Here is a 60863-nt window from a genome sequence, read left to right on the forward strand (position 1 = left end):
GCAGAAATGGCCTAAATATATATTGCCCCGTAGGGGAGCGACCCTTGCCTAAGGGATCGCTCCCCACCTAAAAAAAAAGAATTCATCACAAAAAAAAAAAAAAGGGTCCCTGGTGCCTAGAGGTTTCTGCCCCCCCTGGGGGCAGATCGGCCTAATAATAGGCCAATCTGCCCCCAGGGGGGGCAGAAAAGGCCTTCCTAAAAAAATGCCCCCCTGGGAGCGACCCTTGCCCAAGGGGTCGCTCCCTTTTGCCAATTTCAAGAAGAAAAAAAAAAATCCCTGGTGTCTAGTGGGGTTTCAAAAGCCGGATTGCAAGCAATCCGGCTTTTGAAACCTGTGAGAGACTTCAAAGGGAAGGAAATACATTTCCTTCCCTTTGAAGCCTCTCGGGGCCTCCCCCATGGGATTGAAAAAGAAATGCAAAAGCATTTCTTTTTCAATCGCGCTGGAAGCTCTGCTTCCAGCGCGATGGGGGAGACCCTGTGACTAATCAGCGCGCACTCGCGCGCTGACGTCACAGTGGGGGTTGGGGGGGGTCGGGGTGGGAGGGGAAGGGCTTCCCCTTCCATCCCTGACTTGGGGGGGTGGGGGGGAACCCCACAGAGGGAGCGAGAGCGCTCCCTCTGGGCTCTGTGCACAGGACGTAATGGTTACGTCCTGGGCACAGCAGCACTGTGCCTCAGGACGTAACCATTACGTCCTGGGCACAGAAGGGGTTAATTGAAGTTTTCTTTATATGCTCTGACGGCTGTGTACTATAATTTAAGGAATGTGGAATTATGGGTAGGAATGTGCCCAAGTTCCTCTGGAAAGCACATTACTCTGCGTGTGGCGGCCATTTTAACTAGTTGGGAAGCTCTGTGCGCTTCATAACTATTTACATGGTGATAGGCACACCTTTATGCCTGTCGAGTGGTTCCAACATTTATAACTGTCCTTTGATGGTAACTGGAACACCGTTTTGATGATCAACTACACAGCGATAGGCACACCTTTATGCTTGTCATGGGGTTTTAACATTTATAACTGTCCTTTGATGGTAATTGGAACACCGTTCTGATGATCGACTACATTGGATTGCATATTTATGCATATTTATTAAGACACTTATAACCTTCTTCACAGTGACTAGCACACCATGTTGCAGATAACTACTGGAATTTAAGGAAAATGTAAACTTTTGCATCGTGTATTTTATCCTTGTTTTTTTTTATTGTTCTTGTAGTGTGTTTATTTTTTTTTCTCTTCCTTCCTATATATATAGATTTTTTTTCCTCCCAGTTATTTACCTTAAAATTAGTTTTATGCATAAGTGTGCTAAATTTCTAGTATTCAACCCCCACCCTTTTTCTTAAATGAACCAGGGGATCCTCCTGTTCAATGGGAATTATGGTTGGATTTATTTGAAGCGTATGTAGTTGTATTTGAAGAGGGTGAATGTTTGCCAGAAAGACATTTGTCATTGCTTAAACATCGTTTGGGGGCTATTGGATTGAGAGAATATAAAAAATGTGCCACCTATAGATAATGCTAATGGAAAAGATGTGCACAAATGTGCCTTAAAACAGTTACAGGAGAAGGATGGCAGGAAGATTAATGTGGTCATGGAAAAGTATAAGTTTTGTTCCAAGGAACAGAAAGATGATGAATCTATTGACCAGTATACGGCGGTGTTAAGAGGCCTCGCGGTTACTTGTGCTTTTGATCACATGACGTATGACCAGGTTTTAAGGGTTTAATTATTAATGAAGACCAAATCTAAAAAAATACAGGAGAAACTATGGTCATCAGGAGAAAAATCCTTAAAGACAGCTATAGAAGTGGCGAGAAGTATTGAGGTAACAGAGAGTTGCATACAAGTTATGAGGAATAAGGAGGGTTGTACTATATGTGCTGTGAGTGGTGACAGGGATTGTAAGGAGAAAAAAAAGTTGTAGTTTGTTCTGCTGGTGGGGGTAACAAAACTGGCATGTCTAACAATGCTAAACTGTGTTTTAAGTGTGGTGCTAATATGCATATTGCAAATTTTAGGGGGTGTCCAGCCATTGGCAAAATTTGGGGTACATGTAAGAAGAAGGGACATTTTTCACAAGTGTGTAAAGTTTTTGGGAGGAAGGTGAGTTGTGTTGTGGAGGATGTTGATGATGATGAATTTGGAAAAGGTATGCAGAATATGGTGTGAAGTATTCATAGTAGCAATGTTAAGGATAGGAGTCTTCAGTTACCCAAGTGTTGCATAAGTATTGATGGCGTTCAAGTGGAAGTTATGGTGGATTCATGTGCATGGTACACCATAATGGGGAAAACACTATTTAGTCAGTTGTGGCCTGGCATAGAATTGCAAAACACTAAAACTAGTCCTTGTAGTTATTCTGGTCATAAAATTGCGATTGTGGGTAAAATGCTATCAGAATTTGAGTTTGATGGGAAGAAATGTACTAGAGAGGTTCTTATAGCTGAAAGTGGGACAGCGATTTTGGGTTGGCTACATATATGTGAATTAGGGTTGAAAGAAGAAGACCCTAGTGCCAGTCCGCCGGTGTATGCTGTGAATATAGGGAAATTGCAGAATGATTTGTACTCTGATTAAAAAAACTTTACAATCAGAGAAAGAAAAGTAAACATTAGTCTTCAGGAGAAAATGAACAGCAAATTGTAAGAAGACTTAAGCTAACATTCGACCTCAGTCTTTGAATGGACAGCAAATGTGACAGGATAAAACCAAGATTTAAAGGCATCTTTATTGTTTATTCACTTTCTGAATGAACAGAACACTTGGTTTTTGCCAATTCGAGCTTTTGCAAGAATGGGCCAGTAAGCTCTAAGAATAGATCACTCTGATAACATCTGACTTCCCATAGTGAGTGGGTGGGTAGATTTTCCAAGGCCTGCATGGATGTGATAACAACAATAAAATATACAATTGAAAATTTGAGGCATTTAGTTCATTGGGCATTCATGATTTAAACATGCCTTACATGTCACAATCCTTTGTCCAGACAGGATATTTTCTGATTCTTTTTCTGTGAGCGCTCTCATTGCCCTCTTTCTCGCTAACGTCTCTTTATTAAGTCTGCATCACCTATTGGTTAGTTACAGTGTGGGCATTGGGTCAGCCGCCTTCAACAATTCACTTATTTGGAACAGTAACTTTTAGCCAGTGGTTTAGGGCCTTGTGCACATGTTAGATCAGACCAGAGTACAACCATCTCATCTTTTTCTTTTGGCCTTTTGATATATCTTTTAACTTACCACAGAGTTTGTGCAATGCACACTTAAGGACCACATTTAAAGAGCTCACTTACCCATCACACTTTTGTCTGATTCAATTTTGTACCTCATACATGCAGCGCATAAGAAGAAGCAATACTGTTGTATTTTATATTTCTGTAACAAATTATTATTGTCTTTTTTGAATGCTCTTGCCATGGCTCGAGTGGAAGCCAGACCCAAACATTGCTTCGTAATTGCCTTTTATTTAATGCGTTAGGTAGCCATTTTTGAGACAGGCCTTTCCAGGTGATACGTAACAAACAGGCTTGTAAATTAGGTATTTCCTCCTTTGATTTCTGGGGTTTCTGTAATTCTTTGCTTTATATGAATGGTTTTAGTAATAGGTTATAGAGCATATTTCAGTGAAATTGAATAACTCACGCAGAGCTTTATATTTATTGCTATCCTTCAGCCATTTTTCATACTGTCCCATAATTTTTCCTTTTACTTTCCTTTATCTCATTACTTGTACTCTACTCTTACACCTCCAATATCGTTTTGGTGCTACTTTCCTATGCTCTCTCCTCGTTCTAGCTTATGTATCAGGTGTACACATTCTTTCCTTTGATTACTTTTTTTCTGTCATTTCTTTCAAATAGTCTGTCAGTGCCATAAACCTCAGTCTAGTGATGAGCTATTTCCTACACCAGATATCATCTGCATCGCCTTGTACATGACAACCTCCAGCTGCATCCCTTGCACGTTCAAGCCTGCAACAGGGCATGTCCTAATAGCACTTAGAGGCTTTTTACAAATTATAGTACCCGTTACATTCTTTTGGAAAACTCTGTCCTGCATCCAGTCCTGTAGCTTGTAATATACACTGAACACTTCAGACACACGAAGACTACTCCTGCTAGTCTAAGTTACAAGAAATCCATACTAGATGCTTCAAATAAAGATCTCCCAATATATGCACACTACCCAGTCCCATGAAGGACCTTCCTCCTTGAAGTCCTTGCTGGATTTTCGGAGGAGGAGCCTAACTTTCATTGGAGAATGGAAAGTATGGGCCTCTGATTTCGAGGCTGAATCACTTAACAGAGAAGTTTAGCTTTTGTTTATTTATTTGAGCAAAATAGAATTTCTACCAGAAGAACATAACATGACAACAAAAATCACAGCACAGTGGCTAATATTAGATTAGATGGATATCCACATAGCAACAGTGCTGGGCTGTGGATGGTAAGCAGTGACAGTGACCAGACAGTAGAGGTGGGCGAGCCAACAAATTAACAAGGAGAGTCGAGTCGCAGCCGACCCAAGGGCCTGGCTCAGTCCTTAGAGTTTGTGCGCAAGATGAACCTTTAAGAATGTTTGGCATGGATAATATAATGAAATATAATAAAGTCTTTTCAGAATTTAAAAACGTGTATTTCTTTAACACGTGGAAGCCTTGACATTGTCACATTATAGCACTGTACTGAGAAGTACTTATTAAAAGTGATCATTTTTAAACACGAACCACAAGCAAGCCAATTGTCATGGAAACCCTGTATGTATCCCAGATTGTTACAGAGCGACATTGTAATCTATTAAGTGAAACACAATAGGATTTTGCACAACTGGTATTTTGAACCCACATATTTCAATAATGAAGAAAAAGGTTTTGGTGAACTAACACATTTGCCTTCGATCACACAGTTAAAGATAGGAATCTGCCATTTATCCAGGTTTTCTGTTTTCACTTTATACAAATTAACCAGTAAATGGACATCTATTTGTCTTTCCTTATGTTGAGGCTTAGTGTTTACCTCTGTGCATTTTTCTTCAGTTTTTACATAGCACAAACTTGACCTGAAGGTATTGAAGCACTTTATATGAACACCAGTTACATCACACAAGGTCACATTCATTGTTCGTGGGGAAGGGGAGATCAAATGATTTGCACAGAATCACAGGATGTTGAGCCACACTGAGACTCAAACCTGGTTCCCTAGTTCCAAAGTCAGCAGCTCTAACCATAATGTAATTTCCTGGATACAGGGAGGGAGGCAGGAAGAAGCCACATGAAAGCTTGGCTTGTTATGTATTCGAGGCTTCAACAGGATCTCGGCTGAGCCAGAACCAGGCTTTAAGCTCAAGCTTTCAGTAGCTCACTCTACCAGATTTTTTTACAAATTAAGTTGTTTCTAACATCTGGGTAATAAGTAAGATTGGTAGTTAGCTATTATGGTATCCACATGTAGGAGATGAGCCTAGTATGTATGTAGTACTTGTTTAAAGGCACATTTTGACAGTGTGGGGCTCGGCAAGGTCAAAACCAAGTATACAGTCAATGTATTAATGAAGGGAAAGCTTGCTTTTGAGAATGGAGGTGAACTCTTACTTTGTTGTGATGTAGTGAGTGTGGTGTCAAACCCCTGGCTCAAGCATATGGCTCACTGTTTAGTGGCAAATTAGTTTTCGAGGAGTGGGTCCTGTAACTTGACAACTTAACTTTGAGGTGGCAGGCATTGGTGTAAAGGAGCTAAACTATTTTTACTAATCTTGCATAGGTTATGAGTCAGGTTTTGGGAGAGCTAGTTTTGGGCAGTGCTATTGATGGCCATATGTACAAGTTTCAATAGATGTACGCGTTCCACTTTTTGGCTGAAAGCCATCCGACCTGGTGACAATATGGTAAGAGGCGGGTATGCTTTGAGAGGTTGGGTATTGTCTGGTATCTTGTTCATTATGGAGGCAAAGTAAAGATGGAGGTCCATGATTAGGCTGCTGTAGGAGTTAAGTTTGACTCAGACTCATATGATGATGTTTGGGCTAATTGTAATCGTCTTTAGAAGTTTGTACCTAGCTACGGAAGCAAGGAAAGATTGCCGTCACATGGTGGGGTTGAAGCACACGCAAATGTTTTTGCTTACTAAGTGGACAGAGTCTCCAAAGGAAAAAATGATAGGGTTGGTTAGATGATAAGGTGGCAGGGAAGTAGATAAACGTGTTTTAGATGAGCTAAGCATGAAAGAATAGAGACCCATCTGATGCTGGATTGTAACAAGTCAATCACATACCCTAGATTGTAGGTGTGTAATGATGATAGAGAATGAGAAAGATTCAGGTGTTGTTTGCTTGTTGAAGAGAGGAAAACACAAAAGTGAAGATGCCAGAATGAGGGAGCTGCGTACAAAAAGGGAGTGCCCTAAGCTGCTGAAACTGTGAACTAAGAGGCTCAGTCATAACTGCTGCCACTTCAGAGTTTCTAAAGAAACATTTGTGTTGTTGTTATCTTATACTTGTGCTTTACGGCTTTTGAGTCCAGTAAGATGAGAATTTACTATTTACATAATAGATCAACCAAAATCTAAAGTTGTGGAGGTGGCAGAGAAGGCAGGAGGCACTGATGTAGGGAACAAGGCAGAGGGCTCTGAGAAAGAACGAGGAGAGGAGTAAAAGCTCAGAGGGAAGCAAAAATAGTAAAGAACAGAATAAGTGGAGGTTCAGGGAGGAGTAAGGCAAAAATCTTAGATTGAATACTAGAAGGGTATGGCAGGAACAGAACAAGAGATAAAGAAATACTATAGAGTTGAAAGAGCAGTGGTAGAAGGAGGTCGAGGAAGTTGATGAAAAAAGGATTTAAGTGAGAGACAAACCAACTAATCCAGAGACAGATTGAAAGGTGGAAGCTGCACAGTGGAGATAATAAAGGCCTTGTAAGAGAAGGCTTATGGGATAACATAAGGGGAGAGGATTGGCTTAGAACAACCTGGATTCAGATAGAACAAGATCGCAAAGAATAGAAAGGGATGTTGGAGAAGGAGTAAGGGAGCAACGCAGGAGAGGAGGTTGAAATGAGGCACAGTGAAAACGATCTACAAAGGGAACCGGGAAGGCTTTGGGAGTACTGATAGCAGAAGCAGGGTCATAACAGAGTGTATAGGACAGGATTACAAGGACATTTTACAAAGCAGATAAGGAACGAGGGGAACTGTCTGTGACCCATCTTTACAATAAAAGACAGCATGGTTTCAAGCTTTTTTTTACCTTTTGCTTTCACTGTTAATTTCCTTTTCAGTTACATAAGCAATTTAATCACCAACATCACAGAGTTTGCCATTGGGGGAGCTGAGCCTTCCAGTGATGGCTGGAGGTAGCTTAGACGAAGAGGAGTGTGAGCGGCTGATGACCAGGGTGGAGGATCTGGAGCGCAAGAAACTGCAGCAGCAATTGGCTGTACATCCCACTGCAAAAGGCAGGAAATGGGTGCAGCGTCCCTTCGATTTCAATACCCATGGTAGGCGGCATGTGGCCCTAAGGATCGCCTACCTTGGCTGGGGATATCAGGCTTTTGCCAGCCAGGGGAACACAAGTAACACAGTGGAGGAGAAGCTATTTGAGGCGCTAAGCAAGACACGTCTGGTTGAGAGCCGCCAGACTGCAAGCCACCACCGGTGTGGGCGAACAGACAAGGGTGTCAGTGCCTTCGGACAGGTCAGTATGGCAAGCATACCTGTGTCCTTGTAGAGAATGCTCAATTTGATAATTCCATTTATCTTACAAATTACTGATAACCTGTGCAGAACCCTTAGTCGCTTATTCTCAATTTCAATAATAAACCAGAGCAACTGCCAGGGATGCCAAAGTGTTACAGAGCTTTTAGATACATTGTATTTGAGGTTTTGTCCTTCAGTAGAACAGTACAGAAATGCCAATTACAATTCTTTCTTTTATAGCTTCTACAGTATTAGCACAGAGAAATACATTAAATTATTTAACAGTACTCCTCCAGCCCCGCCCCCCTTAACTCTGTCTGAGATCACAAAAGTCCCACCCATACCATACAACAAACATTTATTGTGTAGAGTAATTCCAGTAGGTTGCTAATAAAAATAGAGGACATTTAAAAATTAAACATAATGAAATCTAAAGTATGAGAACATATCTGTAGAAATTTGCAAAATGAGATTTGAGGATGTGATTTTAAGATAATCTTGTGTGTTAGGCGAGAGGTAGGGCAGCATTTGAAGCCTGAAGGCATGATCGAAATCTTAGGGGCACACTAGAGAAATGCTTAGTTGGGATTTTCATTTTCCCAGTGTTTGGTATTTGTCATTTTTGATATGTCGTCAGTTAATTTCATGTGCTTTTGAATACTAATGCTTGAGGAAGGATAACGTGGGAGAGGAATGTTCCACAAGCAGGTTGAAGATGATCTTAAGTAAACGCAAGCCCATTTGTTTGTCAGAAGAGATGGGTTTTTAAGCCTTTTATGTTCTAAAATCTGCCTTGGGGCAAAAGGCTCTAGGAGAGAGTTCCAAAGGGATGAGCCTTCAGAGCCAAATACCATTCCACTAAAGATTTCTGGAACAATTTTTCATGAAAAACATGATTGTGAGTAACTTACCTTAGGTATCTGGTCATGTGCTATGAGCACATCCACTTCTAGTCTCGAGAGTGTGACTTTGGGCTTGAGCAATGTTATTAACTTGATCATTGCTTGCCTGAAAGCCTGGGCATAACCATGATTCCCAGGTGAAATTCTAAGGGAGTCTCAAATCAAGGAAACCGTGGACCACACAGTTATGCTATTTGGTCAGTGGCAGTAAGGCCTTCCTGATTACTAGTTCAGGAAGTAAAGTGGAAGAAGGCAACTTCAAGAAGCAGATCAATTTTCTGTGGTATTATCAACAAGGTTATATCTTCAGCTGGTAGTACAAGAGCCCCCACCGTAGAGAATTCCTGTGAGGGTAGGATATGTTTCTGTAGAGTGAGAGCCTTGTAAGTTTTATCAGCAATGCTGAAGACTGTTCGTGCCTTCAGTGACCAGTGTATGGAGATCTTATATTTCACTGAATCAGAATGGCAAAGTCTTTGAGCAAAGCAACAGTATATTTGGGTAGGAACTCCAGGCCAGATTCCATTTCTGCCACTGATGTGTCAAATATGTTGAGCTTGGGATACGTTGTTTATTTTGTGATCTGAGTTTATGTTGACAACACTTAATTTAAGAAATACATGTCTTGCACCAGCAAACCCCTACCTTCCGCGTCCCCATGTTTAATCTGTCTCAATGGGGATGAAGTTTAATCAGCATTATAGATTCAGCTGTCTCAAATTCACACCACCTTAGTAACCGTTGGAAAACTAATCTCCAAACATTTTGCAAAAAACTAAAAACCTGTAACTTTTCCCCATTAATGGTCTTAGTGATCGAATCGGGTATTTTATTCCAGCTATATTATGTCTAAGAGCCAAGGCACTCTGTAAATGAAATGTGCAATTTATAAAATAACATTGTTAATAAAAAAAACACTGATGTTTGAGATTAATATGTGTATCACAAGAGAAACCTAGAGGTTTAGCCATGTTGAGAGATTCTTCTAGAGGGAAGGCTAGCACTGGCCAAGTTTGAACTGTTAAAGGAAAGGCACCTGAGTACCTGAGAGCTTGTTTCAGTAAATATTTCCTATCCATTTGAGGTGCTTGTGTAATGTTGTTCTCTTTTTGATGTCAGCATTCATGAAACAAATTAAATTAGTGGTTGGATATCCTGATTGTGCTTTTGAGAGATATCTGTACACAGTTGCGGCTCGCTGTGCTCTGATGGGGCGGGCAGGTGTGGGGGGGCATCTAATAATTAAAAAAATGTGAATAAAAACATACCTGCTCTGTTGCTGCCGTGCCACTCCTCTTTCCCTCTTCGCTCCAGACACAGGCTCTCTAGCCTGTCCTGCGGCCAATCCTGACGCTGCTCAGAGCAGCGTTAGGATTGGCTGGGAGCACCCAGCCTGGATGCTCCCTGGCAGACTGGGAGTATATGCCTGCTCTCTCCGGCCCAGCAACACAGTGCCGGGCTGGAGAGAGCCCTGTGCGCATGGGTGTTTGGCCACCCAAGACGGCTGGCCAAACATACATGCGCACTGAGGGGAGTTCACAGTGCACTCCCCTCATCCCCAATGCCCTGCCCCTTTCACAACGAAACAAAATAAACATGGTTTATTATAGTTTTGTTGTAAAAGGTTTGCAGCAGCTGCTGCTGGCAGGGGTGTGACGCTCCTCCACCCAAGCGGAGGAACCGTCCCTGTTTGTACATTATCTTACTTGAAGCATAATTTCAGTCCTAGCCACACTCAGTGGAACCATAGGTTGTGACTTGGGTAAATCTGTAGACCATTTGATTGTGTCTTTGAATTGATTTGCTGATTATTTCCTGACTTATACAGGTGATCTCTCTAGACCACTGCTCGGCTGTGTCAGACGGGAAGGGCGTTACGCCATGCAAAGGAGCCCAAAAGACAGACCAGAACATCACTGAGATCCGTTACCCCCACATCTTGAACCGTGTGCTGCCTACGGATATTAGAGTATTGACCTGGGCACCAGTGGAGCCAGATTTCAGTGCTCGCTTCAGATGTTTGCAGCAGACATAACCATTACTACTTCCCCTGCGCTGACCTGGATGTGGCACTGATGAACGCTTCATCGCAGCACTATGTTGGTACCCATGACTTCCGAAACCTATGCAAGATGGATGTTGCCAATGGTGTGACAAATTTTCAGTGCACAATACTGTCTGCGAAGGTGGTACCCGTCGCAGGAGATGTTGGACCTTCTCAGCTGCACAAGTTTGAAGGAACTGTACAGGCATTTCTTTACCACCAGGTGCGGTACATGGTGGCCATCCTCTTCCTTATTGGGCAAAGGCTGCAGGAGCCCAACATTATCGACGAGCTTCTGAATGTGGAGATTCACCCCTGTAAACCCCATTGCCCATCTTAAGGCCACTATCACTCTGATCACACCTTTGCCGATGACCCCTACTCTCTGACCTCTGCTTGTTGGGCATGAGATACTGCTCCACATGAAACGGAAGAACAGGGAGGCACCCTCCTCTTATATCATTCACACCTCTCTGTAAAACCTGTTATATGGATGAAGACACCTTTACATGGCAGCTATCCTCCCCTCTTCTTGACGATTCAGGTTAATCTTCCACCATACATTAGTTACCTCACTCCACATACTCTAGTATAGGTGACCTCGGTTAATCTTGCACTGCTTTAGACAGCGAGTTATTTCTTTGAAGATCCACAGAGGTGAAGCATTCCTCAATACTCTTGTAGATTTCAGCACAGGTGAGATCCCTTATGCTGCCTAACTCTCTGCAAACCATAAGTCTCCTGCACAGAAAACCTCAGCTGCAGCCTCTATCTCTGAAAAACTGTGGTACAGTAGAGAAATATGAAAACTCTACCCATTGCGAATAATAGCCCAGGTAAGACCATTCCCCCTGTAGCACAGATAGCCCATTCCTTGGACACTGTTGTGGAGATAACATTACCATAATACTGCAGCTAATACCCCACATGTGAGATTCCCCACACAAAGTTCTGTAAGACCCTCTAAAAAACCTGGTGAGAATGGCTGTTTTGCACGTTCCATCCTTTCCAAACACCCCACTCCAGTCAGAGCAAACTTCCATTCCTCAGTCATTCCTTTCCACAAACTGCCTTGCTGCCCAATACCTCAGACAGCCTTTTACCACAAACCATGCACAGGAAAGGCTTCCCTTTCCCCAACCCAAACTGCACAGACCGCAGCCACAAAATGAACCCAATGTAAAATATGCTAGGTAGCTCCTCTAATAATAATTCATAAAATGCTTCTTAAATTATTCCTCCCCTCCCATCTAAACTATGGTGTCGGTGACAGTTCCCCCAGTTATGCTTCCCCCTCAACACACTACCATAATACAGGTGAGATATAGCTTTCTTCTAAGGACCTCCCCAAATCCTGCACACACCACCACAGCACTGCTGCGGGCTAGCCTGATAACCACTACCAACTCTTCTCTTGTTCTGTTGGATTTCCGAGCTGAAGTATATGTCACCCTTACCTTGCCAGTTTGCATGCTGGATCTAAGAGTACCTATCTCCCAACACTCCCCGCGGAAAGACCCTGAGGTTCAGTCTTTGGATTTGAACATCCTTTTTTTGCTCATCCAAAGCCATGGGTCTCATCTCTGTTGAAACCACTCCATAGGCTGCCAGGTGCGTGGAGCGCCAGCGATCTGTTTATTAAATCATAGTCACCCTTTGCTTTCATAATGTTGAACGCAGTCATCCACCTCCATGACAATGTTCCATAACACCATTCTCAATTCTTCTCATAGTATGGCTGTGGAGTTCCCCCTCGTTCTATATGATTGCAAGTTTGAGGATGTGCAGTGGATCTACGAGGCGGCCGTCCAAGAGTTTAATGTGACACATCTACAGCAGCTCTGGGCAAACCATGCAGTGTAAATGCATCTTATATACAGCATGTTACAGGGGCTGGACAGTGCCCCTATCTCCTCAAGTGCAGGTACTGACACACTGTCATGCAGCATGTTAGGGGGCAGGATGATGCTTCCGTCTCTGTTATGTTCTGTTATGTCTATTTGTAGGCACACTATCACCCGGGGGTATCATGGTGCTGAGCAGGTCTGTTTGCTTAACAGTTCTGTATCCAACAATGACTGGTGTTTATTTAGGATAGGACTGATCACTTTAGCTGACATCCCTGGACTTACTGAGGATTTTTTATTTTTAAATTTTTTTACAGCCGAACATCCCATGTTTCAATAAATCTGTAAATACTATGGCGGTCATTATGAACACGGCGGGAAACACCACTGACTGCCGTGGCGGCGGTGAACAGAATACCACTGTTGGGGGTGAATGGAAACCTGCCATATAATAAACAAAAATCCCAACCCTGCCAAAAATCACCAGACCACCACTCCCCACCATGACCCTTTCGGCGGGAATCCCAGACCTCCCCACCCCGCCATTACCAAGCACACCCACATACCGCCCTCCAAATAATGATGTACAAATCACCTTGGCGGACAGTGGAGGCCTAATGACCACTGGCGGCTCCGACCGCCACGGGCAGCAAATGGACTTAACAGCAAGAAGTGCACACATTGGATAAGCGTGTAACCCACACACCTGACACACATCCATAACCCCATAAAACACCCCCAGACATACCCCACAATCCTTTGCAACAAAACCAGGCCAATAAGATGGAGAGCCCCAGAGGCAGACATCACACGACAGCATACAGGACACGCACACGACCCACAGAAGAGCACCCTCACCGCGTTCCCAGCCCCGACACCATTCACCACACTCACCATATCACCCGCCCAGACATCCACGCTTCACCGAAAGGGAGTTAAGGACCATGGTGGACGAGATCCTGAAGGTGGAGCCAGAAATATTTGGGCCGAGGTGCAGCACACACCCATCGCAAGGAAGATGGAGCTATGGCAGACCATTGTGAACAGGGTCAATGCAGTGGGACACCATCCACGCACCACGGACGACATCCGGAAGAGATGGAACGACCTGGGGGGGGATGGTCAGGGGCATGGCATCAAGGCACCACATCACAGTGCAGAAGACTGGGGGAGGACCGCCACCAACACCACCAGAATACACAGATTGGGAGGAAAAGGTATTGGCCATCCTGCACCCTGAGGGACTCACTGGACTCACTGGAGGAATGGACTCGGGTAAGTCATCAACATATACCCCATATACACCATACCTGTAATGCATGCACCACCCCACCCATACCCACCAGGACCAACACCCCACCCAGGCATCAGCCACTAAATCCATCCCCCCGCACAATGCAACCCCACAGTCGACGCTAAATGCAGTGTCAACCTCACAAAGGCACCCTGTAAGGCCACTGAAAGTAACCACAGCACAAAATATCCCAGTCCTGTTCACCTCAAACGTTCATGCAGCTGTAACATACATGTCTATGTCACCCAACAGGCACCACCACCCATGCAACCCTAACAGACGGGACAAGGAGTGCCACTGCTCCCCAGGGAGACAGAGGCACCTCACAGGACACTGGTGAACGATCCCTGGACACTGATGAGCAGGCCGGCCCCTCACATAGTCCTGGACTCTCACCATGCAGCAGCCCCACCCAGGAAACCACTGTCACCCCTACCACCCAGTTAAGACCAGCAGCCCAGGGCAAGCATCCCCACACCAGTGTATCCAGGCCACAGAATGGTGGAACACAGGTACAGAGGCCACAGTCTCCCACTCCCAACATGCAGGAAGGCGAAGGCCCCAGTACAAGCGGTACTGCCAGACCTGTGCAGGGGACACAGGCACAGGGGGCCAGGGCAAGTGCAAGGGTGGCAGTGGGCCAAGGGGGGGCCACAGGATGGATGCAGCAGCCCAGAACGTGATATCAGAGGTATTGTGGGCCTACCAGAATACCCATGACAGGTTGGCACAGATTGTGTCCACCCTGGAGCACAGTCAGAGGATGCAGCAGGAACACCACCAACAGGCCATGGAGCAGTGGAAACAGCACAACGCCGCAATGGCCACCATAGCAGGAGCACTGCTGCAGCTGGTCCAAAACCAGTCTGACACCCACACAGGACAAGAGGCCCCCACTACAGCACTGGACACCCACCATGAGAATACACCATCAGCAGAAACACCCCAGGATCTACCCTCACAGGAAACCCAAGGGCCTACCATGTCATCCCCTGAAGATCAACAGCAGGCGCCCAAACGGACCCTCACGCCAAGATATGGCATTGAAACCCCAGCAAAGAACAAGGGGCCAGATGTAGCAAAAATAACAATTGCGACTCGCATTTTGCGAGTTGATGCGACTCGCAAAATGCGAGTCGCAAATTGGAATGCCAGAAAAAAAAGCGATCCGATTTTGCGACTCGCAGCCGGACTCGCAACGCTGTGTGCGAGTCCGCAGTTTGCGAGGTCGCTGTTTGCGAGTGTGCAAAAAACGAACTCGCAATTAGCGAGTGGGTGTCGCAAATTGCGAATACCTTCAAAATTGCTTGCAGATGCAGCAGAACACTCCAGAAAGCATACCAGAACACTCTGGAAACACTTCCTGGCACATGATGATGACATCACAGCCAGGAAGTTAACAAATACACCTGGGATGAGGGCTCAACAGTGAGCAGTGTCTCTGCCACTCACAGTAGGGTGCTGAGGAGTGGTAGGCACAGCACCATGGACGCAGCAGGGACCAGCCAGGCTGGCAGGAGGGGCAGGAGATCATAGATAACAGCCAGGACAGATTAATGTGGCACATGGCGTTAATGTGCCACATGACTGGTTGGCATTTTCCTGCCCATGGACAATTTCAACTTGTATATAGTTTCTTCATGACATTAATAAAACAGTTATTTTTGTTCCACTTAACAAATGGTTAATAGGTGAGTATGGTGGGAGTTGACACGTACCGTCCAAAATATTGCGTTGCAATGTGGTCCCGTCTCAGTCTGCCTTGATTAGCTAGACTCCTATCCCCATGATGGCGATGTGGTTGTTCTTGCTCTTCATCATCAGTATCTGGGTCTGCAGGGGTGAGAGGTAGCCCACGTCGGGTGGCTATGTTGTGGAAGATGGCGCATGCGACCACAATTTTGAAAGCGGTAATGGGGGTGTATTGGAGGGCGCCTCCACTGCGGTGGAGGCATCTGAATCTTGCCTTCAGCAGTCCGAAGGTGCGCTCAATCAGGTTCCTGGTCCTCTTATGCGCACTGTTGTATTGCCTCTCTGATTCAGTTCTGGGTGTTAAAAACTGAGTCATGATCCAAGGCCTGAGAGCATATGCACTGTCACCTGTTGGGCACAAAAGTACACGGTTAGGAAGTCCAGATTGTCGTGCGCAGTGACCTGTGTGTATGTCTGCAAGTGTCTGTGGCTCTACCTAGGAGGTAACCGTCTCCAAATTCCCCACTTTCCAGGCGTTGATGTATCCCACTATGCATAAAAATGTATGAGTCATGGGTACTGCCAGGAAACTTAGCTACGATGTCCGTGATGACATAATGGGCATCACAAACAACCTGTATGTTGAGTGAGTGGGTACACTTCCTGTTGCGGAAAATGTGTTCCAGATTAGCAGGGGGGCATATTTGAATGGGTGTCCCATCTACACACCCTATGACATGAGGAAAGTGGGCAATGCGGTAAAAGTCCAGCTTGGTGCTGTTAATTTCTGCCTCATTCCTTGGTAAGTATATGAAGTGAGACATGTGCGTGACTAAGGCATCTAGGAATGCCCTGAGGAACCTTGACACTGCACTTTGGGATACCCCACCTGCCACGGCAATGACCCCCTGATAGCTCCCTGAGGCCAAGAGGTGCAGTGCGCATAGTACTTGCACATGTGTAGGGATGGCGCAGCCACGCAGAGTCTTGTGTTCTAGCTGTGGTTTCAGTAAATCTATTAATTCTAGAATGGCTGCGCTGCTAAGGCGGTATTTGTCATAGATCTCCTCTTCAATTTGCTGAAAAAGAGTCTGCCTGGTTCTATATATCTTCTCCTGTCTGTGGCCCCTCCTCCTCCTCTGCTGGGCTGCGTAGACTCTCCTCCTCACTGCTATCAGGTATATCTCCGCCATCTTGAGTAACCCAGATGCCTTCTGGGTCCCCTTTTATACTTTGGTAATGGTTACCACCTGCTCTGAGTTAGTGGTAAATGGGACATGCAAACTGGGCTTTTTGCGACTAGTCGCAATTTGCGAGTTGCAATTGCATAAGGTTTGCGACTCGCAAATTGCGACTTGCAATTTGCGGGTCGCAAAATGGGGTCGCACCGGATGCGACTCGCAAACGGGTCCCATCGCTTTTTGTGAGTCGGAAATGGCCTTTTTGCATCCCATTTCCGATTTTGCACTGTCGCAAATTGCGATTCGGCCCGTTTGCGAGTCGCAATCGTTTGCTACATCTGGCCCAAGGTCCCCTTCAAGAAGTAACTCAGCAACAATCTGCACAGCAACCATCCCACTCAATCAGCCACCACGCATTGCTAAGAGGCAATATGAAGTAATGTAAGAAAAGATGGACCCATCATTAGTACCAACAAGGCTGCCACCATGTTGGTCTTGAGGACACCCACCCCTTACGACTTGCCATCACAGTAAATAGCACTATTCACTCACTTCAACCAATAAAACACATATCACACCTGTAACACTGTCCCCTGTGTTAAATTGTGAACAAAGTGAAGTATGGATACAACTGGCTTATAACTACTTTATTGTCAAATCGGTGCATGAAGGGAGTCATGTGTGCTTAAATGTTGGCAATAAGTAAATGCAGAAAATTTAAATCTGTACCATGTAGAAGTGGACCATGTTTCACCTATCATTATCAACCCAACTATGTGACTGAGCACACTGCCAGTATGTGTCATAAACCCCAATGTCAGGCCCAAGTCCCACACAGTTACTGGAAGTAGAGTTGTATCTATCAGTTGGGTCCTGGAATTGACATCTTCCCCTTCCTCAACATCACCGTCAGTCTCCTCACCTCTCTGAGGTAGCTGGTCTGGATATACAGCACCCTCCACCTCGAAGAGGTGGATAGAATGTCTCACTGCCACGTTGTGCAGCATGCAGCAGGCCACCACTATTCTACACACCTTTTCAGGCCCACAGGCCAGGGAACCCCCAGAGATATGTAGACAACAAAATCTAGCCTTCAGGAGACCTTTAGTTCGCTCTGTCACCATCCTAGTATGTCCATGGGCCTTATTGTAATTCCTCTCTGCATCCGTCCTTGGATTCCTCACTGGTGTCAGGAGCCAACGCAAGTTTGGATAGCCAGAATCACCTAGAAAAAGGTGCAATACAGAGTCGTCATTGTTATGCCCCTTATTCAGACAGCCTGGCTGTCTGCTATGTGTCAGTTAGTGACAGGCACACTTACCTATGATCCACCCTCTGTCCTCTTGGAGTTGTTCCATCCTGTGTGGCACACTACTGTTCCTCAACACAAAGGAATCATTGACTGAACCTGGGAAGATGGCATTCACATGTGAGATGTACTGGTCTGCAGTACATACCAATTGGATGTTCATGGAGTGAAAGTTCTTTCTGTTTCTGTACACCTGTTCACTTACTCTTGGGGGGATGATCGGTATGTGGGTGCCATCAATGGCACCCATAACATGGAGTATGTTGGCAAAGGCATAGAATTCCGACTTGATGGCAGGGAGGTCAGTACTTTGGGGAAACCTCACGTAGGACTGCAGGTGTTGTACAAATGCATTCAGAAATCTTGTCAGTACCATGCTGAACATTGGCTGTGAAAATCCAGCACCCATGCCCACTGTCACTTGAAATGAGCCCATGGCCAGGAAATGGAGTGCGGAGAGCACCTGCAATTCAGTAGGGATGGCATGCTGATTACCATTTCCCGGAGTTAGTGGAGGATCCAGTAAAGCACAAAGTTCCTGAATTGCTGCATGTGTGAGTCGGTAATTGATTATGATCTGACACTCCACCATGGTCCTCATATCCACAAGTGGTCTGTACACCAATGGTGCCCTTCCTCGCCACAAGCGTTGGTACCTACGAGGGGTTTCAAAAAGGTGTGATGAAGACACATACATAGGCACACATTTCATCATTTGTGCACTGCATAGTTCATTGTAGTGACTCAACATTAACTGTTTCCTGACAGATCTACATCTACATCACAGTGAGGGAACAGAGTATTTCATGTGTGGTATATTACGGAATGGACACATGCTTAGGTGCTTCATGTGGCTATTAGGGCCTGCATTGTGCAAAGTTTTATTTATAGATGCGTAGTTACTGCCAAAATGTCTGCCCACTGTAATCCAGGTCTTTCGTTGTGGAAGTGACCTCATACCGCTAGCAGTTGATGTCACAGCGTAAGGCGGTGTTTAACGCCGTTCGCACCGTCACTGGTTAACATGGATGCAAATGGGGAATCCTGGCGTATCATGATCGCCGCCGGCGGTGACAGTGCACACCGCCGCCGAACGCACGCAAGTTCGTCATCGATTATTCACTTGACTCCCTGATCTCCTGCTGACAGGTACTCCACTGTGTGTACTGCTGTGGCCTGCCTCTGGCAATGGATGTGGCTCGTGTTGCAGGGGAAAGGGCCCCGGTCTTCACCCAGGAGGAACTGGAGAGGCTAGTGGACGGGGTCCTGCCCCTGTACGCAAAACTGTACGGACGGCCAGAGGTACAGGTGAGTCTGGGTTTGGGGGACACTGTTTGGGTGTAATGGATGGTGTTGAATGGACATATGTGTGCACCTCTGAGCCTGCATGGGCCGTGGTGCCTGGCATGCTGCGTGCGTATGGCCTGTAAGTCTGAGAGTACTGTCCGTCCCATAGTGGACAATTAGCCAGCTGTACCTATCTTGCAAGTGCCCGACCTCTGTGTTCCATATCTGTGTCACCCTTTTAGGTCAGCGCCCACCAGAAGAGGGCACTTTGGCATGTCATCGCCAAGGAGGTGCGGACCCTGGGGTTCTACAACCGGCGGAGCACAAACTGCAGAAAGAGGTGGGAGGGCCTGGAAGGGGTGCGCGTTGGGCACTGGCCCCCCTCATGTGACGTATCCTGGCAGTGGTGTACCCAGGCCTGGATGGGTGCTTGAAGGCTGCACAGCAGTCACAAGGCGGGGGAGTACTGATTTCACAAACTTCAGTCTGGAAGGATGTCTGTGTGTGCATTAGGGTTCATGCTGCTTAGAGGCAGGGACTCCGACTGGTGTCCATCTACTTTATGGTCCCCAGAGGGTGTAGGGGTGTCTTTGTCAGGTCTCCCACACGTCGCCTCCTTAGGTAGTCCAGGGGATGGGTGTAGAGCAGTATTCTGGTCAGTAGTCAGGGCCATGGCCATGGGCATAGTGAACGGTGCTGCCTGTTGGGTGTGTCTTCTGGGTGGGTGTATGTCTGGCAATTATGTACCTCCATTCAGCTATTTACAATTGTCTCTCCTGTTTTGTCTCCCCATCCCTGTTCTCTTGTGTTGGTTTGGTACAGCAGCAACATCTGGCGAGGGAGCTGAGGCACCGGCAAGTGGGGAAGCAGCGGCCACGGACCCTCGGAGGCAGAGACATCCGACGCCCAGGGGACCAGTGGGTGGGAGGGCGAGGGGAGTTCCATGGGGGAGGCAACTACCACAGGAGGTAGGGTCTCCGAGACCTCCTCCGATGGGGGCTCCCCGGAGGTAGCGGACCCTAGTGGCCACACCACTACAGTGACATCTTCCACCAACCCCCATTCCATCACCGCCCTCCCTTCTGCTCCCCACCGAGTTGCCCATGCCTGCTCACCCAGAAAGGTGGGCGTCTCCTTCGCCCCAGGCACCTCCTCCCCTGCCCCAGTCAGCCCTGCTGCTCTCACAGAGGAGGCGATTGACCTCCTGAGAACCATCTCTGTAGGGCAGCCAACCATTGTCAATGACATCCAGGGGCTAGCATCAGAGGTGCAGCAGACAAATGCCTACCTGGATGGCATTCACGGTGCTGTCTGTCCTACTGAGATCTTTTCAGGCTCTGGCCTCCTCTTGGACGGCAGCCAGTTTCCCTGGCAATTCCGTCCCCCCTCCAACCTCCTCTACCCCTTCCAGCACCCCACTCCCTTCACCCGTCCAAGGCACACATTCAGACACGCAGTCAAGCACATCAACACACAAGAAGCACACTTCTAAACACAAGCACCACACCTCCCACCACAAGCATTCACACAGCCAACAGACACATGCACATACAACAGCCACTTCCCCCAGTGTGTCCACCTCTTCCGCCTCCCTGTCTGTCCCCTCTACATCCACACCCTCATGCACTGCACCTTCAGTCACTGTTGTTGCTCCTCTTACTGCACTCACCACAATAGCAGACATCCATACATGCACCCCATGCACCACACCTGCACTCACCACAACTACTGTAGTTGACACATGCAGCACACTCACCAGATTTGCAGACACCCACACAACATACATCCACACTAGCTGTCTGTCTTCTCCCACTGTGTCCACCCCCCTCCAAAAACACACAAACGCACCAAGACACCCACCCATCACACATCCACCACACCACATCATACTGTCCAGTCACCTGCACCCACTACACGCACCCCTACACCACATACATCCACTGCCTCTGCCTCCACTCCCATGCCCTCATAAAGGACCACCCCAATTGCTCTGAAGAAACTTTTCCTCTCCCGTGCTGACCTCTTCTGACCCACTGGCCCACCCTGTCTTGTCCCCAAGTGTGCTCACCTCCTTGCCCTTTCCACTCCTTCCACTTCACAGCCCACCCCTGTCCACCCTTCACATTCCCGTGCCCCTTCCCCAGAGGAAAAAAAGGCCCAGGCTGAGCCTAGTCCATCTGGCTCCACCCGTTCAAATCCCCACCCTTCAAAGGACAAGCCAACCCCCCCCCTCCACCTTCCAAACGAAAGTCCAAGGCCCACCCCTGTCGCAAATCCCCACCCCCACCACCCCCTGCCCCCATTTCGTGAGGTGCCTGGGTGCCCCTTTGTTGCACATTACACAAGGGAGAGCGGATGGGAGCAAGGGGAAAAAACCAAACCGTACTCGACTCCCACATAAACACAATCACAAAAAAGGGGAGTACGGGGTTGTTTATAAAGTAGGGGGGTCAGTAGTGTACTAATTGTGACGCTAGACCACTCGTAGTCCTCAACTAGAGGTGAAAATTGGGTGGGCTGTGTAGTGGTGTTCGGTCTGGGGGGAAGGAGAGGAGCTGGGGAAAAAACAAGGAAAGGAAAGTTTCCTTTACGGACTAGGTGGTCTCACACACTATATAGTGTCATGCTTCATCATATGACCACCTAGCCCCACCCAGGTAGGACAGTGCCACCTGGGCGGACTCGACCTCACTGTTAAAAGAACAGGAGGGAGTGCGTAAATTAATCTTATTCCTGGAAATAGGGATCCAGCTATGCTAGGGAAATAAAAACACCTACTCAGGTACCCGGGTAACTTTAATGGGGGTCCTGTGTGGTGTGGTTAAAAAGGATGGGGAACCAGTGTGAGAGCAATGACTCACAAGGTCACCTGTCTAAAATGGGGTAGCCGACATGTTTCTGCCCTTATGGTGGAGCTATGGAGAGTCTCTGGGCATTCACTGGCCGACGCCCACACACCCTCCCTGGTGCGGGTCACGACCAGTGGCCGACACCAGGAAGGGTATCAATAAATCCTCGGGTGCGTCGCACCCGAGGATTTTTTTTTTTTTTAAACCCCCCCGGGAGACACGGAAGCTTCCGTGTCTCCCCCCGCCCCCCCACCCGCCCCTTTGTGACGTCAGCGCGCCTCGCGGCGCGCTGACGTTGCAAAGGTGTTTTCCCCATCAAAGCAGGAAGCAGCCTTGCGGCCGCTTCCTGCTTTGATGGGGAAAACGGCCTTTCTCACGTTTGGGAAGGCCTCGTAAGAAAGGGGAGTGTCTCCCCTTTCTTACGAGGCCTTCCTGAAAGTGTTTCCTGGCCCCCCGGTCGCAGCTGTGCTGCGATCGGGGGCCAGGAAACACTTTCAGGTTTCCTGGCCCCCCGATCGCAGCACAGCTGCGATCGGGGGGCCAGGAAACACTTTGAAAAGGCCTCGTAAGAAAGGGGAGACTCTCCCCTTTCTTACGAGGCCTTCTCAAACTGTTTCTGGCCCCCGATCGCAGCTGTGCTGCGATCGGGGGCCAGAAACAGTTTGAGAAGGCCTCGTAAGAAAGGGGGAGAGTCTCCCCTTTCTTACGAGGCCTTCTCAAAGTGTTTCTGGCCCCCGATCGCAGCACAGCTGCGATCGGGGGCCAGGAAACACCACTAGACGCCAGGGATTTCACTTTGGGGGGGCGGCCCCCTCGGAAAACGGGCCGCCCCCCCCCCCGGGGGCATAATTAATAAAAATAAAAAAAAGTAGGTGCCCCCTGGGGGGGGGGGGGGGCGCGATCGCGCCCCTTTCCCCCCCCCCCCCCCCCCCCCCCCCAGGGGATTTTTTTTTTTTTTTTTTAAATAATGAAAAAAAAAAAAAAAATGACAGGGGGTCGTCCGTCGGCAGGGTGACCCCCTGTGGGGGCAATTTTTTTTTTAGATGTTGTAGGGTTTCCCTGGGGGCCATTTTGGCCCCCAAGGAAACTATACAACAACTAAAAAAAATAGATCTATATATAGATCTATATTTATATATCTATGTAGATAGATATATCTATGTACATGGATATATCTATAGATATATCTATGTACATAGATATATATATATATATAGAGGTAGATCTATATATACCAAAGAGATTTATAAAGTGTGCTACTCACCTGTGAGGGTCTCAAGGCGCTTGGGGGGGGGCGGGGGGAGGGAAAGGGGCTGGGAGGTTCACTGTTCGAAAAGCCAGGTTTTGAGGCCCTTCCTGAAAAGAAGTAGGTTTTGGGTCTTGCGAAGGTGGGTTGTGAGGGCGTTCCAGGTTTTGGGTGCAAGGTAGGAGAAGGATCTGCCCCCGGTGGTGGTGTGTTTGATGCGGGGGACAGAGGCGAGAGAGAGGTCAGCTGAGCGGACGTTTCGTGTGGGGGTGTGGAAGGTGACTCTCGTTGAGGTAGGCAGGGCCTGTGTTGTGGAGTGATTTGTGTGCGAGGATGAGGATCTTGAAGGTGATCCTTTTGTCAATGGGGAGCCAGTGGAGGGATTTGAGGTGTGGAGAGATGTGTTCGTGTCGACGGAGGTCGAGGATGAGTCGTGCTGCTGAGTTCTAGATGCGTGTAGTTTGCGCTTGAGTTTTAGAGTGGTGCCGGCGTAGAGGGCGTTTCCGTAATCAAGCCTGCTGCTGTGTGCGTGAGTGACAGTTTTTCTGGTCTCTGTGGGGATCCATTTGAATGTTTTTCAGTATACGGAGTGTGTTGAAGCATGAGGAGGTGAGAGCGTTGATTTGTTGGGTCATCGAGAGGGAGGAGTCTAGGATGATGCTGAGGTTGCGTGCGTGGTTGGCGGGGGTGGGTGCAGGGCCTAGCGTGGTGGGCCACCATGAGGGGTCCCAGGTGTTTTTGTGTGGGCCAAAGAGGATTATTTCGGTTTTGCTTGAGTTGAGTTTCAGGTGATTGGCTGTCATATATATATCACTTTTGTCAATATGTGTGTGGTTTCCCTGGGGGGAAAAGGGTCCGACTTGTCTAGTGGCAGTTTTAGTGCCATAAAGAAGCGCAGAAGGTTTATATGCCTACTGCAAAGAGCAAATCTGTATTTTATGTAAATAGCTGAGTACATTAGCAAAGTCTATGGAGAGATGAAGGGCACTTTTGCTGGGTGGTAATGAGGGAATCCGAGGAGGAGGGAGTGGGAGCACCAATAATGATTGTTGGACTGGGCGCAGGAGGTGCTAAAGACTGTGACGAATGGTATGTGACAAGGTGTTTTTTGAGTGTCTTGAAAGTACGTGCTGATTGAGGGAAGAAGCGCAGGTAAGGTGGCCTCTACTGTTGCACGTATCTCACACACCATCGATTTTGTGACTGTCTACGTAGGCTAGTGTTTTAGAGCAACAGTTTAGCCAATAGCAGAGATGGCATCTTGATGGATGACTGCTGCCTACACTCGGGTTATAGAGGACCGCTCTGACATAGGATCAGAGACTGAGACATCAGATACTGAGACAGCATCTGAGGGATAGGACAATGGCGCAGACTCTGGGAGTGATTTTTCAGTCAGAGGAGTCCCATTCGATAACTCCTCTTCCAGTACATTATGAGGGAGGTGATGAGGACAGTCCTGCTGTCCCTTCGCAAGCTGTTTGTGCAACTGGGTAATAGTGGGTTAGGTCAACCCAGAGAGCAGGTGAATGTGGCGGCAAGCAGAGAGAGAGTGCTCTCTTGGGAGCTCCCCAATTTAGTTCAGCCCCAAATTCCACCACCCAAATCATATTGTGGAGACATCAAAATTATCCATGGCAAAACAAACTGGTTTTGTAAGGCAGGCACCTGTGTTTTTGGTCCTGGATTCGGCGGCCATATAGAGAAACACACTAAACCCAAACATTTCTGGAAACTAGACATTCGGGGGAGTCCACAGAGGTGTGACTTGTGTGGCTTCCCCAAAGTTTTCTTACCCAGAATACCCTGCAAAGCTGAAATGTTGAAAAAAAACTAAATGTTTCTCGCATTTCTGTCACACAAACTACAGGAATATGCTGGGATCCACAATATTCCTACCACCCAGTGACTCCTCACCTGTCCTGATAAAAACACTACCCCACTTGAGTGCCTACACCTAGTGTCTGTGTCAGGAATGGATCACCCCAGGGTCAACAGCTGCCTCACGTAAGGACCAACATTGACCGTTGTGTGATCTATTCCTGTCGCAGGCACCAGGCCTAACCACACAAGTGAGGTATCATTTTTATCGGGAGGCTTGGGGGAACGCTGGGTGGAAGGAAATTTGTGGCTCCTCTCAGATTCCAGAATTTTCTGTCACCGAAATGTGAGGAAAACTTGTTTTTTTAGCCACTTTTTGAGGTTTGCAAAGGATTCTGGGTAACAGAACCTGGTCCGAGCCCCGCAAGTCACCCCTCCTTGGATTCCCCTAGGTCTCTAGTTTTCAGAAATGCACAGGTTTGGTAGGTTTCCCTAGGTGCCGGCTGAGCTAGAGGCCAAAATCTACAGGTAGGCACTTTGCAAAAAACAGCTCTGTTTTCTGTGATGTGTCCACGTTGTGTTTTGGGGCATTTCCTGTCGCGGGCGCTAGGCCTACCCACACAAGTGAGGTATCATTTTTATCGGGAGACTTGGGGGGACGCTGGGTGGAAGGAAATTTGAGGCTCCTCTCCGATTCCAGAACTTTCTGTCACCGAAATGTGAGGAAAACTTGTTTTTTTAGCCACTTTTTGAGGTTTGCAAAGGATTCTGGGTAACAGAACCTGGTCCGAGCCCCGCGAGTCACCCCATCTTGGATTCCCCTAGGTCTCTAGTTTTCAGAAATGTACAGGTTTGGTAGGTTTCCCTAGGTGCCGGCTGAGCTAGAGGCCAAAATCTACAGGTAGGCACTTTGCAAAAAACAGCTCTGTTTTCTGTGATGTGTCCACGTTGTGTTTTGGGGCATTTCCTGTCGCGGGCGCTAGGCCTACCCACACAAGTGAGGTATCATTTTTATCGGGAGACTTGGGGGGACGCTGGGTGGAAGGAAATTTGAGGCTCCTCTCCGATTCCAGAACTTTCTGTCACCGAAATGTGAGGAAAACTTGTTTTTTTAGCCACTTTTTGAGGTTTGCAAAGGATTCTGGGTAACAGAACCTGGTCCGAGCCCCGCGAGTCACCCCATCTTGGATTCCCCTAGGTCTCTAGTTTTCAGAAATGTACAGGTTTGGTAGGTTTCCCTAGGTGCCGGCTGAGCTAGAGGCCAAAATCTACAGGTAGGCACTTTGCAAAAAACAGCTCTGTTTTCTGTGATGTGTCCACGTTGTGTTTTGGGGCATTTCCTGTCGCGTGCGCTAGGCCTACCCACACAAGTGAGGTATCATTTTTATCGGGAGACTTGGGGGGACGCTGCGTGGAAGGAAATTTGAGGCTCCTCTCCGATTCCAGAACTTTCTGTCACCGAAATGTGAGGAAAACTTGTTTTTTTAGCCACTTTTTGAGGTTTGCAAAGGATTCTGGGTAACAGAACCTGGTCAGAGCCCCGCGAGTCACCCCATCTTGGATTCCCCTAGGTCTCTAGTTTTCAAAAATGTACAGGTTTGGTAGGTTTCCCTAGGTGCCGGCTGAGCTAGAGGCCAAAATCTACAGGTAGGCACTTTGCAAAAAACAGCTCTGTTTTCTGTGATGTGTCCACGTTGTGTTTTGGGGCATTTCCTGTCGCGGGCGCTAGGCCTACCCACACAAGTGAGGTATCATTTTTATCGGGAGACTTGGGGGGACGCTGGGTGGAAGGAAATTTGAGGCTCCTCTCCGATTCCAGAACTTTCTGTCACCGAAATGTGAGGAAAACTTGTTTTTTTAGCCACTTTTTGAGGTTTGCAAAGGATTCTGGGTAACAGAACCTGGTCAGAGCCCCGCGAGTCACCCCATCTTGGATTCCCCTAGGTCTCTAGTTTTCAAAAATGTACAGGTTTGGTAGGTTTCCCTAGGTGCCGGCTGAGCTAGAGGCCAAAATCTACAGGTAGGCACTTTGCAAAAAACAGCTCTGTTTTCTGTGATGTGTCCACGTTGTGTTTTGGGGCATTTCCTGTTGCGGGCGCTAGGCCTACCCACACAAGTGAGGTATCATTTTTATCGGGAGACTTGGGGGGACGCTGGGTGGAAGGAAATTTGAGGCTCCTCTCCGATTCCAGAACTTTCTGTCACCGAAATGTGAGGAAAACTTGTTTTTTTAGCCACTTTTTGAGGTTTGCAAAGGATTCTGGGTAACAGAACCTGGTCAGAGCCCCGCGAGTCACCCCATCTTGGATTCCCCTAGGTCTCTAGTTTTCAAAAATGTACAGGTTTGGTAGGTTTCCCTAGGTGCCGGCTGAGCTAGAGGCCAAAATCTACAGGTAGGCACTTTGCAAAAAACAGCTCTGTTTTCTGTGATGTGTCCACGTTGTGTTTTGGGGCATTTCCTGTCGCGGGCGCTAGGCCTACCCACACAAGTGAGGTATCATTTTTATCGGGAGACTTGGGGGGACGCTGGGTGGAAGGAAATTTGAGGCTCCTCTCAGATTCCAGAACTTTCTGTCACCGAAATGTGAGGAAAACTTGTTTTTTTAGCCACTTTTTGAGGTTTGCAAAGGATTCTGGGTAACAGAACCTGGTCAGAGCCCCGCGAGTCACCCCATCTTGGATTCCCCTAGGTCTCTAGTTTTCAAAAATGTACAGGTTTGGTAGGTTTCCCTATGTGCCGGCTGAGCTAGAGGCCATAATCCACAGGTAGGCACTTTGCAAAAAAACAGCTCTGTATTTTGTGAAAAAATGGGATGTGTCCACGTTGTGTTTTTGGGCATTTCCTGTCGCGGGCGCTAGGCCTACCCACACAAGTGAGGTATCATTTTTTTCGGGAGACTTGGGGGAACATAGAATAGCAAAACAAGTGTTATTGCCCCTTATCTTTCTCTACATTTTTTCCTTCCAAATATAAGAGAGTGTGTAAAAAAGACGTCTATTTGAGAAATGCCCTGCAATTCACATGCTAGTATGGGCACCTCGGAATTCAAAGATGTGCAAATAACCACTGCTCCTCAAAACCTTATCTTGATCCCATTTTGGAAATGCAAAGGTTTTCTTGATACCTCTTTTTCACTCCTCATATTTCAGCAAATGAATTGCTGTATACCCAGTATAGAATGAAAACCAACTGCAGGGTGCACCTCATTTATTGGCTCTGGGTACCTAGGGTTCTTGATGAACCTATAAGCCCTTTATATCCCCGCAACCAGAAGAGTCCAGCAGACAAAACGGTATATTGCTTTCAGAAATCTGACATCGCAGGAAAAAGTTACAGAGTAAAACATAAAGAAAAATGGCTGTTGTTTTCAGCTCAATTTCAATATTTTTTTATTTCAGCTGTTATTTTCTGTAGGAAAACCTTGTAGGATCTACACAAATGACCCCTTGCTGAATTCAGAATTTTGTCTAGTTTTCAGAAATGTTTAGCTTTCCGGGATCCAGCATTGGTTTCACACCCATTCCTGTCACTAACTGGAAGGAGGTTGAAAGCACCAAAAATAGTAAAAATGGGGTATGTCCCAGTAAAATGCCAAATTTGTGTTGGAAAATGTGGTTTTCTGATTCAAGTCTGCCCGTTCCTGAAAGGTGGGGAGATAGTGATTTCAGCACCAGAAACCCTTTGTTGATGGCATTTTCAGGGAAAAAACCACAAGCCTTCTTCGGCGGCCCTTTTTTCAAATTTTTTTGGAAAAAACTAAATTTTCACTGTATTTTGGCTATTTTCTTGGTCTCCTCCAGGGTAAACCACAAACTCTGGGTACCATTAGAATCCCTAGGATGTTGGAAAAAAAGGACGCAAATTTGGCGTGGTTAGCTTATGTGGACAAAAAGTTATGAAGCCCTAAGCGCGAACTACCCCAAATAGCCAAAAAAGGGCTCAGCACTGGGGGGGAAAAGGCCCAGCAGCTAAGGGGTTAAAGATTTCTGTGTGGCCTGTGTTTTGGCGGCACACTGTTGAACCCTGGTCTTTTGTTTCATTGTTTATGGGTCTGGGGCATTTGTATGTACTATTGTCAAGTTGGATTTGCCTTGTGTCGGGTAAGTACCTCTTGCTGTGGGGTGTATGACTTGTGCTGCTGTGAAGGGTTGGGGGGCGTTGCAGGGTGGGTGGAGTGGGTGGGTATGTGACTGTGCCCTTTCCTCCCTTGTTTCGCAGGTTGCAGTACTTACCGTTGTTGTCTTCGTCGGCGGTCTCGGTCGTGGAGGTATATGGCAAGGAGCAGGGCTGGCATGATCTGCAGCTCTCTATCCAATGTCTGCTTCGGCGCGCTGTGTGGGCCTCTGGTGAGTGTTTCCTTATATTTGGTTCATTTCCGCCTGGCTTTGCGTGCCGGTGGTTCCCGCCCCAGAACTGGCGGCAGACTGGTGGTTCATTATTTGATGGGTGGGCTGGGCCTTTCCGTCGGCCTGTGCACTCCTCTGTTGGCGGTGGGTGGTTTTATGGATGCCTGTCTTTCGTTTGGTTCATTATTTGGCGGTCCGGCCCGCTCATCAGTTGGCGGTTTTTACCGGCAGCGGCGTGGAACGGACCGTCCTGTTCACAATAAAGGCCTATATTGTTAAAGTTGCAAGGGCATTTTAAATAAATGAAATCCAGATATGTGTGCAGTGAATCGATGTTCATAGGATTCCCTTGTTCTGTATTACTCATCAGACCTGGTGTTTCAGTGGGGGGTGTGAGTGAGAGAGAGAGAGAGAGACGGGTGTCCGTCAAAGGCACAGACTGTGTCACACATACTAACCTGATCAGATGCCACTTGTATTTTGGGCAAGTGCACAAGGTGGTGTGTTTGAGGAACTGGAGAGCACAATGACCCCATCCATCTTCAATCACAAGTCTATTGCGATGCTTGCTGGAAGTGAGTTTAGGCTTGGTCCCTCCCCAGCTTTCAGAAATAAAAGTATTGGTGCAATCTTTCATTGACAGAAGACAGATACGACCAGTGGTGCTGGAACAATTTGTAGAGTGGGGGTGCTGCCATTAATTTTATTTCCTTGAAGTCAAAGGGATTGTAAAAAATCCAAGCGTCATACAAAAAAATAAGCAAGTGTAGCAAATGTGCCATGCCCATTCAGAGTAGTAAGGATGTATGTGGTATGTAGCTGTTCGTACATTTTGGAGGCCTGGTGAGGTAATGCACTGCCACTTATAGACAGCACATTTTCCCTTGAAATGGCCACTAAATTTGCATAGACATACAGTTTTACTGGTAAAACTATGTAGCACAAAAACAACAATGTGTGGATATCAGGTTTTAGGGTATGTTTACTGTTTGCTCATCAACAAGCAAAGTGTTTTGATTTGTTTTCATCCTTTTAAAATCTTTTTTTCCATCACACTTCAGAAAGAGCTTAATTTGCGCTTTCCTAATTACTGATATTGGACCTGGTTTAGATGTTGGCAGTAATGGTCCCGCTGTTGACTTTTCGACTGTAAACCTGCCTGCCGGCTCACCAGTCCGCCTGCTGTATTTAGATGTTGGCCGTCCCATAGACGAAAGACTGCATTTGAACAGCTATCTCCGTCAAAAAACACTGTCCGATTCGACGATGGGAAACTGCAAAGGGGATGCCAGCAGGAATTCAGCCAGCCTCCCCCCTATGCAGATTTAGATGTGCCTTACCGCCAAGGAAAAAGTGGCAGTCCGACTTCCACTCCTTAGTTGGAGGATTGGGCAGGGGGTGAGTTAAAGCTCACATTTTTACCACCACCCCTGTTTTCGACTGGACAACACCTGCAATCGCTGACGCCACTGACCCACGAAGAAACAGTGATTCCCCACACCCCACCTATGAAGTGAGACATGTGCGTGACTAAGGCATCTAGGAATGCCCTGAGGAACCTTGACACTGCACTTTGGGATACCCCACCTGCCACGGCAATGACCCCCTGATAGCTCCCTGAGGCCAAGAGGTGCAGTGCGCATAGTACTTGCACATGTGTAGGGATGGCGCAGCCACGCAGAGTCTTGTGTTCTAGCTGTGGTTTCAGTAAATCTATTAATTCTAGAATGGCTGCGCTGCTAAGGCGGTATTTGTCATAGATCTCCTCTTCAATTTGCTGAAAAAGAGTCTGCCTGGTTCTATATATCTTCTCCTGTCTGTGGCCCCTCCTCCTCCTCTGCTGGGCTGCGTAGACTCTCCTCCTCACTGCTATCAGGTATATCTCCGCCATCTTGAGTAACCCAGATGCCTTCTGGGTCCCCTTTTATACTTTGGTAATGGTTACCACCTGCTCTGAGTTAGTGGTAAATGGGACATGCAAACTGGGCTTTTTGCGACTAGTCGCAATTTGCGAGTTGCAATTGCATAAGGTTTGCGACTCGCAAATTGCGACTTGCAATTTGCGGGTCGCAAAATGGGGTCGCACCGGATGCGACTCGCAAACGGGTCCCATCGCTTTTTGTGAGTCGGAAATGGCCTTTTTGCATCCCATTTCCGATTTTGCACTGTCGCAAATTGCGATTCGGCCCGTTTGCGAGTCGCAATCGTTTGCTACATCTGGCCCAAGGTCCCCTTCAAGAAGTAACTCAGCAACAATCTGCACAGCAACCATCCCACTCAATCAGCCACCACGCATTGCTAAGAGGCAATATGAAGTAATGTAAGAAAAGATGGACCCATCATTAGTACCAACAAGGCTGCCACCATGTTGGTCTTGAGGACACCCACCCCTTACGACTTGCCATCACAGTAAATAGCACTATTCACTCACTTCAACCAATAAAACACATATCACACCTGTAACACTGTCCCCTGTGTTAAATTGTGAACAAAGTGAAGTATGGATACAACTGGCTTATAACTACTTTATTGTCAAATCGGTGCATGAAGGGAGTCATGTGTGCTTAAATGTTGGCAATAAGTAAATGCAGAAAATTTAAATCTGTACCATGTAGAAGTGGACCATGTTTCACCTATCATTATCAACCCAACTATGTGACTGAGCACACTGCCAGTATGTGTCATAAACCCCAATGTCAGGCCCAAGTCCCACACAGTTACTGGAAGTAGAGTTGTATCTATCAGTTGGGTCCTGGAATTGACATCTTCCCCTTCCTCAACATCACCGTCAGTCTCCTCACCTCTCTGAGGTAGCTGGTCTGGATATACAGCACCCTCCACCTCGAAGAGGTGGATAGAATGTCTCACTGCCACGTTGTGCAGCATGCAGCAGGCCACCACTATTCTACACACCTTTTCAGGCCCACAGGCCAGGGAACCCCCAGAGATATGTAGACAACAAAATCTAGCCTTCAGGAGACCTTTAGTTCGCTCTGTCACCATCCTAGTATGTCCATGGGCCTTATTGTAATTCCTCTCTGCATCCGTCCTTGGATTCCTCACTGGTGTCAGGAGCCAACGCAAGTTTGGATAGCCAGAATCACCTAGAAAAAGGTGCAATACAGAGTCGTCATTGTTATGCCCCTTATTCAGACAGCCTGGCTGTCTGCTATGTGTCAGTTAGTGACAGGCACACTTACCTATGATCCACCCTCTGTCCTCTTGGAGTTGTTCCATCCTGTGTGGCACACTACTGTTCCTCAACACAAAGGAATCATTGACTGAACCTGGGAAGATGGCATTCACATGTGAGATGTACTGGTCTGCAGTACATACCAATTGGATGTTCATGGAGTGAAAGTTCTTTCTGTTTCTGTACACCTGTTCACTTACTCTTGGGGGGATGATCGGTATGTGGGTGCCATCAATGGCACCCATAACATGGAGTATGTTGGCAAAGGCATAGAATTCCGACTTGATGGCAGGGAGGTCAGTACTTTGGGGAAACCTCACGTAGGACTGCAGGTGTTGTACAAATGCATTCAGAAATCTTGTCAGTACCATGCTGAACATTGGCTGTGAAAATCCAGCACCCATGCCCACTGTCACTTGAAATGAGCCCATGGCCAGGAAATGGAGTGCGGAGAGCACCTGCAATTCAGTAGGGATGGCATGCTGATTACCATTTCCCGGAGTTAGTGGAGGATCCAGTAAAGCACAAAGTTCCTGAATTGCTGCATGTGTGAGTCGGTAATTGATTATGATCTGACACTCCACCATGGTCCTCATATCCACAAGTGGTCTGTACACCAATGGTGCCCTTCCTCGCCACAAGCGTTGGTACCTACGAGGGGTTTCAAAAAGGTGTGATGAAGACACATACATAGGCACACATTTCATCATTTGTGCACTGCATAGTTCATTGTAGTGACTCAACATTAACTGTTTCCTGACAGATCTACATCTACATCACAGTGAGGGAACAGAGTATTTCATGTGTGGTATATTACGGAATGGACACATGCTTAGGTGCTTCATGTGGCTATTAGGGCCTGCATTGTGCAAAGTTTTATTTATAGATGCGTAGTTACTGCCAAAATGTCTGCCCACTGTAATCCAGGTCTTTCGTTGTGGAAGTGACCTCATACCGCTAGCAGTTGATGTCACAGCGTAAGGCGGTGTTTAACGCCGTTCGCACCGTCACTGGTTAACATGGATGCAAATGGGGAATCCTGGCGTATCATGATCGCCGCCGGCGGTGACAGTGCACACCGCCGCCGAACGCACGCAAGTTCGTCATCGATTATTCACTTGACTCCCTGATCTCCTGCTGACAGGTACTCCACTGTGTGTACTGCTGTGGCCTGCCTCTGGCAATGGATGTGGCTCGTGTTGCAGGGGAAAGGGCCCCGGTCTTCACCCAGGAGGAACTGGAGAGGCTAGTGGACGGGGTCCTGCCCCTGTACGCAAAACTGTACGGACGGCCAGAGGTACAGGTGAGTCTGGGTTTGGGGGACACTGTTTGGGTGTAATGGATGGTGTTGAATGGACATATGTGTGCACCTCTGAGCCTGCATGGGCCGTGGTGCCTGGCATGCTGCGTGCGTATGGCCTGTAAGTCTGAGAGTACTGTCCGTCCCATAGTGGACAATTAGCCAGCTGTACCTATCTTGCAAGTGCCCGACCTCTGTGTTCCATATCTGTGTCACCCTTTTAGGTCAGCGCCCACCAGAAGAGGGCACTTTGGCATGTCATCGCCAAGGAGGTGCGGACCCTGGGGGTCTACAACCGGCGGAGCACAAACTGCAGAAAGAGGTGGGAGGGCCTGGAAGGGGTGCGCGTTGGGCACTGGCCCCCCTCATGTGACGTATCCTGGCAGTGGTGTACCCAGGCCTGGATGGGTGCTTGAAGGCTGCACAGCAGTCACAAGGCGGGGGAGTACTGATTTCACAAACTTCAGTCTGGAAGGATGTCTGTGTGTGCATTAGGGTTCATGCTGCTTAGAGGCAGGGACTCCGACTGGTGTCCATCTACTTTATGGTCCCCAGAGGGTGTAGGGGTGTCTTTGTCAGGTCTCCCACACGTCGCCTCCTTAGGTAGTCCAGGGGATGGGTGTAGAGCAGTATTCTGGTCAGTAGTCAGGGCCATGGCCATGGGCATAGTGAACGGTGCTGCCTGTTGGGTGTGTCTTCTGGGTGGGTGTATGTCTGGCAATTATGTACCTCCATTCAGCTATTTACAATTGTCTCTCCTGTTTTGTCTCCCCATCCCTGTTCTCTTGTGTTGGTTTGGTACAGCAGCAACATCTGGCGAGGGAGCTGAGGCACCGGCAAGTGGGGAAGCAGCGGCCACGGACCCTCGGAGGCAGAGACATCCGACGCCCAGGGGACCAGTGGGTGGGAGGGCGAGGGGAGTTCCATGGGGGAGGCAACTACCACAGGAGGTAGGGTCTCCGAGACCTCCTCCGATGGGGGCTCCCCGGAGGTAGCGGACCCTAGTGGCCACACCACTACAGTGACATCTTCCACCAACCCCCATTCCATCACCGCCCTCCCTTCTGCTCCCCACCGAGTTGCCCATGCCTGCTCACCCAGAAAGGTGGGCGTCTCCTTCGCCCCAGGCACCTCCTCCCCTGCCCCAGTCAGCCCTGCTGCTCTCACAGAGGAGGCGATTGACCTCCTGAGAACCATCTCTGTAGGGCAGCCAACCATTGTCAATGACATCCAGGGGCTAGCATCAGAGGTGCAGCAGACAAATGCCTACCTGGATGGCATTCACGGTGCTGTCTGTCCTACTGAGATCTTTTCAGGCTCTGGCCTCCTCTTGGACGGCAGCCAGTTTCCCTGGCAATTCCGTCCCCCCTCCAACCTCCTCTACCCCTTCCAGCACCCCACTCCCTTCACCCGTCCAAGGCACACATTCAGACACGCAGTCAAGCACATCAACACACAAGAAGCACACTTCTAAACACAAGCACCACACCTCCCACCACAAGCATTCACACAGCCAACAGACACATGCACATACAACAGCCACTTCCCCCAGTGTGTCCACCTCTTCCGCCTCCCTGTCTGTCCCCTCTACATCCACACCCTCATGCACTGCACCTTCAGTCACTGTTGTTGCTCCTCTTACTGCACTCACCACAATAGCAGACATCCATACATGCACCCCATGCACCACACCTGCACTCACCACAACTACTGTAGTTGACACATGCAGCACACTCACCAGATTTGCAGACACCCACACAACATACATCCACACTAGCTGTCTGTCTTCTCCCACTGTGTCCACCCCCCTCCAAAAACACACAAACGCACCAAGACACCCACCCATCACACATCCACCACACCACATCATACTGTCCAGTCACCTGCACCCACTACACGCACCCCTACACCACATACATCCACTGCCTCTGCCTCCACTCCCATGCCCTCATAAAGGACCACCCCAATTGCTCTGAAGAAACTTTTCCTCTCCCGTGCTGACCTCTTCTGACCCACTGGCCCACCCTGTCTTGTCCCCAAGTGTGCTCACCTCCTTGCCCTTTCCACTCCTTCCACTTCACAGCCCACCCCTGTCCACCCTTCACATTCCCGTGCCCCTTCCCCAGAGGAAAAAAAGGCCCAGGCTGAGCCTAGTCCATCTGGCTCCACCCGTTCAAATCCCCACCCTTCAAAGGACAAGCCAACCCCCCCCCTCCACCTTCCAAACGAAAGTCCAAGGCCCACCCCTGTCGCAAATCCCCACCCCCACCACCCCCTGCCCCCATTTCGTGAGGTGCCTGGGTGCCCCTTTGTTGCACATTACACAAGGGAGAGCGGATGGGAGCAAGGGGAAAAAACCAAACCGTACTCGACTCCCACATAAACACAATCACAAAAAAGGGGAGTACGGGGTTGTTTATAAAGTAGGGGGGTCAGTAGTGTACTAATTGTGACGCTAGACCACTCGTAGTCCTCAACTAGAGGTGAAAATTGGGTGGGCTGTGTAGTGGTGTTCGGTCTGGGGGGAAGGAGAGGAGCTGGGGAAAAAACAAGGAAAGGAAAGTTTCCTTTACGGACTAGGTGGTCTCACACACTATATAGTGTCATGCTTCATCATATGACCACCTAGCCCCACCCAGGTAGGACAGTGCCACCTGGGCGGACTCGACCTCACTGTTAAAAGAACAGGAGGGAGTGCGTAAATTAATCTTATTCCTGGAAATAGGGATCCAGCTATGCTAGGGAAATAAAAACACCTACTCAGGTACCCGGGTAACTTTAATGGGGGTCCTGTGTGGTGTGGTTAAAAAGGATGGGGAACCAGTGTGAGAGCAATGACTCACAAGGTCACCTGTCTAAAATGGGGTAGCCGACATGTTTCTGCCCTTATGGTGGAGCTATGGAGAGTCTCTGGGCATTCACTGGCCGACGCCCACACACCCTCCCTGGTGCGGGTCACGACCAGTGGCCGACACCAGGAAGGGTATCAATAAATCCTCGGGTGCGTCGCACCCGAGGATTTTTTTTTTTTTTAAACCCCCCCGGGAGACACGGAAGCTTCCGTGTCTCCCCCCGCCCCCCCACCCGCCCCTTTGTGACGTCAGCGCGCCTCGCGGCGCGCTGACGTTGCAAAGGTGTTTTCCCCATCAAAGCAGGAAGCAGCCTTGCGGCCGCTTCCTGCTTTGATGGGGAAAACGGCCTTTCTCACGTTTGGGAAGGCCTCGTAAGAAAGGGGAGTGTCTCCCCTTTCTTACGAGGCCTTCCTGAAAGTGTTTCCTGGCCCCCCGGTCGCAGCTGTGCTGCGATCGGGGGCCAGGAAACACTTTCAGGTTTCCTGGCCCCCCGATCGCAGCACAGCTGCGATCGGGGGGCCAGGAAACACTTTGAAAAGGCCTCGTAAGAAAGGGGAGACTCTCCCCTTTCTTACGAGGCCTTCTCAAACTGTTTCTGGCCCCCGATCGCAGCTGTGCTGCGATCGGGGGCCAGAAACAGTTTGAGAAGGCCTCGTAAGAAAGGGGGAGAGTCTCCCCTTTCTTACGAGGCCTTCTCAAAGTGTTTCTGGCCCCCGATCGCAGCACAGCTGCGATCGGGGGCCAGGAAACACCACTAGACGCCAGGGATTTCACTTTGGGGGGGCGGCCCCCTCGGAAAACGGGCCGCCCCCCCCCCCGGGGGCATAATTAATAAAAATAAAAAAAAGTAGGTGCCCCCTGGGGGGGGGGGGGGGCGCGATCGCGCCCCTTCCCCCCCCCCCCCCCCCCCCCCAGGGGATTTTTTTTTTTTTTTTTTAAATAATGAAAAAAAAAAAAAAAATGACAGGGGGTCGTCCGTCGGCAGGGTGACCCCCTGTGGGGGCAATTTTTTTTTTAGATGTTGTAGGGTTTCCCTGGGGGCCATTTTGGCCCCCAAGGAAACTATACAACAACTAAAAAAAATAGATCTATATATAGATCTATATTTATATATCTATGTAGATAGATATATCTATGTACATGGATATATCTATAGATATATCTATGTACATAGATATATATATATATATAGAGGTAGATCTATATATACCAAAGAGATTTATAAAGTGTGCTACTCACCTGTGAGGGTCTCAAGGCGCTTGGGGGGGGGCGGGGGGAGGGAAAGGGGCTGGGAGGTTCACTGTTCGAAAAGCCAGGTTTTGAGGCCCTTCCTGAAAAGAAGTAGGTTTTGGGTCTTGCGAAGGTGGGTTGTGAGGGCGTTCCAGGTTTTGGGTGCAAGGTAGGAGAAGGATCTGCCCCCGGTGGTGGTGTGTTTGATGCGGGGGACAGAGGCGAGAGAGAGGTCAGCTGAGCGGACGTTTCGTGTGGGGGTGTGGAAGGTGACTCTCGTTGAGGTAGGCAGGGCCTGTGTTGTGGAGTGATTTGTGTGCGAGGATGAGGATCTTGAAGGTGATCCTTTTGTCAATGGGGAGCCAGTGGAGGGATTTGAGGTGTGGAGAGATGTGTTCGTGTCGACGGAGGTCGAGGATGAGTCGTGCTGCTGAGTTCTAGATGCGTGTAGTTTGCGCTTGAGTTTTAGAGTGGTGCCGGCGTAGAGGGCGTTTCCGTAATCAAGCCTGCTGCTGTGTGCGTGAGTGACAGTTTTTCTGGTCTCTGTGGGGATCCATTTGAATGTTTTTCAGTATACGGAGTGTGTTGAAGCATGAGGAGGTGAGAGCGTTGATTTGTTGGGTCATCGAGAGGGAGGAGTCTAGGATGATGCTGAGGTTGCGTGCGTGGTTGGCGGGGGTGGGTGCAGGGCCTAGCGTGGTGGGCCACCATGAGGGGTCCCAGGTGTTTTTGTGTGGGCCAAAGAGGATTATTTCGGTTTTGCTTGAGTTGAGTTTCAGGTGATTGGCTGTCATATATATATCACTTTTGTCAATATGTGTGTGGTTTCCCTGGGGGGAAAAGGGTCCGACTTGTCTAGTGGCAGTTTTAGTGCCATAAAGAAGCGCAGAAGGTTTATATGCCTACTGCAAAGAGCAAATCTGTATTTTATGTAAATAGCTGAGTACATTAGCAAAGTCTATGGAGAGATGAAGGGCACTTTTGCTGGGTGGTAATGAGGGAATCCGAGGAGGAGGGAGTGGGAGCACCAATAATGATTGTTGGACTGGGCGCAGGAGGTGCTAAAGACTGTGACGAATGGTATGTGACAAGGTGTTTTTTGAGTGTCTTGAAAGTACGTGCTGATTGAGGGAAGAAGCGCAGGTAAGGTGGCCTCTACTGTTGCACGTATCTCACACACCATCGATTTTGTGACTGTCTACGTAGGCTAGTGTTTTAGAGCAACAGTTTAGCCAATAGCAGAGATGGCATCTTGATGGATGACTGCTGCCTACACTCGGGTTATAGAGGACCGCTCTGACATAGGATCAGAGACTGAGACATCAGATACTGAGACAGCATCTGAGGGATAGGACAATGGCGCAGACTCTGGGAGTGATTTTTCAGTCAGAGGAGTCCCATTCGATAACTCCTCTTCCAGTACATTATGAGGGAGGTGATGAGGACAGTCCTGCTGTCCCTTCGCAAGCTGTTTGTGCAACTGGGTAATAGTGGGTTAGGTCAACCCAGAGAGCAGGTGAATGTGGCGGCAAGCAGAGAGAGAGTGCTCTCTTGGGAGCTCCCCAATTTAGTTCAGCCCCAAATTCCACCACCCAAATCATATTGTGGAGACATCAAAATTATCCATGGCAAAACAAACTGGTTTTGTAAGGCAGGCACCTGTGTTTTTGGTCCTGGATTCGGCGGCCATATAGAGAAACACACTAAACCCAAACATTTCTGGAAACTAGACATTCGGGGGAGTCCACAGAGGTGTGACTTGTGTGGCTTCCCCAAAGTTTTCTTACCCAGAATACCCTGCAAAGCTGAAATGTTGAAAAAAAACTAAATGTTTCTCGCATTTCTGTCACACAAACTACAGGAATATGCTGGGATCCACAATATTCCTACCACCCAGTGACTCCTCACCTGTCCTGATAAAAACACTACCCCACTTGAGTGCCTACACCTAGTGTCTGTGTCAGGAATGGATCACCCCAGGGTCAACAGCTGCCTCACGTAAGGACCAACATTGACCGTTGTGTGATCTATTCCTGTCGCAGGCACCAGGCCTAACCACACAAGTGAGGTATCATTTTTATCGGGAGGCTTGGGGGAACGCTGGGTGGAAGGAAATTTGTGGCTCCTCTCAGATTCCAGAATTTTCTGTCACCGAAATGTGAGGAAAACTTGTTTTTTTAGCCACTTTTTGAGGTTTGCAAAGGATTCTGGGTAACAGAACCTGGTCCGAGCCCCGCAAGTCACCCCTCCTTGGATTCCCCTAGGTCTCTAGTTTTCAGAAATGCACAGGTTTGGTAGGTTTCCCTAGGTGCCGGCTGAGCTAGAGGCCAAAATCTACAGGTAGGCACTTTGCAAAAAACAGCTCTGTTTTCTGTGATGTGTCCACGTTGTGTTTTGGGGCATTTCCTGTCGCGGGCGCTAGGCCTACCCACACAAGTGAGGTATCATTTTTATCGGGAGACTTGGGGGGACGCTGGGTGGAAGGAAATTTGAGGCTCCTCTCCGATTCCAGAACTTTCTGTCACCGAAATGTGAGGAAAACTTGTTTTTTTAGCCACTTTTTGAGGTTTGCAAAGGATTCTGGGTAACAGAACCTGGTCCGAGCCCCGCGAGTCACCCCATCTTGGATTCCCCTAGGTCTCTAGTTTTCAGAAATGTACAGGTTTGGTAGGTTTCCCTAGGTGCCGGCTGAGCTAGAGGCCAAAATCTACAGGTAGGCACTTTGCAAAAAACAGCTCTGTTTTCTGTGATGTGTCCACGTTGTGTTTTGGGGCATTTCCTGTCGCGGGCGCTAGGCCTACCCACACAAGTGAGGTATCATTTTTATCGGGAGACTTGGGGGGACGCTGGGTGGAAGGAAATTTGAGGCTCCTCTCCGATTCCAGAACTTTCTGTCACCGAAATGTGAGGAAAACTTGTTTTTTTAGCCACTTTTTGAGGTTTGCAAAGGATTCTGGGTAACAGAACCTGGTCCGAGCCCCGCGAGTCACCCCATCTTGGATTCCCCTAGGTCTCTAGTTTTCAGAAATGTACAGGTTTGGTAGGTTTCCCTAGGTGCCGGCTGAGCTAGAGGCCAAAATCTACAGGTAGGCACTTTGCAAAAAACAGCTCTGTTTTCTGTGATGTGTCCACGTTGTGTTTTGGGGCATTTCCTGTCGCGTGCGCTAGGCCTACCCACACAAGTGAGGTATCATTTTTATCGGGAGACTTGGGGGGACGCTGCGTGGAAGGAAATTTGAGGCTCCTCTCCGATTCCAGAACTTTCTGTCACCGAAATGTGAGGAAAACTTGTTTTTTTAGCCACTTTTTGAGGTTTGCAAAGGATTCTGGGTAACAGAACCTGGTCAGAGCCCCGCGAGTCACCCCATCTTGGATTCCCCTAGGTCTCTAGTTTTCAAAAATGTACAGGTTTGGTAGGTTTCCCTAGGTGCCGGCTGAGCTAGAGGCCAAAATCTACAGGTAGGCACTTTGCAAAAAACAGCTCTGTTTTCTGTGATGTGTCCACGTTGTGTTTTGGGGCATTTCCTGTCGCGGGCGCTAGGCCTACCCACACAAGTGAGGTATCATTTTTATCGGGAGACTTGGGGGGACGCTGGGTGGAAGGAAATTTGAGGCTCCTCTCCGATTCCAGAACTTTCTGTCACCGAAATGTGAGGAAAACTTGTTTTTTTAGCCACTTTTTGAGGTTTGCAAAGGATTCTGGGTAACAGAACCTGGTCAGAGCCCCGCGAGTCACCCCATCTTGGATTCCCCTAGGTCTCTAGTTTTCAAAAATGTACAGGTTTGGTAGGTTTCCCTAGGTGCCGGCTGAGCTAGAGGCCAAAATCTACAGGTAGGCACTTTGCAAAAAACAGCTCTGTTTTCTGTGATGTGTCCACGTTGTGTTTTGGGGCATTTCCTGTTGCGGGCGCTAGGCCTACCCACACAAGTGAGGTATCATTTTTATCGGGAGACTTGGGGGGACGCTGGGTGGAAGGAAATTTGAGGCTCCTCTCCGATTCCAGAACTTTCTGTCACCGAAATGTGAGGAAAACTTGTTTTTTTAGCCACTTTTTGAGGTTTGCAAAGGATTCTGGGTAACAGAACCTGGTCAGAGCCCCGCGAGTCACCCCATCTTGGATTCCCCTAGGTCTCTAGTTTTCAAAAATGTACAGGTTTGGTAGGTTTCCCTAGGTGCCGGCTGAGCTAGAGGCCAAAATCTACAGGTAGGCACTTTGCAAAAAACAGCTCTGTTTTCTGTGATGTGTCCACGTTGTGTTTTGGGGCATTTCCTGTCGCGGGCGCTAGGCCTACCCACACAAGTGAGGTATCATTTTTATCGGGAGACTTGGGGGGACGCTGGGTGGAAGGAAATTTGAGGCTCCTCTCAGATTCCAGAACTTTCTGTCACCGAAATGTGAGGAAAACTTGTTTTTTTAGCCACTTTTTGAGGTTTGCAAAGGATTCTGGGTAACAGAACCTGGTCAGAGCCCCGCGAGTCACCCCATCTTGGATTCCCCTAGGTCTCTAGTTTTCAAAAATGTACAGGTTTGGTAGGTTTCCCTATGTGCCGGCTGAGCTAGAGGCCATAATCCACAGGTAGGCACTTTGCAAAAAAACAGCTCTGTATTTTGTGAAAAAATGGGATGTGTCCACGTTGTGTTTTTGGGCATTTCCTGTCGCGGGCGCTAGGCCTACCCACACAAGTGAGGTATCATTTTTTTCGGGAGACTTGGGGGAACATAGAATAGCAAAACAAGTGTTATTGCCCCTTATCTTTCTCTACATTTTTTCCTTCCAAATATAAGAGAGTGTGTAAAAAAGACGTCTATTTGAGAAATGCCCTGCAATTCACATGCTAGTATGGGCACCTCGGAATTCAAAGATGTGCAAATAACCACTGCTCCTCAAAACCTTATCTTGATCCCATTTTGGAAATGCAAAGGTTTTCTTGATACCTCTTTTTCACTCCTCATATTTCAGCAAATGAATTGCTGTATACCCAGTATAGAATGAAAACCAACTGCAGGGTGCACCTCATTTATTGGCTCTGGGTACCTAGGGTTCTTGATGAACCTATAAGCCCTTTATATCCCCGCAACCAGAAGAGTCCAGCAGACAAAACGGTATATTGCTTTCAGAAATCTGACATCGCAGGAAAAAGTTACAGAGTAAAACATAAAGAAAAATGGCTGTTGTTTTCAGCTCAATTTCAATATTTTTTTATTTCAGCTGTTATTTTCTGTAGGAAAACCTTGTAGGATCTACACAAATGACCCCTTGCTGAATTCAGAATTTTGTCTAGTTTTCAGAAATGTTTAGCTTTCCGGGATCCAGCATTGGTTTCACACCCATTCCTGTCACTAACTGGAAGGAGGTTGAAAGCACCAAAAATAGTAAAAATGGGGTATGTCCCAGTAAAATGCCAAATTTGTGTTGGAAAATGTGGTTTTCTGATTCAAGTCTGCCCGTTCCTGAAAGGTGGGGAGATAGTGATTTCAGCACCAGAAACCCTTTGTTGATGGCATTTTCAGGGAAAAAACCACAAGCCTTCTTCGGCGGCCCTTTTTTCAAATTTTTTTGGAAAAAACTAAATTTTCACTGTATTTTGGCTATTTTCTTGGTCTCCTCCAGGGTAAACCACAAACTCTGGGTACCATTAGAATCCCTAGGATGTTGGAAAAAAAGGACGCAAATTTGGCGTGGTTAGCTTATGTGGACAAAAAGTTATGAAGCCCTAAGCGCGAACTACCCCAAATAGCCAAAAAAGGGCTCAGCACTGGGGGGGAAAAGGCCCAGCAGCTAAGGGGTTAAAGATTTCTGTGTGGCCTGTGTTTTGGCGGCACACTGTTGAACCCTGGTCTTTTGTTTCATTGTTTATGGGTCTGGGGCATTTGTATGTACTATTGTCAAGTTGGATTTGCCTTGTGTCGGGTAAGTACCTCTTGCTGTGGGGTGTATGACTTGTGCTGCTGTGAAGGGTTGGGGGGCGTTGCAGGGTGGGTGGAGTGGGTGGGTATGTGACTGTGCCCTTTCCTCCCTTGTTTCGCAGGTTGCAGTACTTACCGTTGTTGTCTTCGTCGGCGGTCTCGGTCGTGGAGGTATATGGCAAGGAGCAGGGCTGGCATGATCTGCAGCTCTCTATCCAATGTCTGCTTCGGCGCGCTGTGTGGGCCTCTGGTGAGTGTTTCCTTATATTTGGTTCATTTCCGCCTGGCTTTGCGTGCCGGTGGTTCCCGCCCCAGAACTGGCGGCAGACTGGTGGTTCATTATTTGATGGGTGGGCTGGGCCTTTCCGTCGGCCTGTGCACTCCTCTGTTGGCGGTGGGTGGTTTTATGGATGCCTGTCTTTCGTTTGGTTCATTATTTGGCGGTCCGGCCCGCTCATCAGTTGGCGGTTTTTACCGGCAGCGGCGTGGAACGGACCGTCCTGTTCACAATAAAGGCCTATATTGTTAAAGTTGCAAGGGCATTTTAAATAAATGAAATCCAGATATGTGTGCAGTGAATCGATGTTCATAGGATTCCCTTGTTCTGTATTACTCATCAGACCTGGTGTTTCAGTGGGGGGTGTGAGTGAGAGAGAGAGAGAGAGACGGGTGTCCGTCAAAGGCACAGACTGTGTCACACATACTAACCTGATCAGATGCCACTTGTATTTTGGGCAAGTGCACAAGGTGGTGTGTTTGAGGAACTGGAGAGCACAATGACCCCATCCATCTTCAATCACAAGTCTATTGCGATGCTTGCTGGAAGTGAGTTTAGGCTTGGTCCCTCCCCAGCTTTCAGAAATAAAAGTATTGGTGCAATCTTTCATTGACAGAAGACAGATACGACCAGTGGTGCTGGAACAATTTGTAGAGTGGGGGTGCTGCCATTAATTTTATTTCCTTGAAGTCAAAGGGATTGTAAAAAATCCAAGCGTCATACAAAAAAATAAGCAAGTGTAGCAAATGTGCCATGCCCATTCAGAGTAGTAAGGATGTATGTGGTATGTAGCTGTTCGTACATTTTGGAGGCCTGGTGAGGTAATGCACTGCCACTTATAGACAGCACATTTTCCCTTGAAATGGCCACTAAATTTGCATAGACATACAGTTTTACTGGTAAAACTATGTAGCACAAAAACAACAATGTGTGGATATCAGGTTTTAGGGTATGTTTACTGTTTGCTCATCAACAAGCAAAGTGTTTTGATTTGTTTTCATCCTTTTAAAATCTTTTTTTCCATCACACTTCAGAAAGAGCTTAATTTGCGCTTTCCTAATTACTGATATTGGACCTGGTTTAGATGTTGGCAGTAATGGTCCCGCTGTTGACTTTTCGACTGTAAACCTGCCTGCCGGCTCACCAGTCCGCCTGCTGTATTTAGATGTTGGCCGTCCCATAGACGAAAGACTGCATTTGAACAGCTATCTCCGTCAAAAAACACTGTCCGATTCGACGATGGGAAACTGCAAAGGGGATGCCAGCAGGAATTCAGCCAGCCTCCCCCCTATGCAGATTTAGATGTGCCTTACCGCCAAGGAAAAAGTGGCAGTCCGACTTCCACTCCTTAGTTGGAGGATTGGGCAGGGGGTGAGTTAAAGCTCACATTTTTACCACCACCCCTGTTTTCGACTGGACAACACCTGCAATCGCTGACGCCACTGACCCACGAAGAAACAGTGATTCCCCACACCCCACCCCCACCTCCCCACCAGGTTGATGGACTACAAGGTGGGGACGCCACATTGCCAGGGTACGTAGAGTGGGCACTGCGCGGGAGATGGGGACCAATGGAGACATATATATGTTACAGTAAAAAAAAAAAAATCACTGTGACATGCATATGTCAGGAACACAAGTGGGTCAGAGACGGGTGGGGACACATCGGTACACAATAATCTTTGCACAACTGTCATTATGGTGCCAGTATTCAAATGAATGCTGGCACCACAATTACAGTAGATTCATACCTGTCAACTGTGTCCATGTGTGAACATTATCACCAAAGTGTATCCTTAGACCCAAAAGTAAGTCAAGCTGTTAGCAATCTTAACGCTTGGCTTTTTGGTTGTTCCTTACTAGAAAATATTTCTTTTTTAGTGACCCTCACCCACTCTAGTAGTGGCATGCTTCATCGTCGGGTCCACCCCAGCCCCTAAAAGCCAGGGTGGGCTCAACTGACTAGATGGAGCACTTAAGTAGATCATTCCAGGGTCTGAAGATTTAAAAATACCTTACTGATCAAAAGGTGTTTCTTTATTAACTGTGTAAATCGATATGATTTTTTAAAAAACAGAGACGAATAGGGTACTATGACCCTCAAACTATTGTGTCAACAGGTTTCAGCCCTTCGAAGGCCATGAAGGTCCTGGGCTTTCATCAAGGACAATAGACCTCAAATGAAGCCCCGGTTAGTGATGAAACACCTCAGCAGTGTAAAGAAGGTCATGCATAATGTATTCAAAATGCATGCAGGAAGTACGTCTTAACTCGCCTGTAAGTAGATTGAAGCACGTCTGTAGTCCCTAGAAGGAAAAATAGAAAGGAACACCAAGGTATGTACACTGTACCAACTACAAAGGTAACCTCCTTAGTCATCAGAAGTCGCCTTCTGCATTGAGTTTTACATGAGTCTGGAAAAGATAAAAACAATGTTTAGACAAGACAACACAACACACATGGGCATGTGACAGGAGCCTGGTTTTCAACAATGACTGCATGTATCAGGTGCAAAAACGTGTTCATAATGACACACACCACCTGAATGCGACACACAAAGAACACACACATTGGTAATAAAAACTATAGATATGAAAATGTACATATGTACGCATAATTATTGCCGTGAGCCAGCTTGCACTCACCCATATTGGGAAACCACTTAGCTTCTCTGGGGAAGTAGGGTAGCATTCCCCTGTAGTTGCACACTGAAGGTATAGAAATTATCCAAGTGAAAAGTTGTTAAAACTATGTCAGAGGCCACCAACAGCGTATATAGAGAAATGTTAATGTAGGCATTGGCGATCATCGTGCCCAAGAATGTATTTATCAGGCCATCTACAGAAGCCAACCCCTTCCCCTGCTACTTACATCATCAAGGGGAAGCGCAACAATTTGCACCTGTAATTGCCTCTCACACAGGCTTTGTGCCGCAAATCACGGTGACCAGAGCTGCATCACCAGTGCCATTTTAACCATAGCTGAGGGTGTGTCCCAGCGTGGTCATGTTCCGACGTCAGTGCCACTTGGCCAATCGGGAGCAGAGACACCTCACTCCCAATATGGCCGCCTAGAAAGACTAGAGTCTGGTCAGTCAGTAAGAACAAAAGACTTGTTTCTAACAAAATAAAAAAAACAGATTCAAAGAATGCCGCTATAATTTCTGAGTGGTGTCAACAGCAATGCAAGGTCAGACTTGATCTTCACGGAGAACCTATTGAGGCAAGGGGAGCTCACTCTAGGCCCATGAGAAAAACGTGGAAGGGCATTATTGTTTGATTCTTTTTTTTTAAGCTAAATGCAAGGTCGGACTCAATCTTTATGGGGATACTAATGTGGCAAGGGGAAAGCTGACTTTAGGCCCATGAGAAAAGTGTTAAAGGGCATTATCCTTTGTTTTTTTCATGAGCTAAACCTACACTACTGGTGGGCTCCTACTTAGCCATGTTAATATACCTCACAACTGTCTTTACATTTCATGGTGTGTAGTGCATCCGTAGAATACCCTAGTCGAGGATGCAAAAAGAGATGTGAAAATGAATTAAATATAGAGGAAAAAGTCATCATTTTGCAATGGTGTATTAGTATCAAGACTGGTCAAAATATGTTTTTTCTTCATAGCTACTTGAAAAGTAGCCAGACTGCTTCCATAGCTGTTTATAACATGAGAGTGTCATGGTTTAACAGTGTACAGTCACTAACCAAAATGGTCTGTGTTATGCGGCACATTAGCCACAACTCTAGTCTCTTTGGTGTGTGGGACAGCAGTGTGTAACAAAAAATTAGCTATAGTGTGACAGATTGTAGTTAGTGTGTGTAATGCCACACATCTACCGACATACCAATCTTCTTTCTAAGTGCGAGAATAAATTGACCTTCCATGGTGGCTTGCTTAGGAAGTCCCAAATAAGTGACATTATTCCATAGGGGCACATATGTTTAGAAGCTACAGATCCCAGCTGGATCGCTGATAGGAGGTCTCTGTGGCCCACCTTCTGAAGAGTGGCGAAGGGATAAGAGATTGTGTTTATATTGTGGAAAAGCAGGTCACATACTAAAAGACTGCCCTAATAAACCCTAAGAAGAAATTAAAGCTCGATCCTCCTCGCTCAAACCATTGGGAAACACATGAACCTGGTAACTGAGGAGTGTGAATTTCCAATACAGATTGGGTGAATGGCTGTCTCACATTCTCTTCTTGTCAGCAGCACAGTATAAGACCAATTCCTGTGCTCTTTGAACTAATACTAGGTGCCTTAGGGGATTCAAATGTACACGTTCCCAAAGAATATCAGAGTTTTTTGGATGTGTTTGATTGAAAAAAGCCAAAATGCTGCCTCCACATAGACCCTATGATTGTAGGATGGATTTACAATCGGGGGATTCAGTTGCCTTGCAGTAAAATATACGACCTGACAGAAAAAGAGAATATGCATCTAAGACAATATCTGGATGAACTCTTAAAAATAGATTTTATTTGTCCTTCTCATTCACCAGTATCCTTTTCCCCTTATAGTTTGTCACTGAAAAGGTGGGAGAGCTCCGAACTTGCATTGATTATAGGGCTTTTAATAATGTGACACTTATGAACAGGTACTGTCTACCCCTCTTTTCTTCCTTGTTAGACCAAGTGAAAAAGGCCACTATTTATACTAAGTTGATCTTAGAGGTCCTATCATTTAGTATGGTTTAAAGAGGGGGACGAATGGAAAGCCACATTTCGTACTAAGTTTGGTCTATTTCAATATTTGGTGATGACGTTTGGACTGTTTAATGCTCCTGCAGCACTTCAATTCTTTATTGATGAGGTATTACATTGCTGGATTGATATTTGTGCTGTGGTGTATATTGATGATATATTGATTTTCTCTGATCTATTGGAAGAACATGTGGGTCTTGTTAAAAGTATCTTGACTAAACTATGGGCACACAGTTGTTGGCAAAGTTAGAAATCGTTATTTTTCATGCAGAGGAGGTTAGGTTTCTAGGATTCATTATCTCAGCAAAAGGAATACAAATGGATCCCAAGAAGGTAGATGCCATTCAAGGTTAGAAATCACCTAAGTCAATGAAAGACGTGCCAAGTTGTTTGGGTTTTGCTTACTTTTATAGGAGATTATCAGTCAGTTTTATGCTTTGGTTTCTCCAATTACCAGACTCTTTAAAAAAAAGGGTGCATTTCCATAGTAATGAAGAAGCTGAAAAGGCTTTTCAGACCCTGAAAGAACAATTTATCACAACCCCTATCCTTAGAAACCCAGATTCTTTTTGGCCTTTTATTGTTGAGGCAGACACATCACAGAGAGGGATATTATCCCAGAGACATACCGTTACGGGTCAGATGCATCTAGTGGCCTATTACTCCCAAAGTTGAGTCCAGACACATCTAATTATACCAGGGTAGCTATAGAGCTGTTGGCTATTATTTATGCCTTTGAGGAATTGGAGACATTATCTGTTAGGAGCACATCATTCAAAACCATCCTTACTGACCATTGTAATCTGCAGTTTCTTAGATCATCTTGAGCATAATCTGCCCATCAGTTATGATGGGCTCAATTCTTTGCAGATGACAATTTTGTAATTACATTTCAACCAGGAAGAAAGAATGGGAAAGCAGATGATGGCTCACGGTATGGTCATGAACCACAAACAAAATCATGATCCTCCCACCATCATACCAACAGAGAAAGTGTTAGGTCTCTAGTAGCAACCCCAGATTTTTAACAATGGTACAACAACAACAGGTAACAGGACAGTAAGAGAATACTACAAAAATATACCAGTGACATAAGAGATTAACTACTTTACATTAATGGGGGTTTATACCTACCAACTCATGACTTGCAAGATCACACACTAGACTGCAGCCATAATAGCAGGTCTGCTGTTCATCCAGGTGAAAAAAGAATATTACGACTTGTTCCATAGGCATTTATGGTAGCCCACTATGATAAAAGAAACACAAGAATTTGTCATTACCTGCGCTGCCTGTGGTCAGAGCAAAAAGAGTCATGCTGTGTCTGTGGGGTTGTTGCTGCCTAGCCCAGTTCCTCTCTGGCCATGACGTATGGTATCCTGTGACTTTATTGTCAAGATACCATACACTTCAGAGGGGTTAAATATAGTCCTCGTCAATGTAGATCACCTGACAGAAATGGCACATTTTACCCCGTTGAAGGGAGACCTTTCATCTAAAAAACTAGCCAAAATTTTCACACAAACTGTTATTCTGCCTACACCGGGTCCCATCTGTACTTATTTTTGTTTGAGGTTCTCAGTTTATTTCCCATTTCTGAAAGACGGCACGTGAACTTATGGGTATTGAAATACACTTGACGTCTAGTCACCATCCTCAGACTGATGGTCAGACAGAGAGGGTAGATCTATGTTTGGAACAATACATTCGGTGTCAATCATTACATTACAGTTCACACTGGAGTGAAGTGTTATGGATCTCTACATTTGCAAATAACACTTTGAATGTATTATTGGGTTTTTCTCCTTTCTTTTGTAATTATGGTTTTCACCCTAAAATGTTGAACAGTAAAATGCATACACCTCAGCTGGTCCCTGCAGCTCATGAATTTAGGAGCTGAATACATAAGAATGCACAAGAACATTTGCAAGACGCTAAGGATCGATATAAGAGATATGCTGATAAACATAGAACCCCAGAAAGAGTTTATGCAGTTGTCATTTCATTGTGGATATGCACTAAATATTTGTATTTAAAAGGAAAAAAGAAATTCCAGCCAAAGTTTGTGGGATTGTTTAAGTAAGGTGCTTTATCCAGTAGCCCTGAAGTTGGAATGGCCAGCCTCATTAATGGTTCGTCCTGTTTTTCAAGCTTCTTCTGTAAAGCCTTTTGTGGAAGGAACTTGATTACCCATTGCTCCACCACGTATTGACACTGGAGACGACTCAGAATATGAGGTGAGAGCAATCTTGGACTTTAAAAGGGTAAGGGTAAGAGGATGAATTTACTATCTTACTGACTGGAAACGGTATGGGCCTGAGAGCAGATCATGAGAACCTGCTTGTTATGTACATGCATCTCTGCTGGTGAAGATCTTTCATTTACGTTACCCAGATAAACCCAAGCTAGTAGGGGGAATTTTGGGAGGGGTATATTGTCTCAGCTGACGCACATACCAATTTTGAGCGCATGGCACAGCCAACATGGCCCTTGAGGAGAGAGGGGTGGGTACAGGAGAACACAGTCTAGTCTTTCCTTTGTCCTCCACGTCAGACCACCTGCCAAAAACTATTATCTGCTGCAAACAAGTAAGAGAGACATTTTACCAACAGCAACCGATTGCATCAACACTGGGGTAAGATGCTTGCTTCAGTAAGAGCTTTACTTACCGTTCTTCTCATGGGTCCATTCTGGAATTCGTTCACGAATCTTCAGCCTTGGATCATGTAGAATCTGTGCATTAAAACGAAAAGGAAGAGACTAATAGTATGTGACGAGGCTTTTTTGATGATGAACTCATATCAAATGACTTGTTCAAGCAATTGAACCCCTAATTTTCCTGTCTTTTAGACTCTTTTGGGCACTGATATTTTGTAATTTTGGTATTTTGTCAGTTTTCGTATTGACTTTTGTTACTTAGTGTGTAGGAATAAAGTAATTCCACTGTGCAAGGTTCTCACAAGGATATACAGTCCTTAAGTGTACTAGGTTTGCCAGTGGGGAAAGATGGAATTCTGGACCTACTGGTGCGTAGGAGGTTCTATTACCCACTCAGATCTCAAGCTGACATCTTGTGAGGACTCTGATTTATCACTTTGTTTTTTCTTTTCTCCATTTCCCCTTTCCCCTGGGTGCTCTTGTAACTTGGAGATTGGTATATTCCTCTAGTGATAAAGGAGCTTTGGAGGCATACAAATGTGGCTTCTGGATTTTTCATCTCACTCATACAAGATCCTACACAACCACCTAATGTTGGTTGTGTTTAATCGTGACACTTCCCTCTGCATAGACTGCAATGGCTCAGTAGGCCTTCGCCTACTCTGCAACTGCCTTAAAGAGGAGTGCCATCGCCCATCATTAGAAGGCAAAGTCGATGAGACCCTAGAGATAGATTCACATCTGTCCTTCTTGCTGGGCAAATATGTCAAAGACTCAAAAAACAGTACTGACCAGTTCTGGCGGTCATTTCAAGATAAACTTCTTGACCTTTCAGGACCCCTCTCCAAGATCTTGGATCTAGCCTTCTTGTCCAAGGCACAAAGGACAACCACTGGCCACGACCTTTTAGATGGTCAGGTGCAGTGAGCTATTAGTTTTTCAGGGAACACAAACTGTGCTCTTTCTGCGGAAAGATGCAGGTCAATTCTCTTACGCATGCACCTAAAACTATGTGATTTGGCCACTAACAGGCAGGACAAGTGGCTTGCAGTCTGTTATTTGGGGAAACCTTCATCAAAGATGTGACAAGCTTTGTCAGTTCCTTTACCTCAGTAGACAAATCACAAGCAGCTCTCAGAAAAAGTCTTCAGCTAGAATAGTTTTAAAAAAGGTCAGCAGAAATCCCTCCCAGCACCCTTTCAGAGGTTACCTGAGGAGACAAGGCACCTGGGAAGTCTATCAAAGGGGAGAGGCCTTCTTCTGGTCTAGCTCCAGACCATACAGCAGGTGTACATACTGTGGACACTCCAAAGGATGAACATCTACCTCCACTTTCTCAGATGAGACACTGATTTTTTTCTTCCCCTTCTGAACTAGGTGGCAGAAGTCGCCTGTTCTGTCAGAACTGGTCCCAATTCACTCACGGTTCATGGGCTGTCCCAACTATTTGCGGATTCCACAGAGATATTTACAACCGTCCTTGTCAAATTTCTTCTCCAAGGCCATTTCACTTTACTCTAGAGAAACAATCTTTTGTGGATCAAAAGATCTAATCTTTGCTTCAAAAGATAGTGATTGGCAGCACAGTACAACATCCCATCAGCGTTGTTACCAATATCTTTGTCATAGACAATAAGGGGTAGTTATAAGTTAGTCATCAACCTCAAAGAACTCAACATATGTATACTCTACAGACACTTCAAGATGGAGGGTGTCCACTTTTTACAAGATCTGTTGAGAGAAACTACTTCACGGTCCATCTAGACTTGAAAGACCTATATATCTCACTTCCCATTTTCCCACCCCACTCACTCTTCCTCAAATTTTTCTGCAAGAATGCTATTTATGAATTCTTGGTGATTCTCTTTGGATTGTCCTCAGCCCCTAGATGTTTTTAAAATAATGAAACCAGTACTTCAATCCCTCAGAGAATGGGAATACATCTAATAATCTATCTTGGTGATACCTTGATCATGGCACAAGACCCCCATCTCTTACAAAATCTTCATCTAACAATCTCTCCCCTATGAAACTTGGGGTTCATGATAAATGAGAACAAATCCTTCCTAACTCCAACAACTCAAATTAAATTCCTTTGGTTCCTCATAGATGTAACTGAGATGACTCTTTATTTGCTGGACCAGAAAATCAAAGCCATCAAGGTGATCCACAGAGTTCTTTTGAAAAACTTAATTACTCTCCATTGGCTAGCTCATTTGGTAGGTATCCTTTCGTCCTTCATTCAAGTGATGTTCCCATGTCTGCTTCACTACAGAGCATTACAGAGACTAAAAGTCCAAGAGCTATGGACTGGTATACCATATGCCTAAATGGTCCCCCTCTGTCCAGCGGTACAACAGGAGGTTCAATGGCAGCTAGCTAAAATGGAAGCCTGGAATGGCTGGGCCATCTTCAGACAGACCCCGTATTTAATAATCAAGTCAGGTGCCAGCTCAGTCACTTGGGGAGCAAGATGCAGAACGGTCTCAATGGGAGGCAGATGGTCCCAAGAAAAGAGTCAGTTACATATCAACTGCCTCAAGCTTCTGGCACGATTCTCTGCAATCCGATCACTCATCCCCAAGAAATCCTTCTCCGCATGGACGTTTCAGTGGTTCTGTACATCAAACACCCAAGGGAACGAGATCTCAAGTCTAAAAATACATCACAAAGTATTTTGGCAATCCTGTCTGACCAGTTCTGGCTTGGCAGTTCAGGCTGGACTGTTCCCATGAGGAACAGGGTCAAGACTGATTTGCATATGGCTGGGTCCAAACTGGGGTGGCATGGTGAGCAAAAGAACGATGGATTAAACCTAGATCCAGTGGCGGCTGGTGGATTTTCAAAGTGGTGGGGCAGAAATTTTACACCCGAGTAAAATGAGCGAGTCCAAAGTGGAAAAGGAGGGTGCGGGGGTTCTCCACCTGCAAGAACATTTTGAATAAAATTGATTAAAATGGTGGTTTCAAACCACATATTTACTGCAAATTGTTGAAAATGGGATCTAAATATAGCATTTTAAAACACAAATGTTAAGAAAAAAAATAGAAAAAAGTCAACAATGTGCCCAATCCTCAAACTGGTCAGCTTGCAAAATGACCTTCCAGCCAAACACACAACCACCTTTTCAGACTGGCAAAGATATATCAAAACCACTCCTCCAGAGATAAGTATGCCTAATATAGCACTTCATACCACTTGTGCGTGCACGCCATATGACATTTGTATGCGCTTTAAACAAATGTACATAATAGCTGTTACTATTACCCAATGTTCTGGTAATCAGTTTACCGACTCAGGAAGGATGAAAGACTGAATTCCAAGGGCCAGAGAGACCTGTGGTTAGAGCCCTTGAAGGCACGTGCGGCCTCGGATTACAGGATTCTTTTAGAAGAGAGGACTTTCCCAGAGGAAGGGGTTATAGCTGCAATGGCCAGCGAGCTGTAATGTGCCAAGATGGGTACTGAGGGGGGTTCGAGACGTTCCAGAACCCACCCTGGAATCTGAGTTGTGAACAAAGAACTGACCCCTACTGCAGAGTTTCATCATCCACCGCCCAAGGCGTTTGAGTGGAAACTTCCCAGGCTGTGTTTACATGTGATGTGTGTGATTATTACATAATGACAGACACTCTAACAGGCAGTCTGCCCAGTGCCAGGGCCACACAGACATCACAGAGAACACACATAGCACGGGGTGCTGCCTCCGTCAAATTAAGAGAGCATTGAGCATGTGGTGATCCTGATTCCTAAAATGAAGGACGCGTTTCATATGTTCGGCTCTCGCAGTCCAAACATTAAGAAATTAGGCTTTTGTCTGCACACTGACTGTACATGTTTTAATTGCATTTGTATAGCACGTATTGGCTCTAAGGAGGCGCAGTTTCTTTATTACTCAGTGACGTTTCAATAAATGTGTTTTTAGAACATTCATTGAAGTGTTGTGATACTTAATTCAGACCTTGCAGACAGCAGGGTAAGGTGTAGGAGATCCATCCCTTTCAAGTCAAGACACACAATTTCACCTGTGTGTTTGAGCGCGTTTTTGATCCTTTCGTTTTAGGTAATTGTTGGGGGAGCACTAATGTGTCAAAGGGTGAGGGAGTGAGGGTGCCGCTCTGATAAGAGGTACAATATAATGCCCGCATTTGCAGGACAGGGTCGCATGTGTAGGGCTGCTGCGCGCACATGCGCAGAAAAGTGCATGGAACGCGCGAGCATCAGAAACGTGCAACATTCTATATGAGTGTTTTCTAACAGTGATCGCCATTAAAGTAATAATAATCCATGCAACTGCTGTTACTACTAATAATGACGCTCTGCTGCAATGCTACCATTGCTACTACTTCTACTGATAATAATGAACTCCTGCTAATAAAAATCACTCACAATATCAAAGAACAAATATTCAATTGACTGCTGCTGCTATTAATTATGATTATAGTTGTATGTAGAAGTAAGAATTATAACCCTTTACCAAACAGTGGCAGCCGCCAGCTTAAGGAGGGAGGGGGCGGGTGGGAAACACACACACACACACACACTCATTCTTTCACACACAGACACGCATGCACACATATCCATTAACAACACTCTTAACATTCAAACATGCACGCATGCACCAAACATTCATTTTAAAAGTTCACACACACTCATTCTTTCACACACACACGCACGCATGCGCATTCATTAACAACACTCATACCATTCAAACATGCACGAACGCACCAAACATTCATTTTAAAACATCACACACACACACTTACCTTCAGCCTCGAGGTCCCAGGAGGGTTGGGACTGCTGCCTTCCCTCATTGGCTGACCCTTAGGTCCCAGCCTCATCACAGAGTGGGATGGGGTCAGTGAGACTGCTGACCCCACCCCACTCTGTGACGAAGTGTCACTGATTGACACTCGCCCTGGGCGCTTCAGGGCTTAAACCTGAAGCACCCAGGTCGAAGTCAATGGGTGACGCTTTCCTCGTCACCCAGGGTAGGGCATTGAGGCACCTTTGCTGAGCCGAGGAGGTCACGCCCATAGGAGCTGTGACCTCCTCAGCCCAGAAAAGTTCAGCTCAGGCAGCCAGGAGTCTGCGCAAATCACGCATGTCTCACTCCTGGCTGTCTGAGCTGAAAATGAAGAGTGTCTGTCAGCCTGACCTTTGTTCACGGTTCTGGTGGTCTGAGTTTTGGACAACCAGACTCGTAACGAGGCCCTTAATCTGTCTAACATGAAGCCTGGAGAACCTGAAGAATTCCAGCTAGGGGAGAAAGTGGTATAGTATCAGATGCCATTATTTCCCTAGAGCTGTGCCACAATTTTAAGATGGCTTCCAACATTTTTAGGCACACTTTTTTGAAAAAGTTTGGGGCACCAAATTTATATAAGAAGCTTTCATGTCCTACTTCTCATAGCATAGTAGATAATAATTTCCCCCAAGGTTAGTTATCTAGGCTTATTTGCAGCAATATGCAGTTTTTGATCTAGAACGTATAACAATAAAACTATATATCAGAAAGTGCTAATCTGCCCTTGTCTAACTTCCTTCTTAGTTTCTTCCATGAAAGGCTGACTCCCTTGGAGGCCAAGATAAAACTATTTATCTTCTCTTGGATTCTTGCTATACTATCCCTAGAGAATGTTAGTGGTATTACACTGAAAAGAAAGATCAACTTTGGGAGGATGGTTATCTTAAAAAAAAAGTTAGTTTGGTCATATATCGTTAATAGGAGTTTTTTTTATTCATTCAATGACTCACCTATTTGTTTAATTACTTTACTCACATTTTGTGATTTCTTACAAAGATTGGGTTACAATGTCTCCAAGGTACCTACTCTCGGATTTGACATATCTTTCCTTATATTTAGATTCCAACACATGATCTCAGTTTCGGCTTTGTTAATCTGGTACCCGAAAAAGTCTCCAAATTCATCAGTAAACTCTTCTAGCCAGGGAACTGTTACTTGGATCAGTGGTGCACACAATTAGGTCATCGATGTAGAGGGCAATGTTATTAGCAAAAACTCTAGAACTTAAAGGGATAACCTGTGTATCAGTTCTAAGAGCCTGGGCAAGGTGTTTGATGTATATATCGAAGAGTAACGCAAAAAGAGGCACCACAATCATGTTCCTCTTGTAATGTTAATTTTCCCGTTTATCAGAATCTGTGCAGTAAAATGACCATATAGTTTTTGTAGTGTGTTTTTAAAATCCGGACGGAGGCCAAAACCTGCTAACACCTCCCAGAGATACATCCAGTTCACTCTGTCAAAGGCCTTAGCAGCATCTATTGTTACAATATCCAGCAGGTTTGAATATGTGGTCGCTGAGTCTAAGAAGCCTATAAGTAAGTGAGTAAGCTCTTGCAACTGCCTGCTAGGAACAGATCTCTTTTGATCTGCATGTACAAGTTTAGGAGCTATCTTATTGAGCCATTTGGCTAGAATACCGATAAAGATCTTGTACTCATTATTTAATAGCATAATAGGCCTATAAGAATCACTTCTCTTTGGGTCCTTGTTGGGTTTAAATATCAAAACTATTGTGTTATCCCTCCATGTGTCTGGTGCCGGGCATTATTCAGGTAGACTGAATTGAATATTTTCAGGAACTATTATTTTTTCAAGTTTCTTATATAATTCGATGAGGATACTAACCAGCCCTGATGCTTTTCCATTCCTTGTTTTTTTAATTGCTTGCAGATTTCTTCCTCTGTGACCTGATCTAATAATCTGTGTTTTTCTTCCTCTGGGAGGACTAGCAGTTGTCTATCTTTTAACCAGGCTTTCAGTTTGGAGAGGTCTGTGAATTTGGTTTCCGTGTATACGAAGCTAAACCTTTAAAGTATAAATAAATGCTTCTAGCTCTTTTAAATTATTTGAAGTGTTACCAGTGCCAGCTTTACCTACTTGTAATTCTTTAATATAATATCTGTTCTATCAGTTTTGATTTTCCATGCTAACAAGCCTCCACTTTTTTCTCCATATCTAAAGAACCTTATATTGTTAGCAGGCCACCAGGCTTTGCTTTTTTCCTTCACCTTCATTCTAAAAGATGCCTGCATGTCTAATAGTTGCTGTTTGAGAGAACATATCTTGTCTTGGGGATTTTCCTTTTGTAGATTCCTCTCTAAACAGCCAATTTCTTGTTCTAAGGCCTTACTTCTGCTGCTGAATTTTGTTTAGCTTTGAACAATAACAATCTGCATAGAGTCCCTTGTACGAATGATTATATGCTTCCCAGACCATATCTGGGAGGATGTCTCTGTACGGAATTCAACAGATTTGCTGCTCTCTCTAACAAGGGCATGAATAATTTCAGGGTGTATTAGCAGTGTATGGTTTATAGTCCATCTATATTGTTCTCTGGCTCCAGTAAATTCAAGTGATGTAAAGATGGCGGGATGACCTGAGATATGTGATGGGTTGTGCCTGTTATCTCTTACTTTGTCTGACAAAGTATTATCCAGGAAGAAGCAATCACGTCTGGAGTGGTGTCCATATTTGTTGCTATAAAAATGTTTAGCCTCTCTACGCCATACATCATAAAGACTGAACTCTTAAAGATTTTAAAATGCATTTCTGACCTATGGAGTGTGAAGTCTTGATTAGTGGGCCTGCCAGATTCCTAGTTAAAAAGTGTATTGAAGTGCCCCCCAACCAACATAGGTGAGGGGGGGCTCTGCTACATTTAACACAATGGTATTAAGGTGAGTCACATCATCACGATTTGGTCAATTATACTCAGCACAGGCATGAGTCATATGGCTAGATCTGAAATTACCTATGATCCATTTTCCAGAAGAGTCACTTTTATAATCTATCAGTTCTACTTCTATGCTTCTTTTTATTATTAAGACATTTGATCTGTGCTTACTACTTGATATGTCAATTTTTGTTTGCAAAATAGCTCCTAACATTCAACACAAGTAAGGTGTGTTACTTGCAATATAAGGGTTTGTGCATTGCACAGTTGTAGGTACGGTAAAATACATCTGTCTGCTTCTAGTGTGAAGACCCTTTAAATTTCAAGTTAGAAACTTGATTAATTTGTTATTTTTGTTTTGCACCCCTTATATATTATCTATTGTTTATCCCTAAAGTATGTGCTGATTTCTTAGTTTTGTTGCGTATGTTGGACAGGAGATTCTTTTTTTTGTTTCTTACCTATATGCTCCCCAGCCAGTGCAATTCCCAGAGAACCCTCTTTTACAGGCATCTTCTATATGCCTATTAGATTTCCTGCCAACTGGGGAAGAATTGTGTAGTGGATTATATAGGTTAGGTACTAGTATTGCTCTCATTTCCCCCTCCTCCATCCTCAAATAAATCCTAATATCCCCCTATGGCAGCCTTATCGTTTTACATTGGTTCTTTTGGATAGTCTTGATTAATTTATCTACACCTTCGATTTTCCTTAAAATATACAATAGATTTCTCTAATTCTCAGCAAGGCCGGGAATCACAGTGCACCACACCCCCTAGTTTTTGGCATTCTTCCATCTATCTTCCTAGCTCACTCTGTCTTTGTTCGGTAGCCTTACATATATCAGATCCTACGACATAGGTGAAACCCCTTCTTTTTAAAGTTTTGGCTTGGAGTCTCAGCCCTAAGGTATGTTCCTTAGTTGTAAAATTCAACAAGTTGACCAGCATTTTTGTTTGTTTTTGTCCAAAGGGATCTGTAGCGATATTGGCGGTTTGTAATCACACAGGAATCGGTCGTCAGATATATAAGTGGTATTTATTTGATATATATAGTGGGTTTGGGCTCTGGTGGTTCTTGTTTTCTCCTCTTTGTTTCTTTTAGCTTTGTTGGATGCTGTTATACAGGATCGCACTTCTCACTCTTCTCCTTGATTCCCTTCGTCTCACAGGTTCCCCGGGAAGCGCATGCGAAGAGAAACAGAGAGATAACGGTAAGTGATTTCTAATTCACTCTTTTGTATCTTCCTCTCTTCTATCTCTTTCCTGACATTCCTTCTTTCTGTTTCGCTCTTGTCTTTCCAGGGTTTTTTTTTCTTTCCTTTCCTGTGTTCTTCCTGGACTGTGTTGTTTTACCTCTTCACCTCCCTTTTCTGCCAATGCTTCTGCTTCGGTCTGTCATACCTTCCTATACTCTCCTTTCTACTTCTCTGATCTGTCTCATTAGTGTGGTGCTTTCTCCTATTCCAACTCTCTTGCCCTTGTTCTTTCTCTCCTTCAACAAACGGTCTGGTGTTTCCTGTCT

General features: G+C 46.3%; 1 pseudogene; it reads left to right on the top strand.

The window, feature by feature from the left end:
* The first annotated feature begins 7347 nt into the window (after positions 1-7347).
* LOC138246942 (tRNA pseudouridine(38/39) synthase-like) lies at positions 7348-55084 on the top strand (annotated as a pseudogene).
* Positions 55085-60863: the final 5779 nt, after the last annotated feature.

Source organism: Pleurodeles waltl, chromosome 7 (assembly GCF_031143425.1).
Source record: "Pleurodeles waltl isolate 20211129_DDA chromosome 7, aPleWal1.hap1.20221129, whole genome shotgun sequence".
NCBI classification, from domain to species: Eukaryota; Metazoa; Chordata; class Amphibia; order Caudata; family Salamandridae; genus Pleurodeles; species Pleurodeles waltl.